Source organism: Cavia porcellus, unplaced genomic scaffold (genome assembly GCF_034190915.1).
Source record: "Cavia porcellus strain 051 isolate PalLab524CR breed Dunkin Hartley unplaced genomic scaffold, mCavPor4.1 scaffold_3, whole genome shotgun sequence".
Taxonomy (NCBI): Eukaryota; Metazoa; Chordata; class Mammalia; order Rodentia; family Caviidae; genus Cavia; species Cavia porcellus.
In genome coordinates this window covers 5288846-5360934 of record NW_026947486.1, presented here as the reverse complement: position 1 = coordinate 5360934, position 72089 = coordinate 5288846, and positions in this window count along the sequence as shown.

The following is a 72089-nucleotide window of genomic DNA, read 5'->3' as shown; positions in this document are numbered from 1 at the left end:
TGGTTGTGAGGTAATCAGGAGAAATTGCACTTGATTATATGATGTACATTTATTTCTAAAATTGCAGGGCCAGCATTTACTGCCACAAGATTTCAAGGTGTCAGATACTCAGCTTTTTTTTTTTTTTTTTTTTTTTTTTTCCTGAAAGGTACTTCCTCTGTCTTTTCTTTGATTCTCCTCTTGCTTTTTCATATTCACAACCTAAAGACAGTCAGGAACTTTGCTTTATATTGTAAGTGGACTACCAAACAGTTAGAGAATACATACAGAACAATTATAAAGTACACAATAGACAAATACCATAGCAAACACACAGGTGTCAAGCAGTTTTAATAAGAAATCATTGGGAAATGTCACAAGTATATGTGTTAGCATTAAAGGTAACCTATGATCTACTAGAAAATTGATCATAACAGTGTCTGACTTCTACACAAGCAAAGACTTTAGTGATATTACTTGAACTGGTAGAAAATCTGAAGACCAACTATAGACATAAATCTATTTGTGTGCAGTTGCTTCTGTGAGCGTGTGTGTGTATGTGATACTGAGGATTCAAACTAAGACATTTCTACTCAGCTACGTCTCTACATCATTTTATATATAGTTTTTTTTTAGTTCATTTCCACTGTCATGACTCACTTGTTTATAGATTCACGAAGACTTTCCTCAGTGATTAACTATAACTTTCTATCTGTGATTTGCAAGTGTCATTGTAATGTCTTTTTAAATACATATGAATAAACCAAATTCATTGCTATGACTGGAGAGGGCTTGTCAGACGTCAAATTGATACCAATATCTACTAAAGTAGAATCAAGTTTTGCTCATATGTTAGTATTCAATATTGAGTGATTTAAAAAGAATACGGAGGCTGAAGTGCTACAGTTGTGCTTTAGACCTAATGACCAGGCCATCAAATTATCTGAGTAACCATAGATAGTGCTAAGGTCAAGAAACTGGGACTTTCTGTCTCTGTCTGCATTTATTAAAAATTGAACAAAACCTGAATTTTGTGTTCAGGACTTCTAAATGGCTGTGTTCACATAGAATTGTTTGTCATGACCTCACTGCCCTTCATAGAGGAAATAATAAGGGAGAGGAAACAGTCATTCAAAGTTCAATCCAAAATTCTAATAATGAAAAAGTACTGGTAGTTGAAATGTAACAACAGGTAATTTGGGTCCAAAATGATTACAAAAGTTCAAGCGTAATCCAAATTTGGAGAGAAGATAGCAACCGGGAAATTTAATGCTTAATTTATTCAACATAAACAGCTAGAAAATAAATTCAATACTAAATCAGAGCACTGTTATTATCTTCAAGAAAACCCATTACAAAAATTATTCTATTTAATTCCACAAAAACAACTTGACATTGTATATTTGTAGTTATTCACTAAGCTGATCAATGAGCAAAATAACAAGCTGATATCATCCTAATAATTCCAACAACAATATTTGAGTAGGAAAGTTCCGAAACAATTGGTCATCTAACATTTATTCTGTCTTGTAACCACGTGCCAGTAAAGATTGCTTACTTGTTCTCTCAGGATGTATATCAAAGTCTCTACTCACAGGTCAGTTTATCAACAATACATATATCTCTTGTCTCAAATTAATTTTCTTGAAGTTTTAGAGAATTTTGTTTGGAAGTGTTCTCCAAGTAAGCTAGAATGGAGAATTTTACCTGTACTTAGTTCTGGTAACAGGGAAGAGAAGCTAGAGACTTGTGTTCACGTATGGAGTAGATGATTTTTGTTCCTGATAAAGGACTGTAAACATGGCTAGGTTGAATAGGAGCACTATAACAAGAGTAGCAATTACAGGCATTTTGTACTAGTTTGTACTGCATGGTGGTCTGTAGGGTACATAATACAAATAGATATCAGTTGCTAATAAACAAAACAAATAGATTCTTCAATAATTAAAAGGAAATTGTAGCACTCTGGTCACTGCATGAAAAAAAAATAGATCAGGAAATTCAACTTCTGTGTAAAATTATAGCTCAAATACTCCTGCTCCAAGTTGCTTCATGTCTTAGATGTTAGTAATACACTTTTATAAAATGAGAAAACGGAGCTTTTTCTTGTTTTTTTTTATAGCTGCAACACATCACAAAATAATTTCAAATCTGTTGGTCAGTAGATAAAAACATTTCAAGTTGCATCTCAAATAGCATAGTTTAGTTTTCTTTGGGTTTAGCTGAGTCATTTCTAGAATGTGCAATTAAAACTTTTTGAACCAAGAAATAAACATTTGAAATACAATATTTCAGCTTGTGGTCATATCTGCAAATCCTCAACAAAATGCCTTAGTAACACATATTTTTTTTTAATAAAAAACAAGTTTAGGGAACTATAGACACACGAGAAGAGAAGACAATGAAGCATACAACTTTGATTTTTCATTGATCAAGGCAAGGATTTCTTATAGCTGTTGGAGAAACATTCTTTTTATTTTAATGAGTTCTGAGCAAACAACACGAGTCCTACAGACATACTCTCTTCAGAATTAAATGGAAAGAACTTTAAAAAATGAGATCATAGAAATTTAGGAGCCTCATATTTTTACTTATTTGTCCTGCTATTAAAATGCCATAAATCTGGTAACTTATAAGCATGGTAGTGTTTTATAGTTCTGGAATTAAAGCTGATTCAATGTCTGGTGAAGTTATGATATCTGGTTTAGAGATAGTGCCTTCTTTTTGTCTCCTTGCATGATATAAGGAGTAAAGAGTGTCTCTCAGAACTCTTTTATAAAGACAAAAGTCATTCACACCTCTCAAAACCGTAGGATTTGGGCTAAAAATTTCAAGTATTAGTGAACACAAGCATTTAGAATATAGCATTTTTCATATCTATATGCAAAATTAATTAAATAAAAATACATCAATTATTTAGCTTTCTGTAATATAGATGCAATTCAGAAACATTTTCTACCACTAAGTACTGTACCACTAAGTTATATTTTCAAACTGATGTGAAATTTCTAGTTCTATTGCATATGTAATAGATTTTAAACTACACACATCCTTAATCTATTATTTTTTTACTAATATTGGTTGGACCCACAAAATAAGAAATTGTAAAATTTGTAAAATTGAAACTGTATCAGAGAAGATGTAGACATTGAACACATACCTTAGGGATATTCTACATGCTACGATATTTAGTTGTTAACATTTTTGGCAAAGATGTACTTGGTTTTATGTTAAATCCTCATTTTAACAGGATGTTTAAACAACTGGTCAAGATGCTTTTCATTCTAGTAAATAAAATATGTATGTACAATTATTCTGGCAAATTGTTAAACAAATAGTAGAATTGAAGATAGCAGAAATATATACTGTCTGCCTACTCACCAGTCAGGGCATCCTAGTGCAGGTTTGTGGTGTCAAGGCACATAATGATAACTTGATCTACTGCCTGAGTAGTGAAGTAGCCAGGAAATAAATGTTAGCAGTTAAAAAGGTCTCAAATAGAGTAAAGTTAAAGAGCACAAAATCATCATACAAAAAACAGTAGCAATGTTCTGTTTTAATAATTTATTATCCAGAGAGACAGAGACAGAGAGAGAAATCAAGGGCCATGTATATCACTAGCTATGCTCTGCTTGGATTAAGGCCTCCATAAAGGAATAAAGAATGGCTGCTAAATATTCATCTATAAGAAAACAAAATGACGAAACCAGGGGTTTGAAACAAACACAGAAATCTCTTCATTATGTCTATTTTTATTTTTAAAAAACACAGCTTCTGACCTGTATTTCAACTCAGGAAAGACTATGGTTAGTCATGGTACAAAATGTGATCATGTACATGAAATTATCAATCACTATTGAGTGATTATTTCATGATACCTTGGCTGTGTGTAGCTGACGTTTACCAACACTTAATTACATAAATGATTTCACAGGCAATTGCCTCAGTCGTGCATAACATCTACTTTATTGATATTTCTCATCTATGGTCCAATGAACAGTCGTATTAATTGATTGTGGAAGAACAGACATTACACTAACCTACCTAAAAATAGATTGTTTCAGTATTATATCTCTTAATGAACAGTGTGACAATGTTGACATCATATGTGAATGCTTCTAAAAGGACATCTATTTTACATAAGGTTGGTAAATACAAAAGTAAGCAAGATGCTCTAGTCTGTAGATGTAATCAATTTCTTTTTCAAGTTTCATGACCATAATTTTGTTTCAGTGAATAGAAGCCCTGGTGTTTAGGCTCAAGACCACCATGAACTTCTTCTCAATAAAGTTAAATTAGATATTGCTAACTGCTGGGAGCCCAAACTATGAAAACAAAACAGAATACTAATGTTATCTTTCTTTGGGAAAGGTCATTCATGTTTCTGGTAATTATCCAGATCTACCAACACTTAATTATCAAAAATTCCTACTTTAGCAAAAACAGTTCCAGACAAATGATTGCTGCAAAAAAGTAGATTAGGGGAAAATTAAGGTCAGTCTTGCCTTCCATGATAGACAATGGATAAAACATTATTATCATTCAAAAATATGTAAATGGCATAAGGATTTAAAAATCATGTTCCGCATATATTGAAGACAATCTATATTCCTCTGGAGGGAGATGGAAACACTGGTTATGCACATAGACATTCAACTCCGTATTAATCTTATTTTATTTTTCTAGAGGCACAGTTTTGGATTATTCACTGTCATCCTTGGATGGCAAAGGTATGGTTGCGGTTTTCTTGTGCTGTGTCCCTGACCATAACCAGCTGTCAAACTCCACTAATTGCAAGCCAGTTGCTAGAATATTTTGAACAGTACTCTGGGATGTATATTCCTTTCCAAATGAATCCAAACAACTGTGGTTTCCTTACCTCTATAGTTTCTGAGATTGCTATTTGATTTGTTCTTAGCCTCACAACTAACTGTCTTCATTTCCATATCCTCTCCTGCAAACTAATCAGTTTATAGTCTATGTTGTTTCTTCACTCAGTCCCTGAATTTCTTCTCAATTAAAACAATCATTACTGACTATGTTTGAGAGTGTTTTTAAGTTTATTTTCATCCATGCTGCTTTGCAAATATAGTCATTGTTATTGGGGAAAGATTTTTGATCCAGGTTTCCAGAGATGGGGATGCAAACAGTGATATGCTTCATTTTGAGCACGTAACTGCTCTATAAGTCGACATAGAAAATGGTAAGGCACCAGTGGAACCATCTTAGCATGGACCAGAAAAGTATTACTGATGATTCTCATTTTCAAACAGTGCTACAAGCAGATTGGTACCTCTCTTCTATGAATAAGGGTTGACAATAGCAAGGGGCATCCCCATAACACGTACACAACTTAACCCACATTTGCACAAGACTTAGCATGAGAAAATGGCAGCTATTGACCAAATGAGAGACGCTGAAACCCTATCTCATCTGGAAAAAAAGCCCACAACCAAGATCTGAAGGAAGCAAGGCCCCTGTGTTCTTGGCTGTAGCAGCCTGAAACAGAATTTTCACATCACTGAATTGGGAGGAATAAAGGAGTGATTTTATTTCAAAAACCACAAAATGTCCCCTTTCTTACTGAAATTTCATCAAATTTCTTACATAGATTTTTTCAGTTACTTGTGTGTTTAGGTCCATTTCCAGAAGTCTTAAAATGTTGTTTTTTTAAATTAATTGCATTGATGTCATTGGAGAGTGTGTCAGTAGACCACCTGTTGTTATCATATTAGAAACCAGTTTCCCTTTGTCATCTCTTCATTACTCATCATTGCTCTTATAGCTTTTATCTAGACATCCCCTTAAATCCTCATGTGCTCATAGATGGGGCTTTGGATAGGTTACTGGATCATGGATATGTGATACTAAATTAACCCACTAATGGTTTTATAGCTGGGTGTAATACTGAGAGGTGAGCTCTGGTGGTAAGAGATCCGTCCCTGGGCATGGCCTGGAAATATATGGAAATATATGCTGGAATATATGGAAATGTAAGCAATCAAGGGAAAACCTTGATTGCTTGCTTCTTCTTGTCTGAAATGTCTTGGATTGTTTCTCTTCTGCTATGTCACCTGATTTGAGAGCAGCCAGTTGACTGAAATTTTGACAAACTGTGAACCAAAATCATTTTGTCTAAGGAGTATTGGTAAACGGAGATATTTTTGACTAGGTCTAAAGTGATGTTTTTTGTTTGTTGTTATAGATATATCTCATGTTGCGTGGAGGGGTAAAACTGACAGTACAGGAAACAAACAGTGACAGATGTATTGATGGCTGTGTTGTTAATCAATGCAAGGGTTTTCTTATCAGTTTTGGAGATGGTGGAGGTAGGGGCATTGTGGGAACTTGTAGAAAGGGTAGAGAGAGAGGGTGGGTTTGACTTGGAGTTATTTGTTGTATTTTGTAGTACTGGAGAATTTTGGTTTGAATTTTGGATTTTAGGTCGGAAACAGTGAGGTTGAATATTGTAGATTAGCATACCAGTAAAATCACATGTTTTAAAAGAGAATGAGCAGAAATAGCAGAAGAGGGAGTAAGACTGAGGGCTTTATTTTAGGCAGTATAAGGTGTTTGAGGCTAAAATTTTAGTGAAGAATAAGAGAGTTTTGGTATTGTAGGGACAGATTATCTTCTGTAATGTGACATTGAAGTTGAGAAACAGCAGTAAAAAATGACGGGGAAGTAAAAAGAATACTGGGGCTATGAATGGGTGAAGTGTAAGTGGGTAGGTCTTGTGATGAAGTGTGTGTGTAAAATTTGATTTTTATCTAAGTGTGTCCATGAAGTTCACAGGTTGGAAAACAAGCAGGTAAGTGTCTCTGAGGAGAGGTTTTGGCACAAAGATGATAGTTGTGACTTGATAAAAAATATTTCTTTAGAGTGCGATTAGTAGTAATTGGAGTTAGAAGTTACATAAGGCTTGAGTGTCTACATGAAAGTAGTTATGCATATTAGTGATGATGTCTAAGGCTTGATGATCTAGGAGAAGCATCTTTGATTTTTGGAAAATTTGTCTCTCAGTGTTTTGGCTATAGGTGGGGTTGTGAATTAATTGTGGTTGTTTGGGTGAATATTGAGGTGAGGGCAAGGTGTTTGGGATATGAAGGAGAAGATGAGACAAATATGGCTATTGTGTAACTAATTTGGCCTGTGTCCAAAATGGTATTATCCTGAGGGATAGAGTCTGTTGATGTTTGGTGTCTCTTACAGTGGATGACTGACATCTGTGTTGGAAGGTGTATTATCTCTAGCATTTTGAGAACAGGTCATCTCACATCTTGCATTTGCGAGTGAGAGATACTTTAGTGATGGGGGTCTCTTAAGTATTAATTATATCTCTTTTTTGCCAATTGGTATGAGAGTAGAAGATGCTAAATGTAAGCTTGAAGTCAATATAGATGTTTATGATTTTGCCTTTAGTTAGTGTAAGGGCCTATGTAAAGGCAATTATTTTTATTTTTGTGAAGATGTTTTGGGTGGCAGTGGGCTTGTATCCATTACTTTTGAACCATTGATTATAGCATATTACATCCTCTTTTTAGTATTTGTGTTAGTTGTATTATCATCTATGACCCATGTATCAGAAGCTGTAGAAAGAATAATACTGTTAATGTAAGGGAAAGAGAGTAGGAATCATCCGTAGAACCTCAATATAATTGTGGACAAGGGTCTAGTCAGAGGTGAAAAGTAAGGTGACTGAAGCCAGGCGTAGTGGCTCACGCCTGTAATCCCAGCACTTGGGAGGCTGAGGAGGGAGGACCTTGTGAGTTCGAGACTAGCCTGGGCTACAAAGTGAGCTCAAGGCTAGCCTGAACTGTATAAAGAGACCGTGTCTCAAAAACACACAAACAACAACAACAAAAAAAAGTAAGGTGGCTGAGTTGAGGGAGCTGCTGACAGAGATGGTGATGTAGAATGTTATATGAGAATTAAGTGAACTTGTGAATGGAAATGAGCCATTAAGGCAGGAAGTGTTTTTTGTGAAATAAGTCATTAAGGCAATAGGGTGAGTGGACTGTGATTAACTGTCTTAAAGTGAACTCTGTGGCCCCTTGTGTTAGTGTGGCTGCTAAATCAAGTGCTCAGAGGCAGAGAGGTCAGCACTGTATTATGTTGTTTAGCTATTCTGAAAGGTAGGCTACTGCTTGGAATGAAGGTGTGTGTGTGTGTGTGTGTGTGTGTGTGTGTGTGTGTGTGTGTATCCTAAAACTCCTACAGCATTATGATCTTGAGAGGTAGAAAGCTTGGGTTGGGTTAGGGAAAGTGAGAACTGGGGCCTCTTTTAGTTTAGAAAATGAGAAGTGTATACGAGTTGCAAGATTGAAAGTCTCTTACAGGGAGCCTTTGGACACCTTTTAGAGAGTTTAGGCTAGTGTAGCAAAGTTAGAAATCCAGAAATGAAAGAATTTTTCTAAACCTAGAAAATATAAAACTTGTTGTTTTGTTAGTTGGCAGCTAGAGATCAAGGGAATGGGCTTTGTGGTCTGAGGTTATAGAAGGGGTGGTGAGAGGGAGACCCATATATTTAATCTCCCATATGCTGTATAATTAGATCATATGATGGAGAACAGAGAAGACCATCTCTGTATTGGAGAAGAGTGTTAGATTTAAGATTAAGAGCTGTGAGATCAGCAGCAAGGGCTTTGACAGGTAGGTTTGTCAAGTCAGCTGTGTATATTGGAGAGTGTCTGGATCTGTTTACGTAAAGTCAAAGAGATCTTGGCAGTAGGGCTATAAAGGAATAGTGAAAAATGTACCTAAAAGGCTTAGTACCAAAAAATGAGAGGTACATGGAAGAATATGAGACATTATGTTGTAAGGCTTTGGTACCACTAGCTGAATTGGCATTACTGCATTGTTAATAGCTTTGAGGTCTTAGATTAGGTAAAAGAGCCGTTGTATTTGAGGACAGGGACAATAGGGGTGTTGCAAGGTGAGTGGGTGACCTTTAGAAATCCATTAGCAAACAAGTGATGGATTTTAGGTTTGAGCCCCCATTGGTGTTTAGGGATTATTGGGTAATGAGGAACACAAACGAAAACTGAGGGGTGTTTGAGGTGATTTAGCACTGGAGTAATGTGGATGTCATGAGTGGGACTGGAGGTACCCCATACTATAGGGTGGATCAAGGAGGAGGGAAGGGAAAGTGTTGAGTCAGTGGCACATGACAGTCAGGTTCAGAGGATGAGAGCTGTGAGAAGAAAGATGGTGTAAGAGAAATTAAGTTTTTGGAGAAATTTTTTATCAAATGAGGTATAAAACAGATTGGGATAATAAGGCAGTTGTGAGTGAAAAAATAATCTGGAGGGGTCATGTAGGTATATTGTTAACTCCCACAATAAAGACTGTAGACCAGGAACCTCAGCCTGAAAACATAGGCAAAACACTATAGGTGGCCTCCATGTCAACAAGAAATGAGAGAGTTTTACCTGATATGTGCAGGAAGATTTGGGGCTGAGAGATAACTTAGTGTTGTGGACCCTGAGCCCCATAAATGCTCTTTAAGGAGGATGTTGAGCAGAACAGCCAGTGATGAGTCTGGAGGTGGCTGTGATATCATATCCTATGAGGGCAGGGATGTTGATGACTTATCTGCTCTTTGGTGGACAAGGCAGTTGCACTGTCAGTGACCCTCTTGGTTGCATATGAGACAAGTCCCAAGTTGTGGCCACAGGTCAGAGCAGGTTCTTGTCCAGCATCTGTTGCCTGTCCCATTTGAAGCATAGGGGTGGGCCTCGGTTTTTAGATTTTTTTTCAGTTTAACTTTACTGACAGCCTATTCCACAACTTTCAACCTCACTATTCCTTTCTCCCACACACATTCCAAGCTAAAATTCAAATTTCAAACCAAAATTCTAAAATGCTACAGCACAAAACAAATAACCCAAACTCACACCCAACCTCTCTCTACCCTTTCCATGAGCTCCTATACAATGCCCCCATCTCCATCTGAATCATCTTCAAAAATAGTTTAAAAAATCTTTTCAATGACTAACTACATATCCATCAATACATCTGTCACTCTTTATTTCCTGTACTTTCAGCTTTGCTCCTCCACACAAACATAAGGCATAACTATAACAAACAGAAAGTATCACTTTATACCTAATGATCAAAAATCTCCTTTCAAAAAAACTCCTTTCACCAATACTTCCCAGACAAAATATAGAGATATGCCTTTTATGACAAAGTAGGACCAATTTTAGGTCTCATATTTCACTTGACACCCGTTAGAGCCTAATTCCTAAGCATTCTGGCTGACATTGTCTCTCCCTCACATGCTGGACTCCCCAAACCACAGCTCTCCATTCTTCTCTCCTTAATCAAACATTCAAGACTCTCTCTAGAAATATTAATATCTCTGACAATGATTTTCTTTATCTGGTCTTCTCTGAGGGGCGAGCATCCCATCCCTTCTCCTTGACTGGACCTCTCAGACCTCTCATCGTATTATTACTTATAATTTCTGATCTTTTAAAACTTTTTTTTTCAATATTTCTTCAATCCAGGGTATGGGCCTTCACTATCAGAGTGACCCTTGTCCTGTCTGAGACCCCTGGCACCAGCTTCTACATGAGACTAATTCATCATCCCAAGAACAGCAGCAGCCCCCAGCATGATGCCACTCATCAACAGGAAGTGGTCTAGAATGACTGCAACCTCTGTTCACTTATAAATCAAAAAGATGGGAATTATATATTCTGCCAGCCTGGGGCATAGCTATCTGTAACATGACATTCACCTATCTTGGTACTGGGCCCAGAGAAGCAGCTTATTTCTCCAAGTGTAACTTCTATGTTCTCCTTCTAAATCTAGAAGCAAACCTACTACTCCTTTTTGTATGTGCACCAAGCTCTCTCCACTTCCAAAACTCCACACCAGTATTCTACTCACAACTTCCAGTAAAACATTGTTTCCTGTTTTGCTGAAGCATATGCTTCTTCAGATCAGCTGTTAATATGTCAGTTTTTCCTGTTCCAGTATCTTCCTTGGCCAGACCTAATAAAAGTTCTTCCACTTCTTTGTTTTCACCTGAGGATGCATGCATCTCTTCTGCAGCCCTCCCATGTCCAAAGTAAAGACCTTTTTTCTCCTTTCTTTATCTCTCTATTATGCCAAAATCCTAACCAAAATAAAACCTCTTCTCCTTTAACTTGCGGCCTTTAGGTATTTCAACTCAGCAACGAGAAAGGAACGGAGACAATTGTTTTCATCAAATTAACATAAAATGAAGGAATTATGAAAAGAATATTTTATGTTTAGTATTGGCATCATTATAAATTCTAAAATTTAAATTAATAAAACAAGTTAGAGTTCAATAGTAATTTTATGATGAATAGCTAACAGTCAAGAATAAATGAAACTTTTGGAGAAGAGATAAAGCTATTAAGCAAATTATATCTATAACTAACTGATTACTGAAATAATAGGATGGTTCCTCCACAGTATGAAATTTCTAATTACAGATATGGGTAAAATTTATCTTAATTAGAAGTACTAAGTCCATGAAGAGTCATAGCAACATCATCCTTCATCTGATATTCAGAACTATCATGGATATTATTTTGTTTTAGAAGTCAAAGATTAGATGTGCAAGTAAACAATGAACAGTAGTCTGAGAAATGTGCATGCAAAAAATACTTTTACCATAGTTACAAAATTATACTTTAGAAACAATACATGAATACAGAGATGTACTTCAAGACATAATATTTTAGTGAATTATAATAGATTTCACACAATTCTAGTGAAGATATTGAATATTAGGAATATCATAATCACTATTAAAATCATTTGGAGTGTTATGATTCCAAAAATTTCTGTTAACTGACTTTAAGATTCTTATTGCTGCTTCAACAAATCAGCAAAAATTTAGAGCCTTAAAATAATGCAAATTTATTATGTCATAGTGAAGGAAGTAAAAAATACAAAATGTAACAATTCGGTTAAAGTGAAGATGTCAGAAGAATTTCATTCCTCTTATAAACTCTAGGTGGAAATTAGTTTCCTTGCTTTATATGGGTTCTAGATGTTGACCTTATTCCTGTTTTGTTATTGTTAGGTTTGTTTGGTGCACTTATGCTTATAGCAGCACAGTTTTTAGTAATTAAATCTTGGAAACAAGCTAACTGCTCATCAATCAAGGAATGGATAAAGGAGATTAATTTGTAATATAGTGGAGTACTACTTTTCCATAAAGAAGGACAAATGTGAGACATGTCTAGGCCAACGGATGCAACTTAAGATCATGGTCTTAAGTGAAATAAATTCAGACTTACATACATCAATCTTAAGTTGTCTTCCCAGTGTGAGAAACTAAAAGAGGAAATAAGGTCTAAAATACACAACAGGTACTGTGAAATGAGAAGAAATTGTTCAGAATGAAGGAAGGATGAGGGTGGGGGAAGGAAGAAAGGAAGGAAAGGAAAAGGACTTTATTGTTTAGTTCATCACACATGAGATTCAAGGTCAAAGGCTACAATGCTGGTCCAAGTCCTTCTCATGTAATCATCTCTCTGGGCCTCTCTCTTCTGCCTGATTGCTCTTATAGTGACACTTACGATTCACATTCAAATGTCTAAGAATTGTAATTTTATCTCCAAAAACAATTTTCTTTTGGTATCCTTTTAATATATTCACAAATTCTGAGGATGAATACATGGGCATATTTACATGGGACATTATTCTGCCTACCTCACTGACCAGAATGACTATTTACAAATTCCGTTGGTGAGAATATCATGAAAAACATATTTTCTTTAATTTCTTGCATCAACTGAACACAAAATATAAATATCCTTTCTCTCACATGCACATATGACTTTAAAACATTTTACTAATGAACTAGTAGGCACACATGTGACTTGGAAATACATGTTTGTTGTACACTGAATCACCTTGGGATAACAAATATGTATCAGTATTCAGATAATTTAAAGAATTTTTTTGACTACATAACCTTTTATGTCTTTGTAATCTCTTTTTTGCTTGTATTCTGAACGGTAAAATGCTGTCAACATTTTGGGAAATAAAGAGTCTTATATTTTAAATTACAAATATAATATTTTGAGTTATGTCTCACTAAAAAGTAACTGATTTTCCAAATTTAGAGTTTGCTGTTTATAGTTCTCTACAGAAATGCATGTTCACAAACTGATAAGACTGATTCTAAAACCAATCCCAAAAGAGAAGACACACACAGAAACAACAAGAAAACTAAAAACAAAGTTAATTGAAAACCTAGTGTGACACCACTGATACAGTTCTTTTTATAACATCTTTATTTTATTAATACATTTTCAACTGTATAGTTTTCAATGATCATGAGAGTGATTACAGGTACATACTGCAGCTTGATTCTTCTTTTTTTTAATACCCTTCTCCTTCTCTGTCCCTCCTCTGGTTCTTATATCTCCTTTTTCATACTTGCTGATATTATTTGTCTTAGATCATGTTATAGCATAGAGTGTTTACATCAGTTGGGGGTATGTGGTTGCTGCATATGACATATATTTATTTTTCTTACTTATCCTTCTCTTCCTCCTCATTCTTTGCCTTTGTTCCTTATACCACTTATTAGCTGAAGAGATCTGTCCCCTTAGTCCTTTCTACCCATCATTTGTTTTATTTGTGTTTTGCCTCATTCAAATAAGAGATACCATATAGTATTTAACCTTGTTTATCTGGCTTATTTCACTCAATGTTATATTTCCAGTTGCATTAATTTTTCCTACAAGTGTCTCAAGTTTGTGAACTTTTTTTGAGTATGGGGGGAAGGGAAGCACTTAACCCATGGCCTCATGTTTATCAGGCAAGTGCTTGAGCAGCTGAGCTAAATCCCTGGCCCTGAATTTGACATTCTTAATAGTCCAGTAGTATCCAATTGTATATAGATACCATAGTTTCTTTATTTAATTTTCTGTTAATTTGAATACAAGCTGCTTCCAGGATTTAGCTATTGCAAATTGTGCTACTATAAACATTTATTTACATGTGTCGTGGCAATATGACGACTTAAGCTTTTTGGTGAAGATACCTAGCAGTGGGATAGCTGGGTGGTATAGAATTTCTAATTTCATCTCTATGAGAAACCTCCATACTGATTTTAATAATGGTTGTACTACTTTGTACTTCTACGAAAAATGCAGGAGGGTTCCTTTTTCATCACAACCACAACATGTTTTGTAACTTTGATTTTCAAGGATTGCAATTATTTTTGGAATAAAATGCCATCTTATCATTGTTTTAATTTGCATTTTTCCAATTGGCAGAGATGTTGAACATTTTGTCTTATATTCCTTGACCATTTGTATTTCTTCCTCTGTAAAATGCCTGTTTTCCTTTGCATTTCTTGACTAGGTCTTTAAATTTAGGTTGCTTAATTTTTCTGTTTAAATCCTTTATACAATCTAGATATTAGTTCTCTGTGGGAAGAGTAGCTAATGACCCTGTTTTGGGTCCCCCTTTAGTAGTGAGACTAAAAGGCCAATTTTAGCTTCCAATCCTGTGTAACTCAGGCTGAAACTGATCTTTGACTTCAGGAGCTGAATCTGTGATCACCACTCCCTCTTCTCAGTGAGCTTGCCCACTTCTTTCCCCCAAAGTCAACAGTCTCCTGTGACTCTCCTTCCCACATTTTCTTTGTGAATTTAGCAGTATGAAGTATCCAAAGGGGTAATCGGGGACCCAGGTTCAAACACTCATCTCTTCCATCAAATGACATCTATGCCAGCGCCTGCTCTACATGACTGTGTCCTCAAGTAGTTGTACTGTAGTCACTCAACAACCGTTATCTCTAGAAGGCCACTCAAGAAGCAATGTTTCACATTCTTGTTGCTGTCTTCAATTCCATAAGATTCTCCTGGTCTTAGGATATATCTGTGATGAGCAAAGGGGTTGCTAGTTTCATCTTGTCTCCCAGCTGGAACCACTGACTGTCAATGGTGACACAGTGTCTCCTCTTTGACATGATCCATATCTTCTGTATTGCTTAAACCTATTTTCTTCTCTATAAGTTCTCTTGTGGCTCCTATGTGCCCACTTTTGCTTTTATTCCTCTTCAAACTATTGATTTTGATACTTTAGACAATTTGACTTAGTGACAGTGAGTTGCTGGTGTGCATTACTCTGCCATTTTGTCTTCAACTTCTGATAAAACTCTGTAGGTTTTATCAAAATAGCCTTGTTGAGATGCAATACATATACCAGAGAATTTGCCCACTTAAAATACACAGCCACTCATTATATATACTTTCATTTATATGAATATATGAGAAATGAAAGTATGTGTGTGTATATATATATATATGACTATATGAAACATACTGATGTATGTATACCACTATATGTTTGTTAATAGCTGACAGTTTTATATGTATTTTCCTCATGAAAAAGCTTAAAGAGTCACTATGTAATAAACAACTTTCCTAATCATTAATTTTCTCTAGGATTAGATGTGTGCATTTAAGTAGTGGAACAAAAACAATTTTTCTGCTTACTTCTCTAACTTTATTGCTTATTTATTTTTTAGAAAACTGTTCTCTAACCTGAATTGATCCATATTAGCTCAGATATTGTTTTTCTCTAGTAATAGGAAAGTTATTGCTCCCAGTAGTAGCCTACTTCACTGTTAACTCCTAAAAATTGTAAGAAAACTATTTCTTAAAGTCACATCCGTCTCCTTATAGTTTCTCACCTTCGAACTGCACTGTGTTTGGCAGAAAAGATCAATTCCTTCTTCTATCTGCTGACATCACTGGCCCATAACAAAGAGTGCACATCAAATTCTTCAGGGCAAAGAAAAGAAAAATTTTGAAGAACAGAATTAGAATAGAAGGATAGGGACAAAGAGAAGGAGAGAGAGATGAAGAAGGAGAGGCAGAAAGAGCATAGAGAGAAAGAGAGACAGAGACAGAGAGAGACAGAGACAGAGAGAAAGGCTGAGACCCTCCTTTAGACTAATACGAAACATAACATCTGGGAGTAATTTCTAGCTTAGTTATGGACACATTAACATCTCATTTATTTGTTCCTGGACATAGATATTGAATGATTGCTACCCTGATTTGTCATCATTGAGAAACTTGAAGATTGAGTGCCTTAGCTCTCCAGACACCTGGGACAAAATATTCTGATTAAGGGTATCCAATTCAAAGCCCTTTGGGCAGGAATATATTTGATCCATGAAAGAAATGTTAGTGCAGTTACTGTGACTTGAAAGGCATGATCAAAAATTGGAAGTGCAAGGCAAAGACAGAGTAGGAAAAAAGAGTGTGGCTAAAAGGGCTTAAGTCACTGTGTGGAATTTTCCATTTACTCATAGTGAAAGAAGTATAGCCAAAAGCTTTTGAGAAATAGAACTACTGATTTTACTTAGGTTTTAACAAAGAATCTATCGTTTTGGTTTGGTATTTTGTTTGCTTAAATGTTTGTTTTATTTTACTATTAAGATACAGGACTCCACTGTGAGGGTGACATGATGGCATTCTGCAGTAGAGTCAAAGCAGTGAGCCTGGAGAAAATTATTAGGTGGTGAATATTTGAAGGGCATAACAGCATTGACTTGCGATACAGATCTCTTCTGTAGATTGTCTTGTTTTCAATTGATTTAGATACACCTGCAAGCTTGTTCTAAGAATATCATTTTTGTTTTCCCTCCCCTTTCCTACACAAGCATTGTTTTAGTTTAACTTTTTAAAGAGTCATTGTCTATTCTCCTAAATGTTTGTGGTTGTAATTATTATTATTGCTGTTTTTGACATTTTATTTCCTATTATACAAGGAAAATTCTTTTTTACAGCTTTCATGCGTCAGAAAGATCTGTGATATCTGCTTAAATCGGAGATGGTGCTATCTACTAAACTTATGGTGGACCAAGTATACCTACAATTTTAACTCATTTTTAGAAGTCAAGGAATATATATATATATATATATATATATATATATATGATTTCGTTTATTGTCAGCAAGCCATGTTTAATATTAGCAAAAAACAGCATCCAGGGAAATTCTCATGACAACTGTACTTTATATGGCTGGATGATTTATCTCTATTTTCATCAGAAGTCAATTGTCTTACCAGCTCACCACTAGTGCTTTCCAGCCTTGTCAGTAGCACTGTGGCATTTCATTCACAAGAAATAATGTGGTTAGAATAGTTTCATCATCAGTACCATATTAAAGCAATTAAATACAAATTACATGATAAAAATTAATCAGGTGTGTTTTTTCTACTTAAAGCACATTTCTGTGCCTTTCCAGACATTTTTAGCTAGAAACTTTATGTATTCTTATATCTATTAAATAACTATTGCATATTTTTCACATCTCAGAATCAAGATAAATCCTATGTTGTAATTATTTCTGGGAATGTTTCAGAGGCAAGTTACACTGTATGTTTGTGAAAGACACACTACTCTGAGTCTTTTCACATAGGCTAGGTACTCTTAATAAATATTTTGTATTGAATAAATATACCAAAAGCTATTTTGCTTGCAGAAACCACACTACATTTTTCCTAAGTGCAATTCCATCACTGTGATATTCATTCATAATTCTACAGATACATTTTAAACTATAAACAGGAAATACTGATCTAAAAATATCAAAATACACATATTACTGAAATTTATCAAGTGTTCCTTAGTGCTGAGATATCTACAGAAGAGGAAATGAATTCATCTGTGTGCCAAATAGTCCCCAAATTAAAGTATTTGAAGTATGTAGAATGTTTTTATTCTTTGGTCTAGAATGTAAATTCGCATATTATTTTTCTACAGACTTTTCCTGCTATTTGCATCTTCATGGGTTCTAAGCACTGAGTGATACAAAGGATGATACTGGTAAGTCAGAAGAGTTAAGAGTTAATATAGTCCAGTAGATGTGATTAATGTGTGGACACAATTTCCTTTGCCCACACAATCTCAAGAGACCCAATGGCCATACACCATGACATGCCCCCAACCGTGTTGCTAATAAGGAGGGCCCATCAGTGTAAAAGTCTCACATGATAATGGGAAAGTGCTGTTAAGTGCACTGTCCTATTTGTTTTACATTCTGTAAGAAAAGTAAAATGGCAATAGAAAGAATTTAACTATTTTGTTCAGTAAATATTTGTAATAAGGCATTTGAAAATCTTTGCAGAGAAAAAGGTACAATAAAGTAATTCCCTAAGCATACTTGAAAAACAGTGTTGGAATCAAGGTGCAGTAGTGTCTCTTTAGACTTCAAACACACAATTTAATTTTAAAATAATTGCACAAAATGAAATTGTTGTAAAAATAATCTTCAACAAGCTCAGGAAAATATTTGTGATTTAAATTGTTGTACAACTACCCAACATCCAATAGTTTGCAATCCAAAAGTGTCAGCTTAGCTGTGATTTATGTGTCTTTGTTCAAATTACACACATCTCAACAATATAAATCTCAAGATTTTAAAGTAGTTATTCCAACAATAATGATAGTAGAACATGATCTTTTCTATTTGAAATGTGGGCACTTTAATATATGTGGGCCGTGGTATTCCAAACTGGAGCAGTTTAAAACACAATCCATTAGAACTGAATTACACAGACTTTCAATCATCCAAAAACTGAATTCTGTAAAAGGAAATGGCTATTCTCAAAAGAAGACTGACAGAGACAGTTTTTATAACATATCTTGGAAGACTTAGTGTGACTAATATGAGCCTGCAGTAAGACTTCTGACAAAGTGCAAATGGCATCAAATTGGAGTAAATACCCTATATATGCAATGACAAAGAAAAGTAAATGTTAAATTATGGCTTTGGCTCTTAACTGTATCTGAAAGAAACCACTAGCCTTTTCAGTGGGAACTACTCAGTCTGACAGTTTCTAGGGCTATAATTTTGGTTTGTTTGTTACTTTAATCTATGATTCTCTGGAAAATAAAGGACATTTTTAGAGAATTTCCTTTTCTAGGTTCTTTGTAAACATAATAAAACAATGCATGCCTCTTTATATCACTAAGTGCTATTTAATTGTATAATTTATACATTTATTAAAAATTTTTGTCACATTTGTGTTTGCCATGTAGAACTGGATTTGTGAGTGAAAAATCATTTATTTATGTTGGGACACTGAAGTTGAAGATATTGAGTAGAATTTATGCCTCAATTAATATATGACTGAATCAATGAACTAAGATTTCCTACATAAATTTGACAAAAGCATTCATAGCAGCATGATTGAATCAATTGGATTTTCTCTATAAAATGAACCCATTAAAACATTGACTGCAAAATACTTATATTTCATTAGCTATCACAAGATTTTTTAAAAGAATTCTTCCTTTTCTCCCAGTAATTTTTTAAAATTAGTATTTCTAATACATTATTAAAATAAAGACCAAACTTTCAAACAAGGGTGAATAGATGAGGAACAGTTTCACATCCTCATTTCTTTAAGCTCTCATTGTACTGTGATTTTGTTCATTAGTTTTCCTCAAGATTGCTCATCCATCCAGATTTTCCTAAGATCACTGACTTTAAGGTCAATTTGAAGGGTTTGTTTTTTGACAGGATCTCACAAAGTCATTAACTTTCAAGGTGGGTTAAAATTTGCCATCCGTCTTTTTCACCCTTCCAGAGCACTGAAATTACAAGCATTGATCACTGTACGAGCCTTCAAGAGTATATTTTTTGTTTCATAGCATGGGACACTTTCTCCCTTGCTACTGATGCATCTAGAATCATTTGATTCTTTGGAAAATATTTCAACTAGAAATTGTTAAAAGAGATTATTGACAACTCTAAAACTAGACGAGTAGAATTTGTTTCCATGTGTGATTGTTTGAGAAATATGTCTTATTCACTACGTGTCAAAACCTTAGAGTATAATGGCCAAGTCTGTTTGTGCTTACCATTCCATTAAGAGAGATGGTGGAAAATTAAATTATCATTGGAAAACCTAAATTTGTACAACAAAACATTTCATTAAAATTGTTATAAGTTGAGGCTGGAGATTTAGCTCAGCAGCATAAGCACCCGCCTTGCAAGAGTGCGATCGTGAGTTTGATCCCCATTGCAAAAAAAAAAAAAAAAAAAAAAAACTATAAATTAAATAAGTTTTTCCATTGTTACAAGTTACTTAGTAGTCTGCCTTAGCTTTATTATCCTGTGTAATAGCATAATTTTGTATGATTTCTAATGTTCAATAGACACCATATCCTTTGTCAAGTAGGCTTTTTATCCTCTGATGAACAGTATCGAAATATCTAACCATCTCCTTCTAATTCATGACAAAGAAAGTCATTTTTCTTCCTGCACTTCTAGTCCTCAAAAACATTGTACTTTAACTGGAAAAACTATTTAGGTCTTTAAATAGCCACTTCCAAAATCTGAATATAGTGTACCCTATTTCCTTTTCCTTAAACATCCTAGTTTTTCAAAAAGGTGAGAGAAATTTATTACTTCTCATGGTCATGCAGAGAGGTAAAATTCTAGATCTGCATAAAGCCCTCTCTGGTAAACTATTTTAATGCATCTATTTTGACACATTTAAAACAGTTCTCTTCCTACCTCACATGAGCTCTTACATGACTGTTTTTTTTTCTCAGTAAAATCTGCCTAGAATTGCTTTTTATTTCTAAAGCACCAAAATTCTTGACACTAAACATACTTTAAGGCCAGTTGTTTGTTTCTCTTAATTGTTAGGAGATCAAAATGTAATGTCTTTTCACAGAAATAAAATTAGTTAAATGAATATTCACTAAGGAGAATTACAGCTTCTTGAATTGAAGAAATAGGCTTAATTTTCCAACCATTTAGTACAAATAAAAACCTTGAACATCATATATAACATGAATAAAATACTCTGAATGGGGAAAAGAAGCATATAGTTCATAAATACAAATGTAGAACATGCAAGGAGATTAGTTTTTTCACCCTGACTCCGTGTTTGTAAGGTAACGCCCACTGTATGGGGTTATGCTAGAAGTAACAGTGAAAAGTCAGATATTTCATCACTGTTCAGCAGTAACAAGACCACCGTTACATCCAGTGCCAACTGGGTACATGTAGGGAGCAATAAAGATGCAACTCTTACTTTTCCACATAGGATGATATCAGCAATAGTCTAATACGAAGACAGAATACATATCGCTATATCACTATCCATTGGAAACAGAAAGCTACTTACCAACTAAATGTCATTGAAATCTAAGTGAGGAGACTGGATTTTTCAATATTGCATAGCAAACACAAATCAGTGTTCTCCATTCCTCCTGGAACTGTGTGAAAATATGTATGCTAAAATGAAAGATTAAATAATATCCAAAGTGGTCTAAGAAATAATAAAGATATCTAAATGTCTATTCAAAGTTTATTATCACACCAAGTTTCAGAAAGACCTAAAATTGAAGGAAGATCAACAGACAACAACAGCAAAATGGCATAAGTGAGAATGATCTGACAGAGACAATAAAGAAGTCACCATAAAAATTATGAAGCAGCCATTAGAAGCACGTTTGAAATAAATTAAAAAATTATAAAGTGATAGTGATATATAGAAGTTACCTCTTTATAGAAGAATTAATTGAAAATTTTAGATACAAAAGCACCTCCACCAATCATTTTAACAAACAATACTGAGAACACTGAACAACTACCTATAATTATGTGAATCTAATACAGAGATTATACACTTCCCCAAAATTAACTCAAAATATAACATCAGAATGAATATGAAGTATAGAAATATTTACCAAGAAAACCACAATATAGAAGAAAATCTGAATGAGCTTAATTTGGTGATATTTATAAATAACATCAAATGTATGACATATGAATGAAATAATTGATAAATTGGACTTTGTTAAAATTAATAATATACTAAGGTCATGGAATGAGAATATAAACCAAAAATAGAGAGACAGTCGCAATAATCATATCAGTAAGGATCTGTTATCTAAATAAACCAAGAATTTTTACAATTAAATAATAAAAAGACCAATAAATAATTGACCAATGACCTCTAGAGAAATTTCACCAAAGAAAAAATAAAGATGTTAAATAAGCATATGAAAATACTCAATATCATAGTAAATTTTCCATTGTTGTAACACATAACTGAGATAATTAAATAATAAAATGAAAATGTACACTTGGGGTCATAATTTTAAAGACTTGACTCTGTTGCTTTGTCTTTGATGAGGCAGCACATTATGATGGTGATGCATGGTAGTGAAAAACTGCCCAGTCTTGACCAATAAGTGAAAGAGAAAGGGCGATTGGGTACCACACTACCCTTCAAAGACATATCAGTAATGACTTGTGTACTTTAACACTAGTCTGACCCATTAAACCTATTAGCAGCAATGCTCCATGACCAGAACTTTACCACACAGACCTTTGAGAGATATTTAAGATGCAATATACAGGGTTATACATCATCTGGAAAATGACAACAAGCATAATACGGATATACCATTACATACATAAAAGAATGGCAGAAGTTCAAAAATTGATTGTACCAAGTGCTATAAAGAATGTAAACAACAGAAACAATTATTTGCTGTTGAGTGGGTTGTAAAATATTACAATCATTCAGTTTGGCCATTTCTTACAAAAGCTAAATATACTTTTGCCATAAAAACCCATCATTCTCTTTAGTATTTATTTAAATGGATTGAAATTGGATATTGACTCAAAAACTTCTGCATATATGTTTAGAATAATTCTCCTTATCATTGCCAAATTTAATAAAAGAAAATCTATTTCAGTAAGAGAATGTATAAATGTACTGTGGTAAATGCAATAATGAGATATTATTCAGTATAAAAATAATAATCAGGCCATTACAATACATGGAGGAATATTTTGTTTTATTTTATTTTATTTTATGTTAGAAGTACTGCAGGCAAAAACGGCCTTTTAAGTTTAAGTATAATTTTATAATTTAATCATCATTATTATATTTATCCTATAAACTAAAAACATAAAACTTCCATAGTAAAAGGCTTATAATTTTCTCTATGAATTATCTAGTTAATATACAGTGGTATCTTGGTTCATGAATGCTCTTGTTTGCAAAATATTTGCTTCTCACACAGAAGCTTTGGCAAGATTTTGTTTTTGTTTGCAAACTCTGTATCAGGTGATAAACACGGCAATGGCTGTCATTCCTGCACAAACACAAATGTGATCTTTTTTTTTTCCAAAATCATAGAACAAATTAAATTCATGAACCAAGGAACCATAATCTGACTATTCACATGAACTTTCAAAATTTTTTCAAAGTTATTTCGCTATTATACAACTATCTGTACAAAGTAATGATTTTACTTTCACAGTGATAATATCTCAGTGATAGATATCTCAGCAATAAACATATATTATGTTCATGTATTCTGGCTATGAATAGTATATGAAAATAATAAATCCCATTTAAGTTATTTGATATATAACTGTTTATGAAAGTGCAAGTTAAGAAAAATATAGCCTATAATATTGACTACACTGGACTGATTAGTCTCATTGGTAATTAGCTAGAATCATCAGATTAAATCAAGTAAAAATTCAAAGATGCTAGTTGGCCATTATCAGTGACATTGTCAAGATCCCCAGTCTCCCGATTGAGTACATAGCAAAGGCTTAAATAAATGTGACAAGTGGTAAGATTTTAGGACTAAACCCCCTGGAGGATTTTGATCCTCTAACAGAGTTCAAGACTCTGAGAGCTGAGACAAAGAGTTTCTCTGGGTGGCCCATATTTATTAGGTTTTCGGACAAGGAGAGGGAATACTGAGGAAAGCATGGAGAATGAGCAGGACCTTGCAAGGCACTTCAAAGGCTTCTTCAATTACTAAATTATGACAATTTAGGAGAACTGTCTTAAAACCATGAAGACTTTAGTGGTAGGAATGAGACAGCAGGAATAAGATGCCTGCAACTGCAGTGTCTGTCTCAGTGCCTATATACTTGAAGTTGGAGCCAAATGTCCTCAGCTATGACCTTATCTTGCCTTTTGAGATATCTCTGACATCACAGGCCACTAAAGGTCTTAGACAGGACCAATGACTCATAAAGATTCACTTACTGTGAATCAGCTCCTATCACCAGGCAAGGAGCATCGGCTAAGAACAGATTCACAGATAAAACATAGAAAGCCAATTTGTTAATTCTAAATCCTGCTCAAAACTACTTTATAGTGGTCTTCTTGCCTCCCTTTTGTTTTTGTAATAAAAGTTGAATTATCGTGAGTCATGATTGAATATTGTCTTAGAGTTGGCCTCATCTGGCTCCTCTTCGACACACTATGAATAGAATGAGGAAAATCACATAAAGCCAAACCTGTGCCTACAGATAGCTGAATGGATTTAATTGGTCTAAGGCATCAGAAAATTTGTCCCAATCTTGAATTTGTTCATGAAATTTTGAGGTTTGTTGGGACACTGAAGATAACTCCTTTTGGGGATCATTGATACCTATAGTAATATTCTAATGGATAGCTTTATATATGTTTATTCATATCCTCCCAAGGATACATATATTTGATATAAGGAAAGGGAGTTATGCAGAAATGAGTTGCCTTGGGAATGGCACTTAACTTAGGATCAATCATGTCTGACTCATGATAAATCTCAGATGGAGAATCTGTCCAGAATGGCTGATTAGGGACATGTGTTCATTACTCGATGTCTGAGACAGGTGTTATACACACAGATACTGCCAGAACAGCCATTAAAGCAATCAAAAGATTTTCAGGGTTGGCAGAATTCTCCTCCTTGTACCTATATCTTGCTTGAGACCTAGGTAACTGAAATTTTTTAATTAAAGTCTTACTATTTTGATGATGGTACGAATGAGATTGTCTAGCTATTTCAATTGTGCAATAAAAAACAACTATTGAATCAGATTGTTGGATTCCATATGTTAAAATAAACAAGTAAATTAGAATGAGACCTTATGTGACCAAAATTAAAAGGGTGATGTTCAATTATGCATTGCCTTTTGTAGCCTTATAAACATATTAAATAAAGATAGATATAAGTTTGACTGCAGAGTGGCACTGTCGAGCCTCTGAGTAAGGTAAACTGCATATGCTGAGTTACTGATTACATTAGTAGGTGTGTAAATTAACTGATATATCATAAACAAAATAGCAGTGATCTCAGACCTTTGTGCAGAAGGTCCTGGAGTCTTTATTACCTGTTCATAATCTTTACTTGAAATTTCAGCCTTACTTTTGGATGAACCATCAATAAAATAAGTTTTTGCATCATGAATACGTTCAAAATCAGTTATTTTTGGAACACACAAATGCTTGAAAAAAATGAAAGATAGGATTACTAAGAAAGTGACTATCAATTTCTCCTATGAAATCTGAAAATGCTACTTGTCAATACAGAGCTTGCTGTGGCAGAGTCAAATATTGATTGAAATCAAGAGGCAAAGTGATTGTAGCAGGATACATATCAAAGAGTTGTTTAGACCGTATTCTTCCCATCATGATGACTGTGGCAATTTGCTCTAAGTATAACTGTAAAGTTTTTACTAACTGGTTAGAAAGATAAAGTCTCTCAATAAGATAAATTTTTTTATCATGATATTGCCCTATGAGACCTATAGGAAAATGAGGAGAATTTGGGATGTAAAGAATAAGAGGATAATTTTTTTTATTTAAGTAGAAAAGAAAAAAAAACAGTGAAAGGGTACAAGTTATACAGATTTACAGAAGAAAAAATGAACAGTAGGAAATCATTAGTTAATGAATTACATATTACTATCTTAGAAATAATTGTTCAAGCCAGAAAATTAAAGCTTGTAGAGTGGACATTCCAACTATGATACTGCAAACAATTCTGTTCAATAATCCAATAAAACTCTGTGATATCATTTTCTATCTTATACACTTAAATATACATGCAGTTATATAGTTTAGAGCACTTTCTTTTCCTCTCTTTTGTACAATGACTATTACACATTTTGGGTTTCATTGCTCCCACGGTTCTTATTGCTTTTTTGGAAGAGAGTAAAACCAAATGAGACATAACAGAACAGAATCGGTCAAGTCAAAAGGGTGGACATAATAGATAATATAAAAACATAATACAAGGTGATCAACAATGGTTACCATAATGCCTCCCACTATCTCTAATAGAATTGCCTATATCGTTAGTTATAATAAAATTGAACAAAACAGTAAAGAACAAAACCAACAAAACCAAAACACTGGAAACATTGTAGGTCTTCAAAAGTAGATAAAAGTCAACGAGAATGGGCGTTATAATGAATCTCATTATCTTCACAGCTGATGCCTAAATTTTCGAATCTGATACTATCCAACAAAACAGAATAGGGGAACATCAGTCAAAAACAAGATGGTGAGAGTAATACAGGGCTTCAAATTGAGATAATAGAAAGTCAAAGTGGGTTACTATATTATATCCTGCTATTTTTTTACCTTTAATTAAATGGACAAAAATAAAAAAGTAAATAATGGAGTGGAGATTGAGAAAAAAGAGGGCATAACAGCGAAACAGCGCAGATCAAAACATAACCATTTAAGCAGAATAGTGTTTCACCACCAGATAATTCCGACCCAAAAGTAGTTACCATATTGACTCTTTCCTTGAAGTCCTTGAGTACAACTTCGTATACTGTAGCATTAAGTATATCAAAACAATGTAAAACCATTTAAGAGAATGACAGCATTACACAGTATTTAGAATCGACTAACAGAAAATGAACAATGGTTTCTGTATAATCCCCTTGTCTTTAAAAGGTTTTTGCTTATGCTATCGTACATAATAAAATCCAGTAAGATGCAACCTGTTTAGACCATTGGAGACAGAAGAACAAAAGCTAGATGAGACTTCAAAACAAGATGATACTAAATCAGTATTACCTATTAAGATGTCATTTTCTCCAAAATAGCTGTTCCTATCATCCAATCTTCTCTGTCTCATTTCTGTTGAGCTCTTTTTCTGTCAGTAGCTGTCAGTTTGTCTTCTTCATTTTGTTCTCTGCTCCATTCATTGTGGCCTCCCTGCCACTATTTCTGGGTTCTTTGTATTTTTCTTTTTTTAGAATATCCTGCAATACTTTCTGTAGGGTTGAATTGGTGGTTGCAAATTCCCCCAGTTCCTCTTTATCCTGGAAGCACCTTGTTTCTCCATCAATTTCCAGGGACAGTTGTGCAGGATATCTCAATCTTGGCTGGAGATTATTATCTTTCAAAGCTTCAATTATTTCCCCCCACGCTCTTCGTGATTTGATGGTTTGTGAAGAGAAATCTGCTGTAATTCTGATGGGTGTTCCCTTGTAAGTGGTCTGTTTCTTATCTCTTACAGCTTTTAATATTCTGTTCTTGTATTGAATTTCTGGAATTTTTATTATTATATGCCTGGGTGTTTCTCTGTTAGGGTTGTAGGTAGCTGGGGTCCTGTATGCCTCATACATCTGAGTATCTTTACCTTTTGCTAAATTAGGAAAATTCTCCTGGATTATTTCTGTGAGTAGCTTTTGTAGTTCACTTGTTTGTGTCTCTACTTCTTTTTTTATGATCTTAATCCTTAAGTTATGGCTCCTCTTATCATCTTCTTGTCTTTGTATTATTGCTGTTTGTTTCTTTGTTATTTTTAAGAAGTTTTTCATTTCATTCTCCCATATTACAAGTCTGCCCTCCAGTTCAGATAGTCTGTCCTTAGTTTCTTTCAAGCTTTTATGCCAGTCTTGGATAGACTTCTTAATTTGTTGATAGTCCCTTTGAACCTGCTTCACGTACTCTATGCTTTCTCTGTTTTCTCCATCAAACAATTCTCCCGTCTTTTTCTGTTCTTCCATTCCACCATCTGTTTTTTCCTGGGTGGTGCTTAGCATTTCTCTAACTATTCTGCATACTTCTAGCTTCAGGTCGTTGATAACTTCATTCCTGAATTGGTCTATGAGGCTCTCTATATGGCGCTTAATGTCTATTGGTGCGGTGTCCGCTATTGCCTGTTTCTCAGAATTGGGGGCTGAGGAGCCTTTCTTATTGCTTCCCTTCCCCATATTCTCTGTTCCTTATAAAATGCAAGCTTACATAGGAGGCCCAGCTTCCCTGCCTGTCAGCTACAGCCTGATCAAATTGCACTGGCTAGGTGTTCCCGCCCACCGCTGCGCATCAGGGAGTTAAGGACTAGGCAGCCTCCGGGCCACTGTCAGGCTCTGGGATCTGGTTAGGCCTGCCTACCAAGTCCGCCCACAGAGTCACGCAGGCCAGGCACTTTTCACCAATCCCGTCTGAGAGGGGGATGTGTGGCTGGAGTCGCCACCACGCCCTGCTCTTACAGGACTGCCCGAGCCCAGAAAGTCCTCTGCTGGAGTCAAACTGTGGTAGAGTGTCAGTTTCTCTCACTCACCTCACCACCAGTCAGTGTAAGCCTTCTTGTCCATCCTGTTTTCGACTCCGTTTGCAGACTCCCGTTCCCAGAGCTTCTGCGCGTCTCTCCTTGCCGAGCCGCTGTGGAGGCAGCCAGCAGCAGAGCGGTGGGAAACCCAAATCACGGTTTCCAATGGCGCGGGGTCCAACCTCCACACCGAGTCTTTTCTGTTCCTATTTTAGCGCCACGACTGCATTCCAAGTTGGTTTCTCTCAGCCCAGTTCGTTCCTGAGTCAGCAGAGCATATCTCTACCCGCTCATGTCTCCTTAGTCCGCATCATTCCTGACTTCTGAGCCGAGCCTTTCAGAGAGCCTCCAGTAGTTGTTGTTGTCTGTCCGCCATGTTCTCCCGGAAGTCCAAGGATAATTAATATTTATTCTAAAAACAACATCATTGTAATACTTTTCACCTAAAACTAACTGTTTTTGAACCTCCGTAGATAATCTACAAGGAGAATCAATAGCTTAATCTCCCAATAAAATACTATATAAGTGTTTTAGTTGATAAGTAGCAATATCCACATTTGGCCTTGTCCAAATTATATCTTCTAATAATTTTGAGAGTCATTTAGTGATTTTAGATGATCTTGACAAATCTATATCTTTTGTGGCATTATTGCCCTGTCAGCCACTAGTGTTCCCAGATAATTGTAAGGGTTGGACAAGTGTACTTTGTCTGCAGCAATGCAGAGATCAAAAGATATTATATCTCATTTCACTTCTGTAAATAAATCATATTTGTTCTTTAACTGGAGCTGTCAGCAGGATATTCCCAAATAATGGGCTATATATGAGGAAATATGACCTCTCTACCTTTATGTAAGGCTTCTTGCACACAAAAGACTGACAGAAAGTTGAAATGTTTCTCTTCTTTGAGGTAATGTCACACATTGATACCATTATACTGGTTCTTTAAAATTTAAACTAGGCACAGAGAAGGCAAAATATCACCTATCTACAGGAAAAATAATAATGTTAGAGAAGCAGTCTATTAAATCCATTATGATAAGAGGCCAGTCTCTGGGAAATGCAATTGGATTTGGCAGTCCTAGTGGCAGTGCCCCTATAGGAAGGAAGTGAGCATTTACAGTTCTTAAATCTTGTAACAACCTCAATGTGCCAGACTTTTTGGGAATAACCAATACAGGAGTATTACAGGGACTAACTGAACTTTCTAAATGTCCAAGCTACAATTATTTTTTTAACTAATTTGTTTAATTGAGTTCACTTTTTCTTATTAAGGGGTCATTGATCTACCCAAACAGGTTCCTCAGTTTTCCACTGTAAAAGTAGAGCTTTTGTGGGGAAAGACGCATCAATGGCCCTTTTCAAAAAACTTGTTGGTAGCCAATACCATGTCTGTCATTTTTAGGTGCAATCTTAACAGGCTGAGTCTTTGTTAAGTCTTTTCCTAGTCCTTTGTCTTTTTGATATCCCATCTTAGTCACCATTTGTTTAATTTTACAATCTAAATCTATTTGTTTAGCTTCCAAATTGGAAATTTCTTGTTTAGTTTTAAGACCTGAATCACTAGTCAGCATTAATTCTCATTTTTGTAACAAATCTTTTCACCAAAAATTGACTGGAATGGGTGCCATGTAAGCTAAAAAGAAATTCTTTTGTTGATCTGATCCCTCATAACGCAGGGTAAGCCACTTTGTAAGACATGTTGAGGGATTTTCAGTCCAATAAGGGACATAGGAGTCTTTTGTGTCAGTCATGTGGCAGGCCATTGTTCTAATGCAATTTACAGACACATTTGCACCTGTGTCTATGAGAACTTCAAAGAATTTTCTGTTGATTTTTATAAAACACATAGGCCTGTTTTTAGTCACTTCTTGGGTAAAATAAATTTCTCTTTTTGTGTTCTTGCTTTGATAATCTTGATCCATCTTGAGTTATTTATACTTAACAAAAGAAGGCTTATCTATATATAACAAAATCAACTGTGCCACACAGTCTCCTTTTCAAAACCCCAGAGATCCATAGCACATGCAAGATCTTGTATCTCATCTTGGCAATCACCATCAATCACACTAGGAACAACAGTTATTCCTTATAAATTTAGATCAGCCTTTCCCATACAAGGCCAACTGTTCCTTCAGGGAACTCCAAATCCCTGTGACAATTTGGGTAGGTTGGTCACTTCCAATAAGAGTGATGCTACAAGCTACAAGGAAATCGAATTCTGCACTTTTTATTGTTCCCCTAGTGAGTGAGTTAATACCACTTTTGATGGTGTCATTGAGTCTGCTGAAGAGTTTTCCCTGAGAAAAGCTGGCTGACCTTTTGACTCACAGTTCTCTGTTGTTTACCCACCTTAAAGAAAGGCCCTCATGTCATTTTTTGGCAAAGATGTACCATCATTATGAAATTTAGACTGACAATATTTGGCCCATTGCCTCCTTTTTTGGCATTTCAGACAGATTCCAGGAATAAGATTTGAGTTCTCCATGCCAGAGACACTTTTTCTTTGTTGTGAAGCAGCTGCAGCATCTGTCCTATTAGATGAAGCAAGAACTCTGAAATTTTTTCTTATATGTACCATTTTTTCACAGTTAAAGCATTCCATACTACTTCCATTAGCATTGCAAGATTATTTACAACTTGAGCCATCATAGTTGTCTTATAAGATTTAGTTTCAATACCCAGACATGAATATATGTTGTTAAATCATTAGTTGATTTTTTAAAGCTTGTTTACAATCCTGATTGTAATTTGCTTATGCCAATTGTACAGTTAAAAATGTTCGTAGCTTCTGTGTTTGAAGTCTGTCTGTAAATGGTTTCTTGTAATTTTGCCATTAATTGAGTAAATGGCTATTGGGGTCCTTGAAGAATATATAAAAAGCACTGCACAGGATTCCCATCCAATGGAATAGTTAGCTGTCCATGCTCTTTTTTTTAATCTGCCAATTGGGAATATAGCTCATCAGGACATTGAATTTGTTCCCAAAGGTGTGCATATATTCCTGTCCCAGAAAGCATTTCCTCATTGCTTGGCATGGATTGGAGCCCCTTCTCTTTATGAGCCTGTTCTGGAGCTAGATTTTTAGCTCTACATCAAAATGAAGTAATTGAGCAGGACACAGGCATGTTTGTGCATATGTTTGATATTATAAAGTGTCAATCGATATGTATCCAAAAAATTTTGTAGGAGCCCCACAGTAAATGGACTTTGGACTCCATTGTGAACTGCATATTGTTTAAGATTTTTAGCAGTTGTATTTAAAAAACTATGAATAAAATACTCATGGTCATTAGCATCTCATTGAATTCCAACTGGGCAGCAAGCAGGGATGCCAATGTTTTTCCATTTTGCAGCCACTTCTTTCATTAAAACCTGCAAGTTTCTGGATAGAACCATATGTTATATTCTTGATAAAGACTCTGGACCCCCTTGAGGTTACTGCTCTGAGGATTCCGCATCGTGGCAGGTATCTTGCTGGGAGCTCTTTTATTTCCTCCATGTCCAAATTGGAAGATACTGACTGCGAGTTCTTTAGCAGACTCAAAGTTGAATGAAACAGATTCCAAGTTGAGAACATCTCAGGGGAAATGATTTTTCCTGTGCTATGTGCCTTTTTAAATTTTTTTCTCTTCCCCAATTATCAATATCTATAGTGCCTGTTTGACAAAACCATGGATTATATTTAGTTACCTCTTGCAGCATTTTTTACTAGGTCTTTCTTAGCCTCATGAGCCCCTGATCACTTGAGTAGGGTTTGGAGCAGCTGTACATACATTTGTTCCTCAGCTGAAAGTCTTTGTTCCATTTTACTCTTAGATAAAATGGCTTGTTCACAGTGGGAAGACTCATTCTTGTTCTTTCCTCTCTTCTCCAGGTGCCCCAGTGAAGGTTTTTTATCCTGTGGTAGCCTTCACCAATTTCAAACTTTCCACTCAAGACAGACTTACTCATTTAGGCTAAAGTTCCTAGTCCAAGGATTTCAGGTCACTGTTGCCGCTGTCATTTATTGGGACCGGGCCAAGATCCTCAGTCTTCCAAATGAGTGCACAGCAAAGGCTTAAATAACTGAAACAAGTGGTATGATTTTAGGACTAAACCACTGAATGATTTTGATCCTCTAACAGAGTTCAAGATTCTGCAGCCTGAGACAAAGAACTTCTCTGGGTGGCCCATATTTATTAGGTTTCAAACAAAGAGAGGGGTTACTGAGGAAAGCATGGGAAATGAGCAGGACCTTGGGAGTTAATTCAAAGGCTTCTCCAATTAGTAAATTATGACCATTTAGGAGAACTCTCTTATCTCCATGATGACATTTGTGGTAGGAGTGAGATACCAAGAGTGAGATGCCTGCAACTGCAGTGTCTATCTACTTAATTGGGGTTTGGGCCAAGTGTCTTCAGCTGTGGCCTTATCTTGCCCTTTGAGATATTTCTGGCATCATAGGCCACTGCTGGTCTTATACAGGACCAGAGATTCATAGAGATTCACTTACTGTGAGTCAACTCCCATCACCAGGCAAGGGGCCTATGCATAGAAAAGACTCACAGATAAGCATAGAAAGCTAATTAGCTAATTTTAAATCTTGCTCAGAGGTGTTTCTTAGTGTTCTCCAACAGGGCATGATTTCACATGGCTGTAATCTCAGCAGTAAGGATGCTAAAGCAGAAAGATATTCATGAGTTCAAGGCTTGCCTGGGCTATATAGTGAGTTTAAGTCTACCCTAAAAGAAACATTGAGATCTACCTCAATCCCTCCTTTCCCCAAAAATTCAAAGATGCTAAAATGTAATGAATCAAGAATTCAATTATTTGGGGCTGTGGATTTAGCTCAGTGGCATAAGCACCTGCCTGGTAAGCAGGCAGTCATGACTTCAATCCCAGGTACCGATAAAAAAAAAAATCAAATGTTTCAAGTTTTGCATTCCCATATTTAATCACATTTAATATTACCTATATTTCACACACTTACTGTGCTTGCATTATTATACTTGTGATGTTATTGTAAGATATTTCACTAATGAGAGAGGGAATAAATGAATCTTATCAATTGTTATACAAGTAGAAAATATTTTTCTTATGCTTTTATTCTAGGTTTCAGATTAATAGGATTGACCTATATTTCATGTGACAATAAACTTCATTTCCCTAGATTATTAAAAACATTTCTAACAACTACACCCAATTAGCAAGAAATGTACTGGAATCTGATCTGAAAACCCTTTGGGATTCTTCTTAAATTAAACTCTTAATTGCACTACTATTTTATTCATTTGTAATCATTCAGATCAGAAAAAGGGTTATACGAATTGTCTGTGATTGTACTTGATCTAAAGATTACATTGAAGTTAGAATTTGAACTTGATAAACCATGATTCAATTTTTAGAAGCTGTTAAATACCTTTAAGAGTTTGAGATTTTACTCAGCCTGTAAGCTGGTAAGGTGGCCTACCATAGTATTATAGATGCTATTAGAAGATATGAAAATCTTGAATCAAAGAGAGTATGGACTGTTATATACAATACCAGCAATATCCAGAGTATCAGCATTTACAGAGGTTCCTTTAAATTGAATTCCCAGAGAACAATACAAATAAGATCAGGTGAAGCCTGTGCATCTGGTATATTACCTTGCAGGAGAAACTTTTGGCTGAGAGTAACCAAGTCTTTTATATTAGTCTCTGGCCTTTGAGAAAGAAGCATTATTTTTCAGTGCTGGTCAATTTAGAAGGAACACATAGTCTTAACAATGTTCCTCTGCTAGAAATATAATAAACCCATGGATAATTTTCTCCAACATAAATATGTACACATATTACTATTTTAATAGTAATAATCATAACACACATGAATGCAGTATTTATTGTGTATGAACATAGTTTTTAACAGCTTTCTCCCTATTAACTCTTGAAATTTTCTTCCTACAGATGTCTGAGTTAATTATGAATATTATCTTCTCCATTTCACAGATTAGGAAACTAAAAAAGAGCTCTATTTAGTATCTTAAAATATATAGATAATGAGTGGCAGAGTTGGGATATAAACTGGTAACTTAAATTCTATCTAATTTCCTTATTTGCTATGCCACACTGCTGAGATATGGGTTATGTTATAAGATACATTATGTTACACAATATATTTATCATTAAAATGACATTATATCATATACAAAACTTCAGTTTTCTGTCTCTTGAGGACATTTGTGACTTAAAATGCCTTCCTCATCAAGTTAAGGAAGTCCTGAACTGTCCCATGTATTATGAATCAGAAAGCCCTTAAGGATTAACATATAGGGGATGTTAGAAGGCAGTCAATGCTTACACCACAATAGATACAAATTTTTTTATCTAGGTCTTATATCATTCATAAGCTTCTCATGAAAACTTTGGCATGCCCCAGTCTATTTCTACCTTTTTTCCCTTGAAATCTGGATGAATACTAGGCACTGTCTTTATATTTAATTTTGATTTTTCAATTTTTTTTTACTTTATTTCACTTTTTAAATTAACAATTTTACTAATGTACAACACCTGAGTCTCCATCGTTATGAGGAATATATTTTGAATGGTTTTATAAAATATTATAATGAAGTTCATACATTGTCTTTCTGTGCTCCTCTACTCACCCATCATTAACAGTGAAAAATGAACCCTGTCAAAATTATGAAATGAGGTAAGTTTGACTTGACTTGTTATTAATTAATCCATAATGAGCCTTTGTGAGCAACAGTCCATATCTAAATTCTCATTAAAGTTTTGACAGGGATTGGCTTGTCTAAAGAAATGCACTAGCTTTCTCATTGTCTACTGAAAAGAATGACTGGGAGAAAATTGCATGGCAAAGGTACTATGCACTAAAAATATGGATGTTGGTGCACTCGTGTGCCTTTGGGACAAAACGAAGATTTACGATATTGTGTAAAGAATGCAAAATTTGTACTCAGATTCCTCCATGTTTTGAATACAGTACTATGCAAGAAAAAACTAGAAACTTAGTGATAAATTTACAGTGACTTATAAGGAATAGGAGCCACAAAAGTCAATTTAGAATAATTAGTCACCAACAAGACTAGGCATACAGGAAATAAATATTTTATTTTTAATGGTAAAGGAAGTGGGGGAAAGATAAAATAAAATACAAAGCATAAAAGACTCAATACCTATGTATAAATATTATGAAGCTATAATTTAGGTCTTCATTAAATGCAATCCCAAAATATTAGGTATGCGTCAGTTCTAATTTTGAACTGCATAATTAATGACATAAAAATTTTCAAGTGCAAAAATATTATTGTGATTAGGGTGCTTTTTAAAAAGTATATATTTTAACCAAACATGGTGGCACACACCACAAATACCAGTAATCTGGGAGGCTAGAGCAGGAAGATCACAATTCAAGCTAAGCCTGGAAAACGTAGCATTATAGCAAGACTCTGTCTCAAAATGCAAAAGAAAAAAAGGGTATAACCCAGTGCAAATGTTCTGTGTTTAATCACCAGTACCACAATTAAAACATGTAAGTTTTAACTATATAAACTGGAGATGAGAAGGATAAGTAGATGGGGTATAGATAGGGCAAGACTTGCCATGGGCTGGTAGTGTTTTAGGACTGGGGATGGTCCTGGGGACCTGGGGATGAATACCTGAGTGCCCATTATTTTTATCTGTTCACATTGTGCTTGATAAAAATTCTTCATAGTGAAAAATAAAATAATTAAATAGCTCTGCCAAAAGTAGGGAGAAGAGGATGGTAAAGTTGCAAACCATGGCACAAAGAATTGTTAACTTAATGCCAGAAATCCTTTTAAGACAGAAGATTTGAATAGTGGCACAAATGTGTAAGCATTTCTGTTAAGAAAAGCATAAGAAATGAAAATTTTTCTTGCCATAAATTTCTCCGAAGTCAGGCTCTTACACATTTGATAATCATCATGGATGTCATATAGAACAAAAGCTTAGTTGTATTTAATGTCAGTTACACAAACCTTGTTTTGGATTCCAGCTTAGTAATCTCTTCGAATTTTTGTTACAGTTAATTTCTATAATCAACTCACAGATATGTTTATAACTTTGCTTCTTCTTAATTGTTGACTATCCTTACTTTTTGTTTCTCTTGACAGGCCTCTGTTTCCGATGGTGATATTTTTTTTATTTCTGGAATATGATTGCTAACATAAAATCCTTTTTGTATTTCCTTAGGACACACATTGTTGAATATAGCATAAATCATTTCTTACATTATATATTAATTTGATAATGTACATTTCAAACCCTTTTCACAAGAAAAAAACATAATTAAAATTGTATTGCAGTTTATATAGGATTGACCAAAAACACAGCTGGAGCAATTATGTTAAATAAATTCTCAGCTGTCAAATAATCAAGTGGAAGACTACATAATGGATCTTAGTTGAATATTAAGATGAAAGCAACGACAAGCAGGAAGACACCCTCATTCAGATCAGTTATTTTAATGACTGAGTAGACTGCAATGATGCAGGTTTGACTGATTAAATGTTACTGAGCCTAGAAGTAAATCAGCTAGTGATGGTACATCTTTCTATGTGGTATATGTAAAAACTCACCTAAAGAGAAAGCATATAATTGTGCAACAAATATACCTAAAAGCACTTTTATATGTCGTCTAACTTAGCTTTCACCAAAATCGTATTACATGCTATTGTCCCTATTTCATGTTAGTGAATTATCTCTCAAAGTAATGAAGTTTAATGCCCTACCCAAATTTATACATATAATTATTGCTGCATCATTGAACATTAATCAATTTTAATCCAGTGATTTTTCTATTATACCCATTTTCATCCACAGACACCCAATCAATATTTTATAGCTATATTATTCCTAAAAATTAACTCTCATTAATTCATATTTCAAAAATTAGATTGCTGTCTGCTTTATAGTTATTGATATGAAAGATTATTTTCTTTGTAACTAATAAACAAAGGTTAGTGTCCAAGAGCATGGCATTGCTGTAAGTCTTTCTAGTGGAAGCTTCATGCTGTATTACAATAGAAAAAAGAAGGCACATGAAAGAGAAGCATTTGTATGAGAGAGAGAGAGGAGAGGTTGTTTTGTCTCAACTCCCCCTTGAGATAACTAATCCAACCTCAGGAGCCTTAACTCATTCCCAAGAAATATAATCCAATCTTTAAACAACTAAAACAATGTCTGCAAAAAGACCCCAGGAATAGTGGACCCAGGCTTAAATTGCCTTCTAGACACCATCTTCTAATGGTTCCACTACATCTTAATAACATTATATTGAAGACCAAGATACTAGCACATAAAAATTTTAGGAACAAATCATGTCCAAATATCAGCAACTTGCAATTTATAAAAAATACAACTCCTCAATACTCATCCCAGACCAAGTTGTGGAGTGCTATCTGGTCTTTTGTCTTCACAAATTTATTAGGTCATTCTGATGTAAGCAAAAGTGAGAACCACAGATCTCTCCAGTAATGGATATGTGGTAGGTCACCAATATAATTCCATCATATAATAACAGGCACTCATAATAAACTTGTATCTCTAGTGCTAATTTCAGTGGATATCTCTCAAATTCTATTTCAATAAATCTTTTTTAACTAAATGGAAAGAAATGTGAACAATTCTTTCTGAGAAAGGATTTCAGCTTATCAGGCGGATACTCTGTTCACTCTTCTCATATGCTTTAGGAGAATGTAGATATTCTTGATGGATTGATTCTAGTTGTCAAATATCTTCTTGATGAGTTTTGTGCCACCAGATATTTTTGTTTAAATTTTTAATACTATCATCTTATCTTTAACGACTTGTGCACTCTTTTTTTTTCATTATTCCATGGTTCATCCGTTATCATAAATCACTTTCACACAAAATTATGATCACTATTTTGAATATTTGAACATCTGAGCTCCTCCCAAAATATTCTGATACATATTTCAAGAATTCTAGACCTTCTGCATATGGTCATTGTATGCACTTCATTAAGTATATCTTTCTGAGAGTATATCTTTCTTAGAGTATACAATATTAATTCACATGAAAATATGCATGGAATTCTCATATATATATATATATATATATATATATATATGTATATATAATAGTGATTATAACTTCGTGAGGGTGAAAGAGTATCTCAAGAAAAAATATTTAAAAAAATAATTACTTGCATTTAAGCTCTGAAACACAAATTCCTGGCCTAACGTCTCTGACAGGACTTCCAGTAAGACGACTAGCACTTGGCATTCAGCCCACAATCTGAGCATTCATTTCTCAGTTTCTTTTTTTTTTTTTTCTTCAAATGGCCATTAGTCCAGTGCCAGGATTGTGAGGACTTCCTCAAGGGCCAATCATGATGAGCCAAAACCTGCCTGTGATGTGAACATTGCTAGACTCCAGGGGTAACCAAGCAACAGATGTTAGTGGAAGATGCGAATACAATGTTTTCTGTTTATTGAGTATAATGCCTTTCATTCTAAGAGTTTACAAAATTGAGAGAAGATGACAGGAGAGGACCACTGGCTGCTGCGTAGGGGTAAGTTTTTCTTGTGTTGCTTCTTTCCAACCTAGAAGTACAAAGTCTAAGACTGTACAAATTGAACATGTCTTTCCAAGTGACTACTGTAGAAAGATACTTTGTGAAGGTATGAATAGAGAATATATTCAACAGTTTCTTAGTATTATTTAAAATTTTAACACAGAGACTTATGGAATATGGTTCTTTATTTTGTAATTTCCACAAAGGTTCCAGGTAGTCTGAACAAGGGTACAATTATCAAATAATGAGTTAATATTTGTTTTACTAACAGTAATATGATAAAATCAGAAGAAGTTGATGTTGCAGTTATCAGACCCTTTATAAATTCACCTTAGATTTAAATAGCTTTATAATTTTCCTCTTGTGGATATCTTAAAAATAAGAGATCACAGTTAAAAATTATTATTCAAAATAATTAACAATATATTAAACATTCAAATTCTCAGTATTCCCAAATTAAAATTTATGCCATTTATATCTAAAACTGTGCTCCATTTAACAAACATCTCAGTTATGTTTTGTCATGAGAGATAATTTATAGATTCTGTTAGAGATAAAAAGGTGAAGCATGAATAGTTCTTGTATAATAATATAACATAATATAATAATGTAAATAGTAAAAATAAGCATGTTAATGGAACTAGCGTGATAACTCATTTCTTTACTCCCTGCATTCTGAGTAACTGAAACAGGAGTATTAAAAGTTTAAACCTAGTCTTGGAAAATTAGCAATATCTTATATCAAAATAAGAAATAAAAAAGGCTGAATCTGTAGTTCATTATAATTGTCCTGATTCAATCTGTGGTTCCACAAATAGCAGTACTGCTAGCTTTAAAATAGGGCAACAAGTAGAATGTCCATGATAAGCAGAACTTTGATTTTAAAGATTTTTCTAAGTCAGGCAAATTATGGAAATTTTGTATACTGTCATACTTGTCCCTTCTACTTATAATAATCAAAGTTTGAGGTTACTTGATCCATTTACTTACAATATTTGTGTTTCATTAATTAATTTAGCTAGGTTATTTCTAATTTTTGAAACACGATCAAGCTATTACAGTCTCCCGAAGGTGCCTTTCCCAACAATGTACTACTTGGCTACTTCAAGTGTGTATCCCTAATACTCCTTGAGCATTTCATGGATGTACTTCATTGGACTATAAGAATTTACAGGTATGTATCTACACTAGAATTAAGTTCCCTTAGTGAAAATGTAATGATTGTGTGTGTGTGTGTGTGTGTGTGTGTGTGTGTGTGTGTGTATAAAAATCTCCTGCTAGCAACACTGATGGGAGATGGGAAGATTTGGAGAGTTCTTCAGCTGTATTGTTGAGTAAAAATTTATGAAGTTTGAAGATAAAATGGTAAACACCATTTAAACTGGAGTAAATCTGAAAAAAAAGCACAGTTAAGATGTTGGTATATGTAGGAAATGAGTACAATTAGATGTAACAATAAATTTTCTGCAACAATTATTTAGCAACTGTGAATAGTCATGCAGATTTAGAAGGATTTTTTGACATCTTCTAGAACCTAAAACTTATATTTAAGCAGTAAAATACCAATGACTATTTTGGTTATTAGAATTTTACCAATGGAATTCTAGTTTTAAGAATTTCTTTATCATTGGGTGGCACTGAGGATTGAACTCAGTGTTTCATACACTATAAATAAGTATTTAACCACTATGCAATACTACCATTTGTACTTGCAGTATTTTAATGTCACACTTTGACTAAAGAAGTATGAGAAAAGAAACTATACGCAGCTAAGAAATTTTTCATTTGACAGGCATTTATTGAGAACTTCTTAGTTATCAGTCTCTGCCCTAGGATCTAGAGGCACTGAGGTATATAAGTGGTGATTGTGACTTTGAACTCTCACATTACAGTAGGATACACTGGATTTTTAAAGAAATTGCAACTGAACATAAGATCACCATTATGGATGGCTAGTGGCAATGGTGATGGAGGGAGTCTTTATGTGAGAGTGGTAAAGAAGACCAGATGTGGGGAGCTAAACAGAAGGAATGACTCACTGGACCAAAATCAAGTATCAGCACAGGGGAATGAGTTAGAAAGAAAATCAGGTCACTCTTGAATCAGAACACTCTTTATACTCCAAGCCAATCTTGTAAGAGAACGGGGTGCCTGGAAAAAGGAAGCCAACATTTCAAAGGCATCTTGGTAGACAGAATAGGTTCCCAAAATTTCCCAACTCTCCCAACCTAAAAGAGAAGCACAATTCATGGTATCAGAGAAGCAGTTAAAACTTGAGAGCACTATATGAGAGAAAATGAGCAGGTCCTTGGGAATTTGAAAACAAGTGCACCATTCCAGTTAGGGACCCAAATTTGAATATTGACAAAACTATTGACTTGGAGCTATGCGAGGAAGCAGTATCTTACAGCAGTGGTATCCCAAGGAAAATAAAGGACAGACTAACACAGAAATAAATGCTCACTCATTCCTTTACTGTATACCAAGAGATTTATACTTACAGGACATCCTATGTTATCAAGTGTTATTGGGGAGGCCCACCACCCTCTGCTGAGAGATAGATACTGAAATATGGGAGCCCAGAGACACCACCAGTTTCATAGGTTAGAAAGTGACTGTAAGGAAATTCACTCTGCAAGGACCAGTAGCAGAGGGATAGAGACTGGTTCAGGGATCAGAGCACAACTAGCCAAAGCATGAGGTAGAAGGCTACTGACGTGAAAACACAGAGGTGACTTCAGGATCTGGCATGAAAGGAAAGGAATAAGAATTGAGAAGGTACTTGTAGAAATCAAGAGAGAGATGGGTTACAGGTCTACTACATCACTCCATCTCTTTCTCAAATTAACTGAGGTGGACAGATCTTGAGATAGAAAAAGGCTTATAGTTAGCCGTGCCTAGAATGTGGCATGCATCCAGGAGGGAAGCCCTCAAGACAAACATGTTCCCTTATTCACAGGCAGGCAATTCAAAAATTGATGTGTGTGTGGGGAAAGATGCTCAGATACCTGTAATTAAACTCAGACTTCAGTACAAAAGGGATTGTGAGCACACGCTGATTGTGTTTCTTGCCATATATGAGATGACTGATTTGTATTGTTTTGGTTATTTTTTTTCTTTCTTCTCTTTATTCATGTCTTTTCCAACTATCCTAATTTTTCTCTTCCTTTCTTCCTTACCATTAATTTTTCCTCTGTTCCTTTCTTCCTTTCATCTGGCATACATAGGAAGGATCTGTATATGTACAAAGAAGAATAAACTTAAGTTGTATTTTTAGATTGGGTCTTGTTGTGTATTTCTAGTGGGCCTTGAACTCAGTTTGTAGCCAAGCCTGACCTAGAACTCACAGTGATCATCCTACCTCAGTCTCTTCCCTATGTGCTGGAATTAAAGGCACACACAAGTACTCCCAGCTACAATTTATCTAGTGCATTCATTTAAATAATATTTTTCATGTGCAAGTCACGGTAAACCACAACAAAACTGCGCACATTGGATATAAACATATGCTAACTACCAACATAGTAACAGGATTTAACATTTCACAATTCTATCAATGTCCAATGACATTTACCTCCTTTTGTGAAATTTCTTCCACTTCCACAAATGTCACCTCAAACACTTTTAACATTAGCCTTTTTTCTCCAGCTGTAAAAATAATTCCAACCGAATCTGATTTCCCTCTCTTCTTTACCTATTGATATTTCCCTTTTCTCCTCTTCTTATTAACTAGTCCTCTGACATTTTCTGTTATTTTTTCTTTACCTGCTCCCTCCACATCCCAGTCTATTGGTAGCAGTGTAATATAATCTCCAAAGAACATTGACAAAAGGTGAAATTGTTTACATAAGGTTTAATGTACATAATTAATACATAAAGGGATCTGTTAACAAAACCAGTTGCAATTGTCCTCTGAAACATGAAGAGTGTGTGATCCTCTTAAACTGAGTATGTCGGGGATGGGGATGTAGTTCAGTGGTACAGTGTCTACCTGACAAGTTCAAGGCCTTGGTTTCAATGCCTGTTACCCAAACAATGAATCAATAAATAAAATTAATATATCAAGTACGTAGGTAAGTAACAAAGTCAAAATCAAGCTATGATCATACAACTTGAAACCAGACATCAACTAAAGAGATCTGCATATTAGCAACAAAGTTTTTCCACTTTAATTCATCCTTGAACCTCAGCCCATAAAGAATATAGAAGCATGAGACTTGCAGTAAAAAAAAATCTATACAAAGACATGAAAATAGCTCTAAAAAAATTCCTCCCTCCCCCAAAGTTGACCTAAGGTTCATCTGTGTGGAATAAATAACCAAATGGTAGAATTTTATTAAGTAATGAAACAGACAAAACAACAACAAAAGGAGATCAATAATGTGTCTGTGAGTTCAAGAGTGATGTAAAAACAAAGCTAATGGACTTAATAGCAAAATGTTCAGTGACCTCAAATCAGACACAAAAAAATTAGTAGAGCCAATCAAAATTGTAAAACAAAAATCAAAGAAACAAACACCATGAAGGCCTACTTCAGAAAAAATTAGAGATCAGAAAAAGCTAACAAACAGAAATATAGGGGACAAAAACACAGTGATTAAAAGTATGAGCACAAAAAGTGACCAACTTGAGAAAACAGGGCCAGAAAGAAAAAACAGGGCAGATGAAAATTAGCATATGCTCAGAGATTACTGGACCTTAAAAAAGAAGAGAGCAGGGAAAATGGATATAACAGCTATTCAGTAATGCAATGACTATCCTAAGACTATTTGGAGTTTAGAGAAAAGTTAGAAAACAGCATGAATGCCATAATGATGTGTTTATAGAAATCATAATATAAATATTTCCAAGTGTGGGGATAAAATTCAAAATACAGATAAGCAAGGCCTATTGAACCCCAATACCCAAGAACAGATTTGAAAAAAATCCTGTTCACTGCATGTGACCAAAAAATAATTTCTTCATAATCAAAGTAACACAATCAAAGTCCTAGAAGTCCAACACAAGGACAGAATCTTAAAAGCTGACAGGTAAAAGCAACAAATCATTTGTAAAGACAAGCCTGTGAGAGCAATAGCAGATATCTCTACACAGATCTTGAAGGTCAGGGGAGTTTCTAATGAAGTGTTTCGATCCTTAAGAGAAAACATCTTCCAATCTGACTAACATGTCTTGCAAAACTGTCCTGCAAAATTGATTGAAAAAGTTATTTCCTGGGGGCTGGGTATTTAGTTCAGTGGTTCAAGTGCTTGCCTGATAAGTTCAAAGTCATGAATTCGATCCTCAATACACACACACAAAAAAAAAATAAAAATAAAAAAGGTATTTCCATGACAAAGAATACCTGAAAAAATAATTACCACCATACCAGTACTAGACAAGTTCTCAAGGATATCCTTGGCAGATTTAATGAAGGTAACAATGCAGAATAATATCTAGTGGAATGGGTATTGCAAGCAAGTTGAATAGTTAAATAAACGGAATATGATGAAGGAGCAAAAAAAAAGGTGCAATGATAGTAATAAATCAACAATTTTAAATAAAAACTGTCAATGCAAATGGTTGTAACTCATCACTCAAAAGACACATATTGGCAGGTAAAATTAAAGAAGACAAAACAGAAATATGCATACTAGAGACACATTTAATCGAAAAATAATTTCAAAAACTAAAAATTAAAAATAGAAAACCATATTCTATGCAACAGGACTCCAAAAGCAATCAAGCATTTATCCTATTTTCAGCCAATGTACATTTTAAGCTAAAACTGATAGAAGACGCAAAGACAATCACTACATAATGCTTAAAGGAACAAATCAATCAGAAGTGATAGCAATTATAAATATACGTACACCAAATACTGCCATGCTTAATTCACATAATGAACACCACTGGACAAAAACGATCAGATACATTTCAACAAAAGCATACTGGAGAACTCAATACTCCACTCACAATTAGATTAATTACACAAAGAAATTTCAAAGTTAAGCTCCATCTTCAAAGAGCTGGACTTAATAGATATCTTCAGAATGTTCCATAAAGCAACAAAATATTATATATTTTCTCAGGATATGAAACTTTCTCCAAAATAGATCATATTGTAGCCCATAAAACACACTTAGATAAATACAAAATAATCAGAAATGCACACACATATCATCATCAAATCATAATGCAGTAAAATTAGAAATCAATGACAAAGTAAATCACAGAAATTAAGCAAACGTATGTTGATACAGCAATACCCTTTTGAAGAAACATTGGTTCACAGAAAAATGAAGAAAGAAATTAAACAGTTCATATAATCAAACAACATTAGTACCACATTATTGACACTATGAGATTAAATTAAAGCAATCCCAAAAGGGAAATTTACGAATGAAAATCCAGTTAGAAGAATTCTGCCAAAATAGATAACCCACTCATGCATTTCAAGATTTTACAAAAAAAAAAAAAAAAAAAAAAAAAAAAAACAAAAAAAAAACAAACAAACAAACAAAAAAAAAGACAAATCCAAATCTAAGCTAGTACAAGGAAGGTAATTAGAAAGATCAGAAAGTAAATTAACCAACGTTGGCTAAAAATGAAAAGAATCAATGAATTAATAAGAGAAATACCTTACCTTTTATGAACAACTAGAAAAATTTAGGAAAACAAGGAAAGAATAGCCATACATCAATGAAATTAGATATAAAAATGGCAAAATCACAATGTACACTGCCAAAGTTCAGAAGATAAATTGCTACTTTGAAAAATGGCAATCAAACTGGAGACACTAGAAAAAATGTATAAATTGCAAAACACACATGAATTACCAAAAAATAAACCAAGAAAATATATAAACTCCAAACGGCCCAACAATTTGCAATGAAATTAAGTTAGTATTTAAAAATGTTACAACAAAGAAAAGATCAGAACCTGATGAATGCTCTGATGAATTCTACAAGAATTTCATAGGTCTAATATCAGTACATCTCAAACTAATGAATTTAAGTGAAAGAAGCACTGCCCAATTCATTCATAGAAATGAACGTAACCTTGATCCAAAAACAGACAAACTAATTAAAAAAGAGAATCAATTTCTGTAATAAGCACAAATGTAAAAAAAAAATGAAACAAGATACTGGCAAAATTAAATACAATAAATAGATAAAAGATCATACAACATGACTAAGTCGGATTCATCATAGGATTCCAAGAATGGTTCAACATATATGAAGGAATACATGTAATGCATTATTGTAAACAGAAGGAAGAACAAAAGAAAGAAATAAAAAGGATATGTGCCAGGAAGGAAGAAGTTAAAATATCTTTGTTTGCAGGTGACATGATCTTTTACATAAAATACCCCCCCAAAAAAGCAACCAAAAGAATCTGGAAATAATAAACAAATTCAGTAAGTTAGCAGCATGTAAAATCAGCACTCCAAAATCAATAGTGTTCCTGTACACTAATAATAAAGTGGCTGAAAATAAATTAGTAAAGTAATTCCATTCACAAAAGCTTTAATAAAAGTTGAACACCTAATAATACACCTAACTAAGGAAGTGAAAAAAATTAAGTAATAAAAAATAACAAATCCTGAAAAAGGATATAGACATGGCATCCTAAACGTAAGATGTCCCCTGACTCTGGATAAGCAGAACCAGAATATTCAAAATGCCCATACTTCCAAGACTGATATACACATTTAACACAATATCAATAAAAATATCAATAGCATTTTTCACAGAACTAGAAAAAAATGATGCTTAAATTTACATGAAACCAGAGGAGACCAAAAATAGCAAAAATAAGTCCAGGACACAACAGAAAAGTAGAAGGAATCACAAACCTGGATTTCAAGCTACATTACAAATGCACATTGGTAAAAACAACATAGTACTGGCACAAAAACAGGCATGCAGAACAATGAAACAGAACTCCAAGCACAATCAAATCATCTGATCTTTGACATGGGAGTGAAAAACATGCTGAAGGAAAAATATCCTCCTCAGCAAATGGTTATGGGAAAAGTGACTTCGCATGCAGACTGAATCTAGAGGTGTGCATCTTTCACAATGGTCTAAAATAAAATAAACATAGATCGAGGATCTAAAATCTAAAACAGAAATTGTCTCCAAGAGCATTCAATATTGAAAATCCTTGAAGACATAGCCATATGTACAGACTATTTGTGTAGAGCTCAAATTGTTCAAGAAACAACAAAACAACAAATGAAATTTTTCAAATGGAAAATTTCTGTGCAGTAAAGGAGACAACTAATTGAAGACACAAATAACAGAATGAGAAGTTTTGCTTGTTAGTTCTCAGATATAGTACAAATATCATATATATATATATATATATATATATATATATATATAGAGAGAGAGAGAGAGAGAGAGAGAGACATTTTTAAAAAGCAACTACCAGAAATAAAAGATCCAAAAAATGGGGCATTAAGATAAACAAACACTTTCCAGAGGAAGAAGCAGAAATAAATATAAGGAAAATTGTTCAATATCATAAGCCATGTGAGAAATGGAAACTGAAACACCTGAGATTTTATCTTACTCCATAAAGCATGCTTATCATCAAGGAATCAAATCTTAACAAATACTTGCAAGGCTATACAGACACCAGAAATCTTCTATATTGTTGATTAGAGTGTAAAATAGTACATTCTGCGTCTAAATCACATAGATATTCTTCAGAAATCCAAAACTAGAAACTTAATTTGACCTAGTTATTTCTCTTATAGATATCTTCCCAAAAAGTTTAAATACATCCTACTATAGTGAAACATACCCATGTATATAGTAGCACAACTCATAATAACTAAATATTGAAAATGTCCCAAATGCTCATCACCAGATGAATGAATAAAAAAGTGATAATTATACATAACAAAACACTCCTCAGTCATAAACAAGGATAAATTTGGGTTATTTTTGTAAACTTGTTGCATCTTGAGACCATAATATTAAGTGAAATAAATCAGACACACAAGATTAAATATTGCATAGTTTCCCTTTTATGATAAATCAAAATATAAATACTTTTAAAAGCAAGATAAAAAATAATACAAAATGTGGAGTACTTCCTTCATAAATGGAAAGGAAACCTAGGGATGAATGGAGGTTCATGGGATAGAAGCCAAATGGGAATAAAACAATTAGGGCATTTTATGTACCTGCACCAACTTCTCATGATGAATATAATCATTACTATAGTAAATATGCACTAACAAACATAAAATTGAAGTTGTCACACAATAATATACAAGTCTTGTGGAAATAGTGTAAGGACAATAAAAATATACATTAAGCATTCATTAAATGTCATAGAAGTTCTGAAATTCAGAAGTGATAGAGGGAATGGCATAAGAGAAATAATCTTGGAAAGTCTGAAGATGTTCAAACAGTAGAGCATTGTGTTGTGAATTCAAAGAATCAAGACGTTCAAAATTGGATGTGTCTGAAGTCTTGCATTTAATTAGAGTGATTCAAGTTCCACTAACATGTAGGAAAATGCAAAGGAAGGATTGATTTACGAAGAAATGCAAAAATGTATTAATTTTAAGAAAACATTTTGGGGGAATTCCAGGAAGAAATATTAGCACAACTTTACTGAATAAATTATGTATCACTAATCTCCTTGTTTTCTATAATTAGCACACTCTTCAGCATGAGGAATCATGAAACTGGTAGACAGGTAGCTTCTCTTTCGTATTTGCAATGCTATAAATATGTATTTAGGAAGATAAAACCGAAAATGTAATTATTAAGATGATGTGCAATATGAATGCAGTTACACACCACTAGAAAGTAAGTCAGACCACATATTCACTAAAGTCTACATGACTACTCAGACTGAATTTGCATTAGGGATTTGGACTAAGAGCCACAGCTACAAATGCTTTGCAGTGTGATCTGTTGTGTTTCCAGAAAGCTATTGGAACAAAAACTGACTTTTCCTCAAAGAAAGCAACTGTCTACTCATGATTAGTATTCACCAAATTTCAGGAAAGAATTTTAGATGAGAAAAGGAGTACATCAGGGATACTTGTCTTTATAGCAGGTGAGTGCTTTTGTTATACTGTGCTGCTCACAAAGTGAAGTAGCAAGAAAAATCTTAACACAAATATGCTTCTATCTCTGTCTAATGTTTCCAGCTGCAAACAAGTCTGTCAATCAGTTTCAGGGTTTTTTCGATTTTGTTTGGTTTTCTTTTTTGTTTGTTTTACTATGACTGTCCAGGAAAATGTCCAGTGATTACATTCTCAAACACTATTGAGAAATTGTTGGAGAAATAGCATGAGAGGAGTTGTCATAAAGACTTGCAATCTGTTTTATAACTAAGAAAGTGACTTGGGAAATGAAAGTGTAGAGTGTTATGTATCCTATTTTAGATAGAAAAAAAATTGTAATTAAATTTACTGTAGTTTAAAACAATTAAACAATCAACAATTATTGAGAGAAATCAACTCAAGGAATGAATAACTTTAGTTTGATTAGTTATACAAATGGCTTATCTTACATCATTTTTAAAATAAATAAATAATAACAACAATAATACAGAATTTCCAAAGAAACTAGTAGGAGATAAACAATGGTTAATGTACTGTGAATTGTTATCATTAAAATACTTCCTCAGATTAAAAGATATAGACATGAAAGAAATGATTAATCAAACCATGAAACCACAAACCATTATTTTTGATGAACTAATATGATTTAGTATGTAGTAATCTATCTCATGGATAGATAGCTATAAATGTAGATGTAGAGGTAGATACACACATAGACATAGATAGATAGATAGATAGATAGATAGATAGATAGATAGATAGATAGATATAAATAATCTTTTCCCTTCCTTATTTTCTTTTTTCTCATATATCCAAGTTGTTCTTTCCTTTTGAAAAGTTACTTTCACTTTCACTTTCATTTCCACAACATCTATTGTGCATTCAGGATCTTATTGATTCTTTCAGATTTTTACACTTGGGAGACAATATGATATTTACACACACAAGTCTGACTTATTTCACTTATGAGTATGATCTCAATTTACATTCATTTACCTATCAAAGCCTCAATTTTATTCTTCTTTACAACTGATGAATATTCCATTGTATAAAAATACCACATCATTTTTTTAAAATTTTATTTAAAAGGAAAAGAGAAAAAACAAAACAAAACAAAGCAGTGTAAGGGTACAAGTAATATAGAACTACAAAAAAAAGTAAGAAATCACCAGCTAATAGATTACAGATTATCATCTTAGAGATAGTTGCTCAAGTCACAGTATCAAGGCATGCAAAGTGGACATTCAAACAGAGAGACTGCAAACAGTTGTGTTCAATGATCCAACCAAAAACATTATTATGGTCAGCTATTTAACACCCCTAAACACACTTGCAGCTGTATCCTCTAGAGCACTTTTTTCCCTCTCTTTTTTACAAGAAAATTTACACATTTTGGGTTTTATTACTCCTTAGTTCGTATTACTTTTTTTTGGAAGAGAATAAAGTCAAATATGGCAAAACAAAGCTGTCAGTCAAAACCAAGGATAGACATAGTACATGATGTAAAAACAGAGTACAAGGTAATCAACAATGGTTACCATAATGTGTCTTGCTTCCTTAAAAAGAATTGTCTATCTCATTAGGTATTATAAAGTTGAACAAAACAGTACAGAACAAGACCAATAAAACCTAAACATTGTAAACATTACAGGACTTCCAAAGGAGATAATACTCAAACCAGAATGGGTATCTTAGTGAATCTTATTGCCTTCAAAGTAGTTGCCTATACCCTCAAACTTGATACTATCATACAGAATGGAACAGAGTCTAATCAGTCAAAACAAGATAGTGGGAGTATTATAGGACTTCAAATCAAGTTAATAGGAAATCAAAAAGTTACTATAATATATCCTGCTATTTTTTAAATTTTTCCCCTTAATTAAAAAACCATAAAAAATTACTAAATAATTTTTAATGGATAAGGGAGAGATTGAGATAAAAGAGGACATAACAACATAACAATATAGGTCAAAGCATGACAGTTTCAGCAACTTAGTGCTTCACCACCAAATAACCCGACTTAATAGTAGTTACCATAGTGTCTGTCTTTTTCCTTGAAATATTTGAATATAACTTCATATACTATAGCTTCAAATATTTCCTTATCAAGAAGCCCAGAATAAAGTCATTCCAATTAATAAGTGAAAACTTTATGAGGCTTCAAGGCCACATAATGGGGAATCATGTTTACGACATACTTTTATATATTTAAATCATTACTTACATTAGGGAAACTTTTTGGAAAAATACCACATCTTTTTATCCAGTCTGTAGTTGGGGGCAATTGACTTGTTTCCAAGACTGAGCTGTTACAAATCATGCTGCTATAAACATGGGTGCAAATATATTTTTGTGGTAATGTATTTTCACTTCTTCTGGGAAAATATTTGGAAGGGTAATAAATGCATCGATTTGGATCTCCAATTCTAGCTTTTTGAGGAATCTTCACATTGGTTTACACAGTGGTTGTACCAGTATACACTCCCAGCAACAGTGGAGAAGGGTTCCTTTTTCGCCACAGCCCCATCAGCATTTTTTGATGGTTTATTTGTTGATGATAGTCATTCTTTTTTTTTAAATTTTATTTAAGGAGAAAAAGAAAAAAAGCAGAAAAAGGATACAAGTTATACAGAATTTCAGGAAAAAATAAACAGTAGGAAATATTCAGTTAATAGATTACATATTCTCATCTTAGAAATGGTTGTTCAAGTTACAAAATTGAAGCATATAAAGTGGACTTTCAAACAGTGAGAGTGCAAAAAGTTTTATTCAATGATCCAAAAAAACTCAGTAATATGGTTATCTATCTTATACACTTAAATAGACATGCAGTTATTTCCTTTAGAGGACTTTCTTTTCCTCTCTTCTGTACAATGACAATTACACATTTTGGGTTTTATTACTCCCACAGTTCTTATTACTTTTTTTAAAGAGAGTAAAACCAAATGTGACATAACATAACAGTCAGTCAAATCAAAAGGATGGACATGATACACAATGTAAAAACAAAATACAAGGTGATCAACAATGCTGACCATAATGCCTCTTGCTATCTTAAAAAGAATTGTCTATATCATGAGTTATAATAAAGTTGAGTAAAACAGTTATGATAGTCATTCTTTCTGGAGTGAGATGGACCATCAGTGTTGTCTTAATTTGTATTACTTGAATGACCAGTTATGTTAAACAGTTTCTCATATATTTATTTGCCATTTGTCTTTCTTCATCTGAGAAGTGTGTATTATTCTCAGCAGGATAGGGTCTTTGAATTTAGAGGACTTGGTTTTTTTCAATTCTTTATATTTTCTAGATATAAGTATTTTTGTCTGAGGGACTTTTGGCTATTTTTCCCCATTTTTTGGGTTTTAACGTCATTCTTTTGGTGATTATCTTTGTTGTACAAAGACGTTTTAATAAGATGAGATCAAATTTGTTGATTCATTGAAGTATTTCCCATGCAGTTTGTTTTGTGTTATTGAATTCTTTACTGCATCTTCAAGATTTCTACCTAATATGTCTTCCAATGTGTTTAGTGATTCTATTTTAATATTTCTACCTTTGATACATTTTTATTTATTTAATTCATGATGATAAGCATGTGTCTAGTTTTAGTCCTCAGCATGTAGAAAACCAGTTTATCCAGCATCATTAAAGAGGCTGTCTTTCTTCCATTGAACATGTTTGGCTCCTTTGTCAAATGTAATGTGACTGAGTGTCCTTGTAATCGCATCTGCATCTTTCAATCTGTACCTCTGATCCTTATGTCTGATTTTATCTATACCATGCTGATTTTATCACAGTAGCTTTGTAGTATAATTTGAAGACTGTGATTGAGATGCCTCCTGCCTTGCATTTGTTGCCCAAGATTGCCTTCACTCGTCTAGATCACTTCTGTTTTCAAATGAACTTTGAGAATATTTGCTCTAGATATGTGAAGTATGCTAGTAATATTTTGCTAGGGACTGCGTTAAAACTATGTAAAAGCTTTGGGAGTATGTCCATTTTCACAATGTTGATTCTTGCTATCAATGAGCATGGAGTATCTTTGCATTTTTTGATATCACCTTCAATATCCTTTGAGAGAGTACCATAATTTTAAATATATTAATCTTTTAGAGTTTTTGTTCATTTGATTCCACATTATTTCATTTTTGGACACTATTGTGAAATATATTGCTTCAGTAAGTTCTTTCTCAGTCAGTTTGTTGTTCATGCAAAGAATGCTGTTGATTTTTTAGTGCTGACTTTGTGCCCAGCTACACTGATAAATTTGCTTATTCACGAGTAGTCTTTTGGTAAAGTTTTTGGGGTTTTCGATGTACAGTATGATGTCATCTTCAAAAAATGATAAATTTCATTACTTCCTTTCCATTTTTTATTCCATTTATTTCCCTCTGTTGTGTAAGTACTCTGGATTATGTTTCCAGAACTATACTGAATAGGAGTAGTTTTACGGGACATTCTTGTCTTCTTGATTTTAGATGAAAAACTCAGTTTTTATACATTTAGTATGATTTTGGCTGTTGTTTGTCATAGATGGCTTTTATCAGATTGAGACAGAGACTATTCTGATTTTCTATAGGGTTTTTATCACCAGTGAAATTTAGAATTTATCAAACCTTTTTCTGCATCTGTTGAAATGATCGTGTAGTTTTGTCTTTGGCTCTGTTGATGTGATGTGCTACATTTATTGATTTGGGCATGTTGCTAAATTCCTCGGATTAATTCCACTTGGTATACAATCTTTTTGATGATTTGCTACATTCTGTTTTCCAGTATTTATGGAAAATTTTTGCATCTATGCTCCTTAGGGTTATTGGGCCTTAGTTCTCCTTTTGAGTGGATCTTTTTCTGGTTTGGTATCAGAGTAATATTTGTTTTCAAGAATGAGTTAGGTAGAATTGCTTCACTATCAATTTCATTAAAGTCTTTGAGGAGTATTAGAGGTAAGTATCCTCTAATTTTCTTGTAAAATTCAGCTGTGAATCTATCAGGGCAAGAGATTTTATTTTGGTAGCTTTAAATTACATTTTTAACTTCAGTAAATGATATTGGATTATTCAAAATATTTATATCTTCTTGACTCAACTTTGGTAAGTCATACATTTCTATAAATCTGTTCATTTCTTCTCTGTTTTCCAAACTATTGAGTAAAGCTTTTTGAAGTAGATATTGATGATCATCTGAATTGCCGAAGGATCTGTAGTAATTTCACCCCTTTCATTCCTCATTACATGAACTTGAGTTTGTTCTTTTGTCTTCTTGATAAATTTGGCTATGGGTTATCAACTTTTTTCATTCTTTAAAAGGATCAACTTTGAGGAGGAAACTGGGCTGCTGGTGGGGGTGAGTTTCTGCTCACCATCCCAAGCCCCAGGAGAGTTTAAGGTCATTGCTCCAAGTGGTCAAGGACGTGCCCAGCTTCTAGCCACACTAGACTGACTCCAATCTAAAAATCCTATATGCATTAAGGCTTCCTTCCATATAGCTTTTAATATCACTCCAATGTCAGCCTGCTTAAATGCAAATTAATAAAATCTGATCTTCCCCATAGACTTGTTCTCTGGGTGTTGCCTCATAGCACCATTTATGTAAAAGTATGTAAGTTTAAAAACGGAAACAAAATTAACAAATTAAGTAAAATAAAAAGAAGAGATTCAAAATAAAATTTAAGGTGAGAATGGAGACATTATAATCAATGCCATGGAAATGCAAAAAATCTTCAGAGATCATTCTGAAAAACTACATGACAACAAATTGGACAATCTAGGAAAAATGGACAAGTTTACAGACACATAAAAACTACAAAAATTGAATGAAAAGAATTTAAAAAAATAGAAAAAATGTAATGAGGTAAAATTGATTTTGAAAAATCTCCCAAAAAGAAAAGCCCAATACTAGACAGCTTCACTAATAAATTTTGTCACTGTTTAAAGACTAACTATAACATAAATGCTTTTCAAAGTACTCCATGGAATTGAAAAGGAATAAATCTTTTCGAACTCATTCAATGAAGCCACAGTTATGCTACTACAAAAATCTTAAAAGATTTCCAGTTTAAATTAATGGAGTTCTATTTTATTTAAGAAAAGTGTATACGATCAAATACAGCGTTTACAATGAAAATGTTGTGGTCTGCTTAGAGCCCAAAAGTGTCTAGTAGTTTATGTATGCATTTGTTTAGGAGAATGGGTTCAGATTTACACATTCTGAGGTATGTTAAATTTTAGAGAATACTCAAAAAATTTGGGATGTCATGGTGACACCATGTGTTGCCTCTGAAAAATAGATTACAGGTCCTTGTATACAGGCAATAAATAACCATAAGTGTACACACAATAAGAAAAGACAAAGGAGCTACACTTATCTAAGACAGCTGCAAGATATTCTCAGGGCAGGTCTATACCAACATAAAATAAAGGGTGGCACAAACAGAAAGGGGTACCAGAACAGCAGGGGAATAGGAAAAAGGTGAAAATGAATCAGGTTTTGGATTTTAAAAGATGTACACCCTGCCCTGAGTATCTGTCAATAGATATCCCTGGATATGGTTGAAAGAAATGATTGAGCTATCTCAAGGGCATCTTAGTATGCATGACAATCCCATTATCTGTTAGGAAAAAATGAGAAAATAAAGGTAAGAGCTCAACAGCACAGGTTTACTTCTAACCTAAGAGGAGCCATCCCAGCATTTAGAACACACTGATTGATGTAATACAGGATATGGGGTCTTTTATAAAGTTATTAAGGGAAGAATTCAGTGGGAAGAAGTGGTGGCTAAAGAGATAGTACAGATAGTAGTAGTTTCCTAAAGATGAGGCTTGAGAAAGCTCAGGAAATAGTGATTGTTATCAATAGTGCAACTGAATAATGAGAATCACAGTGTGCAGGTATGACTACTGGGCCTTATTAACCCATGTTTACTCATCTTTTGCAGTTACAAAAATATAGCAGCAGTGGACAGAGGTTTACAGTAGTCTCTGATCACCCTAGCATGGCAGGAGTCAGTTTCTTTCATAATCTACTGTATTTTAATCACGTACAAGATGTGTAGTCCCTATGTGTAAATGGTTAACAAAGTTTGAGTACAAAAATGTGTTGGAAGCAGGAACCAGGGGTCCAGCAGTGAACAGGTGTGGAAAACCACACACTGAAGCTGGATCTTAATCAGTTCCTTATCCTGCAGTAACCTCAGCCTTGTAGACAAAGCATCATGCTGATATTAACCTGGGAATAGCTTCATAACATAAGCAAAGAAGTTTCTCATGGGCCCAGGAACATGTTTACCTTTGCTGCATGCACAAGAACGTGTCCTGAAGTGACTTGTACTGCTCTTTGTTGTGAAACACTATAAAAACTCTGAAGTCCTTTAATAAATCGGTTTTTGCCTCCTGAGCAACTGGTCTCCCTGCGTCTTCAGTCTCTCACCTGACTCCTTCCCTGCGCTGGCCGTGGCACCTGGCAAAAAAGGTTACCAAAGTCTGAAGAAATTATCTAATTTGCATGAGATCTGACTTGGAGTTTTACAGATTTCCTGTGTAATTGTTAATATTTTTTTTATTTTCTTAAAACAATGGAAAGACGATCGTTCAAATTCCAGTGGATGAAAAGGGAATGGCCTCGAGGCCAAAACTGTGCTATTTGTATTGGTGGCACATGCTTGTAATCCTTGCTAAATGTGGGGTTGAGGCAAAAGTATTACAATCTCAAGAGGAATCTAAGCAGGTTTTTCAGATCCTGTCTGAAAGAGAGGTGTCCATAAGATATTTGATAAAAATTTACATAGGTTTAAATAATAAATCAGCAATACTTGAATTCAATTCTAATACAAGTTCTAAGAAGGAGGGGGAATATAATTGAGCTACAAATGGATAATAATTAACAAAATCATTGAGCACGCTTGTAGCCTAGTTTTTAATTTTTTTTTATTTTAAAGAGATTCAGACAGAAGAGGACATAACAAAGCAGATCAAAGAAAATAATGTAAGCAACACAGTATTTCACCACAAGACAACCCATAATTAATAGTAACTACCATAACATCTCTTTCTATGAAATAGTTGTGCAAAACTTTATATACAATACTATCAAGCATAACAAAATAGTATAAAACCATTAAAGAGAATGAAACTAATACAGGGCATTCAGAATAGAGAATGAACAAGGGCTACGATATTATCTCATGTTCCATAGAAAATTTGGTTTACTATAGCACATAATAAAATCCAGTAAGATATAATATGATAGAACCAATGGAAACAGAAGAACAAAAGCATGGTAAGACTTCAGAGTAAGATGTTATTAAATCATCACTGGCTATTATAATGTCTTGTTTTCTTCAAAATGCTGTTCATACAATCAAAGATAATAAAATCAAACAAACCAGGATAAAATCATTCCAACTAATCAATGCAAGCATAAGGCTTCAAAGCAATGTAATTGGGAGTTACAATTACCATAAACTTTTATATACTATTACTATTACCATTTCTTACACTAGGGAGACTATTTTGTTTGTTTTATTTCGCTGTTTTGCTTATGAATATGGTCTCAAGTTGCATCCATTTATTTATCAATATCTCAATGTGATCATTCTTTATAGCTGAGTAGTACTCCATTGTATAAAAATACCATATCTTTTTCCTCCATTCCTCAGTTGATGGACACTTAGGCTGTTTCCAAGATCCGGCTATTACAAATTGTGCTGCGATAAACATGGGTGCATATATATATATATATATATATATATATATATATATATATATATATAACTGTGGTATGATGTTTTCAGTTCTTCTGTCAATATACCTAGAAGTGGAATTGCTGAATCGAATGAGACTGCCAATCCTAGCATTTTGAGGACTCTCCAGACTGATCTCCACAGTGGTTGCAGTCTACATTCCCGCAAACTGTGCAGGAGAGTTCCTTTTTCCCCACAGCCTCTCCAGCATTTGTTGCTGGTAGTTTTCTTGATCCTGGCCATTCTCTCTGCAGTGAGATGGAATCTTGTTGTTGTCTTAATTTGCATTTCTCTAATGACCAATGATGAACACTTTTTCATGTATTTATTTACCATTTGTATTTCTTCATCTGAAAACTGTGTATTCATCTCAGATGCCCATTTTTGGATTGGGTCTTTGAATTTTGGAGTCTGATTTTTAATTTTTTAAAATATTTTTTAGACAGAATTCTTTTGTCTAAGGGACAATTTGTGGGTTTTCTTTTCACTATGCTGGAGATTTCTTTTGACACATAGAAACTTTTTAATAAGATGTAATCCTAGTTATTGATTCTGGGAAGTATTTCCTGAGCACTTTGATTCCTTTTCATGAATTTTCAACCTTCCCCTATGTCTTCAAGAATTTTACATAATTTGTCTTCCAACAGATTTAGTGTTTCTGTTTCTTAATGTTCAGATTTTTGATCCATTTGTATTTTATGTTAGCACATGGTGATAGGCGTGGGACTAGTTTTAGATTTTGGCATAAAGAAAGCCAGTTTTTCGAACACAATTTATTAAAGAACATGGTTGAAAAACATGTTTGAATTGTTGAAAGAACATCATCCAGTGAACATGTTTGTCCCTTTTTTCAAAGATAAGTTGGTTGAATGTGTTGGTAGTTGTGATTGTATCTTCTAATGTATTCCACTGATCTTCAGATCTGTTTTTATTTCAGTGCCATGTTGATTTTATCACAGTTGATTTTTCATATAACTTCAAGGCAGGCATTGTGATGCTTCCTGCCTTGCCTTTGCAGCTTAGAATTGCCTTTACTATCCTAGGTCTCTTCTGGTTTCAGATGAATTTTAGAAGTGATTTCTCTAGATCTATGAGGTATGTTGATGCTGTTTTCATTGGGATTGCATTGAATCTGTCTGGGAGTTTTGGGAGAATGGCCATTTTCACAATATTTATTCTTTCTATCGATGAGCAAGGGATGTCTTTGCATTTTCTGAGATCTTCAATTTCCTTTTTCAGGGTATTATAATTTTCCATACATAGATCTTTTACTTCATTCATGAGTTTAATTCTTAGTATTTCATTTTTTTGGATGCTAGTGTGAAGGATGTGGCTTCTCTTATTTCCCTCTCAGTGATTTTGCTGTTAGTGTAAATAAATGTTGTTGATTTTGAGTACTGATTTTGTATCCAGCTACATTGCTCAATTTATTTATCATATCTAGGAGTCTTTCAATGGAGCTTTGGGGGTCTTTCATGTAGAGTATCTTGTCATCTGCAAATAATGATAATGTAACTTCCTCTTTTCATATCTTTACCCCTTTTATTTCTCTCTCTAGTCTTATTGCTCTGGTTACTATTTCCAGTAATATGTTGAATAGGAGTGGTGATAAGTGACATTCTTGTATTGCACATGATTTTAAAGTAAAGGTCTTCAGTTTTGGGCTATTTAATATGATGCTGGCTGTTGGTTTGTCATAGATGGCTTTTATCATATTGAGGTAAAGACCATGTATTCTAATTTTCTGAAGTTTATTATTATGAATGAGCGTTGCACCTTATCGAAAGCTTTTTCTGCAACTATAGAAAGGATCATGTGAATCTTAATTTTGGCTTTATTGATATGGTGGATTACATTTATTGATTTATGTATGTTGAACCATACCTGCATGCATGGGATGAATCCCACTTGGTTGTGGTGTATAATCTTCTGATGATTTGCTGCATCCAGTTTACCAATATTTTATTGAGGATTTTGCATCTGTGTTCATTAGGGAGATTGTCCTGTAGTTCTCTTTTTTAATTGGGTCATTCCCAGGTTTTGGTACTAGAGTTGCTTCCAGGAATGACTTAAAAGAATTGCTTCCCTTTCAATTGCATTGAAGAGTTTGAGGAGTGTCAGTATTGTCTACTTTGTATTTCTTGTAGAATTCCACAGTGAATCCATCTGTGCCTGGGATCTTCTTTTTGGTTAAGGACTTAATTAAATTTTCAATTTCATTAATAGAAATTGTATTATTCAGCAGTTTTATATCTTGTTGACCCAGCTTTGGTACTTCATAGGAATCTGTCCATTTCTTCTGTGTTGTCGATCCTATGAGAGTAGAGGTTTTGAAATAAGTGTTTATGATCTTCTGTATCTCCACATAGTCTGTAGTGATTTCACCTTTTTCATTCCTTATTGCATGAATTTGAGCTGTTTCTTTCCTTTTTAAAATAAGGTTGGCTAAGGGCATATCAATTTTATTTATTCTTTCAAAGAACCAACTCTTTGATTGATATATTCTTTGGGTTGTTTTCTTAGTCTCTATTGTATTAACTTCTGCTCTGATTTTTATAATTTCCTCCCTTCTTTTGGCTTTGGCATGGACTTGTTCTTCTTTTTCTAGATGTTTGAGGTGTAGCATCAGGTTATTTATTTGTATTTGTTCTTTTATTCTGATGTGGGAATTCAGTGCAATAAATTTTCCTCTGAGGACTGCTTTAATTGCATCCCACAGATTCCAGTAATTTGTATTTGTATTTGTATTTTCCTTTGCTTATAAGTATTGTTTAATTTCTTCTTTAATTCCCCCTGTGGCCCACTGATTGCTCAGCAGTGTAATATTGAATTTCCATGTGTTTGTGAGGTTTTTGAAGTTTCTTTTGTCATTAACTTCTGGTTTGTGGCACTATGATTCGGTAACATGCTTGGGATAATTTCAATTCTTTTGAATTTACATAAATATATTCTGTGGGATTTTATATGGTCTATTTTAGAGAATCTCCCATGTACTACTGAGAACAATGTATATTCTGATGTTGTTGGATCAACACTTTGTATATGTCTATCAAGTCTGTTTGCTCACAGTTATGATTAAATTCTAGTATTTCTTTGCTGATTTTCTGTCTAGTTGATATGTTCCTTGATTTCAATGGTGTGTTAAAGTCTCCTGTTATAATTGTATTATTGCTAATTTGATGTTTCATTTCTATTAATACTTGCTTTGTATAACTAGGTGCTCTGAAATGTGGTGCATATCAATTTAAGATTGTTATCTTTTCCTCTTGAATTTTTCCCCTAACCAGTATATTGTGACCTTCTTTGTCTCTTAGGATCATTCTTGCTTTGCAGTTCACATTGTGTGCAGACAGAATAGCTACCTCTGCTTTTTTTGGTTTCTGGTGCATGAAGTATTGTCTTCCATCCTTTGAATTTCAGTTTGTGAGTTTCCTTTTGTGTTAGATCGGCTTCTTGAAGACATCATACGTTTGGATGTTGTTTCTTGATCCATTCTGCCATTTTGTGTCTTTTAATAGGTGAATTGATACCATTTACATTAATGATCATAACTGTTATATGTTGGTTTATTGTTTACATTTTATCTTTATACTTTTGCATCTTTATCTTTCCATTCTATTTTAATTGTCTGCCTTGCTTAGTGGTTTTTTCCTAGGTGTAGCTAAACTGTCTTTCAGTATTCTTTGCAGGGTTGGCTTGGTGATCATGAAGTTCTTCATCTGTTCTTTGTCATGGAAATATCTTATTTCTCCACCCATTTTGAAAGAGTTTTTCAGGGTACATCAGTGTAGGTTGGAAATCATTTTCCTTTAGGATCTGAGATACTTCACTCCATGTTCTTCTTCACTTCATCATGCTGAGAAGTCTGCTGTGATTCTGATAGGTTTTCCTTTATAGGTCATCTGTCTTTTCTAGCAGCTTTTTAATATTCTGTTCTTATGTTGGATTTCTGGAATGGTGATTGTTACATGTCTGGATGTAGTTTTATTTTTGTTATGGCTATTTGGGTTTCTGTATGCTTCACTAATCCTAATGTCAGTTTTGATTCTCACGTTTGAGAACTTTTCAGCTATTATTTTTGTAAAGAGCCTCGTGATATCATTTGTGTTATCACCTTCTTTTTCATTTATCCTTGTCAATCTTATGTTGTTTTTCATTGTATCATCTTGCAGCTGTTGAATTGTTATTTCCTGATTCCTTATTATTTTAAAAGATGTTTCCTTTCCTGTTCACCAGTTGCAATCTTGTCTTTGAGGTCTGAAATTCTACCTTAAATTTCATTGAGGTGGTTTTGACAAGTTTAAGTTTATTTTTTGATTTCCTTTATATCTCTTTGAAAGTGCTTCACATATCGTGTTTGTTTCTTTTATTATTCATCCATGTATTTTATCCTTTTTTTGTTCCTCTAGTTTTTAAACTGTGTCTTCTTTATATGTGTTCAGCATCTCTTTCATTACTTTTATAATTTTTTCTTCTACCTGGGAGATTATTTCTAATTTGAATTATTTTATAGTTTCGCAGAGTTACTTCTTTATTTCAGTTGCTATTATTTCAAGGATTTGAGGTATATGGCACATATTTTCTTCTATGTATATGACTCCTAGGCTTTATTGGGATAGCCTAGATGTTTGAGATTTCATTTTGATCTTTCATTTTGTCATTTTCCTATATTTACATGTTTCATGTGTTGTTCCAAGGCTTCCCCTCAGCATGTTGGAAATCATCTTCTATGCCCTCGGCTCCTGGGACTGAAAGAAGATTGCTGAGCGTGGTCCAGTCAGGTCCACAGGACCTCCCATGTCACCTCTAGTGTTTCAGGAAGCTGGGCGGGCACCTGGTCACTGTGGATGATGGTCCAAAACTCTCCCTGGGCAAAGACCAATGAGCTAGAAATCACTTCACATGCTCTCAACTCCCCAACTTGAAGAAGGTCATTGGGTGAAATCTATTCAGGTCACAAAACCTCCCAAGCCTAGTCTAGTGTGACTGAAAGCTGGGCCTGTCCATGATCATTGGAAGTGATGATCTTAAACTCTCCTGGGGCTCAGGATGGTGAGCAGGAACTCGCCCCCTCTGGCAGTCGAGTTCCCTCCTCTGGCAGCACAGTTCCCTGGACTGAAAGAAGGTCACTGGGCATGGCTCAGGCAGGCCTGAGACTTGCAAGCCCAGTGTAGTTTGGCTGGAAGCCAAGCACATCCTTGACCACTTGGAGTGATGATCTTAAACTCTCCAGTGGCTCAGGATGGTGAACTGTGACTCACCCACTTGTAACCTAGTGTTATGCAATTCCATCTAGTTACATGTTCTGAGATTTCATTACATGTTGGAGGGATAAACTGTGCAGAAATTGCAGACAGCCCTGGGTGGAATGAGTGAAGTGTTCTGATCTGCTTCTGAACCTTACATCATTATCATTTTAGGTTCTCTCCTTTCATAATGCAAGAAGATATCCAAAATGTGGTAAATGTTAAAATTCTGCTTCGTTATTAAATTTCCCCATTTCAATAATAACAACTTTCTTTAACTTTTCCCAACAGTATGCTCAAAAGGATCTGAAGTAGTCTACAATTGTAATTCTATAATGACGCAATTTGTTTTGATCTTTTTGCCTTTCCTCTATACACTTCCCCTGACAGTGATTCTTGGCAATTTAAATCTCAGCATCCATTTAGTTCTGAGCACAAGATAATCCATTTTAAAGAAATAAGAACAAAATGAAGAGAATTTGGGGTCTTTAGTATGCTTCCTACTGTGTGATGCTATATCCTTTCAGGCCTCCCTCTTCTTCCTGCTAAGGGAACTATTGCTTCACATCACTACTTCATCACAGTCTGAAATATTTGCTGTGAATCTTACTCTTTCCAACATATACAACTCATCTTTTTCAGACTCCATGATGTTGAGGACAAGGAGTGTGACAGCTTATTCACATGCACCAACATCAATGCATTGAATGAACAAAAGAATAAATCGTTTCACTAAGCAAGCAACCAGATAGCTGCAGGCAACTGAGATTCTAGTTCTACTTTTGTTTTCAATTTCCAGAGGTGAAGCAATTTTATCTAATTCTTTAGTGATTTATCCTCATAATAATCATGTTGCAAAATTGAATGCATGCTTATCTCCAAGTTTCTCCAGTCCTAAAGGGTTGTATCATGAAGAAATGAGACTATCTTTTCATATCTACTTTGCTTCCAACATGCTGGCTCTTCCTAGGAGAGATTGAAACAGGCAGGCCTTTTTCTAGGTCTGCATTTTCCTACCAGCTCTCCTTGACAACCTACTTTTGACATCCGGTCCACTATTGACATTGGCTGGCATGCAATTTGCCAGGCTTTTGAATAGAGACTTGGTTATTTTATGAACACAGTAAAAAACACAGTATTCCCTTACAAAGTATCTAATACACAAAGTGGAAACAAATAACAGAAAGTTATTTTGCTTTACAGGAAGGGAACATTTTGAACTCAGTAAAGAGTAATAACTTTCAATGAAAAAGCATTTCAGAGAAATGTAGCCTGAGATTCTGGACAGCAAGATCTATAAAACGAAGAAATTTGAAGTTTCCTATATTGTTCCTCATTGAAAAATTAAGACTAATGTATTTTTGGTTAATGAGACTTATTTGGACACATTTACTAATATAGGATGTGTTGTGTATTGCAGTGCTTTGAAATGCTATATTCCTGATCTAGGATGATATTAAAATTACTTAAAATTGCCTTGGTACATTATGGAAATGTGATTTGGAGTAAATTACTCAAAAGAATAAATTACTCTCTGTTTTAAATTCAGAAATGCAATTTTTAAAATCTAGTACAGTATCATCAAACAATTATTTTTCTTCTTGAAAAATTACAAAATCTTTATTTTGAGTCATAAGTTATTTTTTAAATTAATAAAGTATGCACTTATGATATATAATAAAATTCATTGTGGAGAATTCATATATATATATATATATATATATATATATAATATCTTGGATTTTGATTATTTTTAATAATTTCCCATTGCACTATCTCGATAGTATATCTCCATTTACTACAGTCTCTCTTTTATTTTGTTCTATAAATTATTTATATTACATATTTCTCATAATAGAGAAACCATGCAATATTTAACCTTCTACGTAAACAGTCAATTTCCAAGGAGCAATCAGTTATTCTTTAAGCCTTGTGCTCAATGCAAGGGACACCCAAATGAATATGACTTGCTTCTTATCACAATGACAATTAATGATTAAAGCAGAGATTCTTGCATCCTCAATTCACAGATGAATGAGAAAATGACTCTCCCAGTCCACCTGGTGCATTCACTGGCACATTAGTGAACAGTGCACCAGGTGGACTGGTAGAGTCATTTTCTCATCCATCTGCACACATGCAATATCCATGGATATAGTTTCTTTCTCTGTCTTCCTTGTGGCAATGTTCCCTTTGGTGAAAGTAGTGCCTAGTACGGAATAACCGCAATATATGTCTGTTGAAAAAAGGAATTTATTTATTCACTAAATACTTCATCTGGTTTTCAAAACTTGTGATGTGTCTTATAACACTTTCTAAAATGAACAAACACATGTGCTCATTCTGTACTGAAGACTACATACACGTGGTTTAGTGCACAGCTTCTGGAGTCATATCCCTCAGGCATGAATTACATACCCAAATCCACCAGTGTTGTGATGGGAGTAAGTTTCATAGCATTGCTGACCTTTGATATGTACCATTGTCATTCACAATGAGTAGTCTTAATTTACTTCTTATAGTGCTGTGTGAAATTAAATTATCTAATGTATTTTCAGTGCTAAGCACTATATGTAGGTATTAAAAATATCATCTTTTCAACATTTAATAACATTTAACTCATCTGGATTAACTTATATCCTCAAAACCATGTGGCATTATACTAGAAAACATAAATTTCAAATGTTGTGATATCTAAAGGAAGCAAACTGCCGGAAGAATAGTAAATTACAATCCAATTCATTATAGCAACAAAGAAAACTTAGAAAATTGGATTTCTAATTTGCCTCCCCACAACAGGGAACTCCATTTCATTTTCTGTCCACCATTTTCCCAGGAAAAATAATCAGATAGCAGCATCAAATTAGTCGTCTTTTCTACGAATCATCGTTGAAAACAAAGTTTCAGTGTGGGTTTGGAAAGAAATAAGAAAAATGTGTTCATGTGGTCTCTGCCTATAGAGTAATAAAAAGAAAGCAGAAGAGCCCCTATGGAAAATGCCATGACAGGTCTACAAGGATTTTCATTTATCAACATTTCTGAGGCCTAAGTTGCCAATGAAAACTGAGAAGAAATCCCACCCTGTGAATTAAATAGGTGGTTTCTACATTGAGATTTATAAAAACATTAAATTAAATCTTTTTAGTTCTTTGTCCTCTTGTCAAACCTTTTGAAAACAAAAGTATTTTTTTTAAATGATGCAAACTTTACAATAACTATTACTGTTTCTGGGAAAACATTTTTGAAGATCATTGTTTATGAAGCAAAAATCAACATCAGGAATACAAAACTGAAATGGCCGGATGTCATATGACACTATGCTATAGATGGAATTTCAGGAAAAGGGCAGTACTTCCTTCTGTGGTAATGTCACCATTACACAATTGAAAAAGTGCTGCCATGGATTTAAATTCTTTATTCCAGTCCAACAATGAGGTTGTCCTAAAAATTTCATTGTGAGCTCAGCATTAAGGGGATAAAGTTCAATCACTTTTTGAAAGAACAAAATAACTGTTTTCTTTTCTCCATACTCATCTAATGTAAGAAATGGATTTTGTGCCAACCTTAGCTATTAATTCTGATGGTGTGTGAAGATTAAAATTCCCAGCACATTTTTTCAGGAATATAATTCTTAATATCAGTTTACACTCAGATTCATATTGTGAATTTAGTGTTTCACCTATATAAATGCCCCACTCACAATTTTAAATATGAGGTTCATACTAAATATCTGATATTCAGGCTTTTTCATGCAAAATCTTATTTTCAAAATTCTGAGTTACAAGAATGCACTGAGATTCTTTTGTGTGGAGTTTTTCTCCACTTTTATTCTGGAGAAACTTGTGACTGACTTTCTCCATATACCTTACCTTATGTTCACCAAAGCCACAGGTATGTAGCAATCACATGTTGACCCAGGGACTTACATATGCTAGAGGACTAGGCTATGCACATTTCTTGCCAAAACATGAAAACAGTCTAGGCTTCCTTTTGCTAACATCCCATCTTCTCTTTCCAAACACTCTCTGCACATGAACCATTAGCAATGTACACCAGGACAGCAAATCCAGCACAGTGTTCTTCCTCTAAATATACATCTTTCTCTCAATTACATATTTGTCCCTTTCAAGCAGTCTTTTATAAATGAAAATGTCATAATCTTTCTTCCTCTTACCAATTCTTCCATTTTGTCTTTTATTCATTTGTCAAGTTATACACTATGGTTTTGCAAAATATCAACATTTAGTCTACCCATATCTACCATGGAAAAAAAGGGTGCCTGTAGTTAAAATATAATAATTTGTCCCTAAATGAGATTCTATGAAATTTCAGATATTAGATACCACTGTTTCAATATCAGGTCATTGGATACAGCTGGAAAGACATGAGTCAGATGTATACTTGTAAAATTTTGGAGCTGCCTTTGTGACATAAGACCAGACTGAAGCTAATTTTATTTATTTATTTATTTATTTATTTATTTATTTATTCATTCATTCATTTATTTAATATCAGGAATTGAATTCAAGGTCTTTTGTTTGCCAAGCAGATGCACTGGCACCGAGCTGTATTTCCCAAAATGAAGGCAATTGTATTTAAAGAGAAATATGGGTAAAGAATGTAATTGTTCATGACATAAATTTATCCACAAACTATGGCATCATGTTTGACAGCATAGGTTTTCCAATGACACGATACAATTGGTTCTATAGTTTCAGAAATTTAGTTTCAAGGTAAAAACATAAGTCTTTCTATATCATTCCCTAAATTCCAGTGGAAAAATAGGGCTATATCAAATAAAAGTTTTTATCAAAATTATAAAATGAATAAAAAGGAGCCAACACAATACTTTGAACTATCAATTCTCATTCAAGTTAATCTATAAATGTAGAATTTCAATAAAAGATCAACAGTTATTGTTTGAAAAAATAAATTTATTCGACAATTATGAACAAAAAATAAGACTCTAAAAGAGACTACTCTAAAGAAGATCAAGGAGGCTGGCATTACAATATTAAATATCCAATATTAATCAAAACAGGTGTTATTGTAAAAGAGAGATATAAATCAATGAAACACAATAAGGAATAGCAGTAAGCATGTCTGGGAACCTGATTGTAGTGGAAAGTACAATTAAGGGAAAAGGTGATGTAATCTGTGAATTACACTTAGATAATTGACTTTCCATAAATTTCACACAGAATAATGAGTTAAATAAGAAAACTATTAAAACTATTATATTTAGAAGGTGAAGTAATTTTATCACTTTAGAACTGTAAAAATGTCCTAAATAAACATAACACAATCACAATATAAAGATGCATAAATATAACTATGTTATTATTTGCTTTTGCTTCTGTTTTTTGTTTTTCTTGTTTTTGAGACAGTCTCACTATGCAGCAGGGTTGCCTTAAACTTACAGGGATCCTCCTATATCAGCCTCCTGAGCACAAGGATTGCAGACATGCACCACCATGCTGGGCTCTGTATATTAATATGCATAGTTTTAAAAAGAAGTAAAAAGCAAAAGCTGCAAAGAAACATTTGCAAATTCAGCTGTATCAAAATATACAATGTTTCTGTTTTTTAAAAAATCCTACAAGTAACACATAAGAATAGATATATTCAAAGCATATAAAATGCAAAGTATAATCCAGAATATATAAAGAAAATATCAACCAGCAAATAAACAGTGGAAAAAGCATAAATATAAGAGAAAAAGCACGTCTCACCTTTCCTCAAATGACTCAATAACCAAATAAGAAAGATTAGTGAAGCAAAGAGACATCGAACATACACTAGTTAGCAGACACATTCAGCAAAAGCCTCTAGCTATATAATGGAGCAAAAATGCAAAAAAAAGTGATATCTTATTGGTCACTACTTACAATAGTACATTAGATCTCCCTAGATATATCATTCATGTTATTAAGAAGAAAGAAAAACAAATAATTAGTATCTGTAGATTACCAAGTAGGTTTTAAAATCATAATTTAAAAATGAAAATAAAACTTATGCATTTATGCTTAATAAAAATAGAAAAATTAATGTAATTGAAAGACATATGGTAAAAATTAATACTTGAAAGCTAAATTGTATCAAAATACATTTGATAAAATTAGTTTTATTGACAAAACATAAAATAAAATGAAAACAAGATGAGAAAAACTTGTAAAATAGAATTTTTGGGAGAAAGTCTGTTATAATTGAGGCAATACAAAATATTAAAATGTATTACAATTTTTACATGTAATGTTTGTCTTAGTAAAAAGTAATTAATTTTAGAGTAAAAATAATTATTTGTTGCAGAGTTGATCTCTGTCTTTCACTGTGAAAAGATTAATCTATAAAATGTAATAATAAATAGTCCTTCCTGTTCTGATCAACAAAATTCTCCCAAGGGAGATTTCTCAACACTTTAAACAATAATTATATGAATGATACATGAGACCCTAAGGACATGAAATTTGTATTAAAAAGGATTCACAGAAATGTGACTTTATAAGAATGTATAAGATAAATAAATGAATCTAATACTGGCAAAACAAAAAAATGGGGTAGTGGGAAGGAGAGACAATTGAGGTGTGTTATACACATGTACCAATTCCCTACAATGGATATAATCATTATATACTATAAAAATGTACTGATAAAAATTACAATTTTATGCCAGGGGTATAGCTCAGTGGCACAATGCACACCTTGCAAGTGCAAGGCTGTGAGTTTCATTCCTATTGCCAAAATAAAATCCAGAAATTAAAACTTTAGAACATAAATATAAACTTAGTGAGAAAGTAGGATCTATGAAGTTCCACAGAAAGAGTACAGCAACCTTAGAGAGACAGTTGTAAGCCATGTACATTAGTAAGAGAAAACATGGTGACATGTTAGAACTAAGAGACATTTGGTAATAGTACATACTCAGTTCTCTTAATGAGGAATTTTGATGGGCAATCCCATTGAGGAACGGACTTGTACATTCATTTGGACTAGATCTAAAATAGGTGCAATACACTGAATTAAAAACAACTGTTGACTTGATGTTCACATTACTGTGAATGTTAGAATCTATACTAAAGCATTCTGAGAATTTCAGAGGCCCATTATAGAGAAAACTGAAGGACAATCTACTCTGAATGAAATACTTCATAATTCCAAAAGAGATGCACATTAAGATCTCAAAAATTCAGTGTTGTTTTTGGTTACTTTTAAAATTGATATTAATGGACTTCCAGGAGAATATGGCGGATAGATAGCAGCATCTTTGAAGGCTGCCTGAGAAACTGCACTGAAAATCCAGGAATGCTGCTGGGCGAGAAATCCTAAGCAAGGGGAAATATACTTTGCTGACCCAGGGATGAATTAAACTAAGAGAAACCAACTGGAAATGCAATCCCAGTGATATAAAAGGAACATATAAGGTCTCAGTGTGGAAGCTGGACCCTGTGTCACTGGAAGCTGCAATTTGAATTTACTGCAGCCACTGCTGCATCCCAATAGGCACAGCAAGGAGAGAGGCGTGACAGCTCTGGGAGTGGGAAGTGGGGAATGGAGTTGAGAGCGGGACTGTCTGGGAACCCTGCATTGACCTGCATTGAGTGAGTGGATCGGGGATCCTTCCATAGAGTGGGAGGCTTCAGCAAAGGACCTACTGGGACTGAACAGACTAGCCAAAACAAGATGTTGCAGTGACTTCACTCACACATTCCCCTCTCAAGCAAGATTGTTGGGGAGTTCCTGGCCTGCATGACACTGCTGACTAAGACCCAGTAGGCTAGCCCAAACCAGGTCCCAGTGCCTGGAGGTGTAGCCTAGCAGTGAAGCCTTCGGTAGTTTGACCTGGAGGGGTGGGCCCAGCAGAGGCTGCCCAGGTCTGTGTCTCCCTAGTATACTGCAGTGGGCAGGAACACCTAGCCGGTGCAATTCAAACAAACTGTAACCAACAAAGAAACAAACTGGGCCTCCTATATACGCTTGTATAAAAGGAACAAAAAATATGGGAAGAGGGAGCAACAAGAAAGGGTCCTCAGCCCCCAATCATGAGAAGCATGCAATATCAGACACGGCACCAATAGACATAAAGTGCTATCTCCAGAGCATCATAGATGAGTTCAGGAATAAAGTTATTAATGACCTGAAGCAAGATATAAGTAGAATAGTTAGAGAAATGCTAAGCACTACCCAAGAAAAAACAGATGGTGGAATGGAAGAACAGAAAAAAAAGGAGAATTGTTTGATGAAGAAAATAGAGAAAACACAGAATATGTGAAGCAGGTTCAAAGAGATTACCAGGAAACTAAAAACTCTATCAAAAACTGGCATAACATCTTGAAAGAAACAAAGATAGATTATCTGAACTGGAGGGCAGATTTGTAATGTGGGAGCATGAAACGAAAAACTTCTTAAAAATAACAAAAAAACAAACAGCAAAAATACAAAGGCTAGAAGATGATAAGAGGATCTATAACTTAAGAATCCAATATAAGAAATCCAATATAAGAACAGAATATTAAAAGCCATCAGAGACAAGAAACAGATCACTTACAAGGGAACACCCATCAGAATTACAGCAGGCTTCTCGGCACAAATCATCAAATCACGAAGAGCGTGGGGGGAAATAATTTAAGCTTTGAAAGATAATAACCTCCTGCCAAGATTGATATATCCTGCACAACTGTCCCTAGAAATTGATGGAAAAACAAGGTACTTCCAGGATAAAGAGGAACTAGGGGAATTTTCAGCCACCAATTCAACCCTACAGAGAATACTGCAGTATATTATAAAAAAGGAAAATGCCAAGATTCCAGAAATAGTGGCAGAGAGGCCACAATGAATGGAGCAGAAAGCGAAATGAAGACAAACTGACAACAAACGACAGAAAAAGAGCTCAAAAGAAATGAGGCAGAGAAGATCGGATGGTAGGAACAGCTATTTTGGAGAAAACAAGACATCATAATAGCTAATGCTGATTTAGTATCATCTTGTTTTGAAGTCCCATCAAACTTGTATTCTTCTGTCTCCATCAGTTTTAAAAGGTGGTATCTTATTGGATTTTATTATATATGATAATATAAGTAAAAACTATTATAGACAAGGAGATTATACAGAAACCATTGTTCATTCTCTGTTAATTGGTTCTAAATACCATGT